Source organism: Ambystoma mexicanum, chromosome 12, assembly GCF_040938575.1.
Source record: "Ambystoma mexicanum isolate Mex_15411 chromosome 12, UKY_AmexF1_1, whole genome shotgun sequence".
Lineage (NCBI taxonomy): Eukaryota > Metazoa > Chordata > Amphibia > Caudata > Ambystomatidae > Ambystoma > Ambystoma mexicanum.
In genome coordinates, this window is record NC_090936.1 from 993,090,114 (window position 1) to 993,162,202 (window position 72,089).

The following is a 72,089-nucleotide window of genomic DNA, read 5'->3' on the forward strand; positions in this document are numbered from 1 at the left end:
CAGAGAGTGCCATATGACTCTATGGGAGTGGGGACACGGAAGCATCTGCATCAGTGCTAACGGTGCCGGTACTTCTGTGACGACTTTGCCTACCGTGACAGCTGTGCCCAACAGGGTCAGACCTGTTGGGCACAGCGGCTTCGGCAGGCAAACCCGTAGTTTTCCAGTCCAGAAACAAGTGTGCCGGTGAGCTTACTGGCACCCTTATTTCTGGATCGGCAAACTCAGCATGAGGCGCATAGTCATTGTATTGGGAAGGGAGGGGCCAGATTATCAGAGTATTTTATGGGATGGGATAGGGATGGTTTGTGAAATGGACATATCTGACCGGGATGGAGAACACAACATAGGGGATTGTGGTAATAGTAGTGTTCTGTCCTAGTAGATTGGGTGATCAGGACAACATAACTAGAGGAATGTGAAAAAGAATGGTTTGTTTGGATGAGAAGCAAGTGGGTTAGAGATCTTAGAGGATGAGTTTTGTACAGAGGTTTTTTTGGATCTGGGTAGGAGAGATTTAATGGGAGGGGGAGGCAGATGTACTGTAAGCTACGAAGGCCGTAGGGATCTTTTCTTCTTCCTTCTCGGTATAGTACTGCACCTCACCTTGGATATTCTCCCAAGCATGACCCCAATCTCCCCAGCCCAGATGATCCTCCCTCGCTCGTCCTCCCCCAGGAACTGGATCCAACAGCATGGCCATGTCCTGGCCACCTGGATAAAGGATTCCTGGGCTCTACCTGATATGATATATGATAGGTTATTTATAACATGCTTAACACCCAGAGGTTTCAAAGCGCGTACCCGACCCGGGGAGTTTGAACCTCTTTTGCTCTGTATCGTCTTGCTTCCAAGGTGAACATGATGCCCCTGAGGTATCCTCCTGGGTGAACACCCCTAGCTTTTTCACACACCCCACCTTCATTGCTTGTCAATACCACCCTCTCTATGGCTATTTTTGACAACATATTCTGAACTAACTTCGCCTCTTCCTGCTTTCTACTCTCAGCGTACTTCTTATTTTTCTCCTGTAATAATTGACAGTGATGCACAATCGTTAATTGTATTTCTGGCTATGGCTTAGCTTCTATTCCCACTTGTTGCTTCATCATCCGTTGCACTTGCTCGGGCAGTCCCAGACATAAAATGTGGTAAAATAATGCCACTGTTTGATCCCATGGTTCTTGGGTCTCAAGGTGCCATCTCTCTTGAATATCTTGAAAATAGGTGACATAGTCCTCATCCTCCCCATTTTCCTAGTCATAATCGCACCCATATCTGATGTATTGGGATATTGTACTCTGAGCACCCGCCATACATTTGCTCTCCAGTTATTAAATGGCGCTCCATCATGTGTCGTGTTTTCTGCAGTCACACCTGCGTATCCTCCTCGCTTCCAAATGTCATCAGCTCTCTCTCCTATGATGGCTGCTAACAAGCCTTTTATGTCGCCTATGGCTAACGTAATTACTGATGTCCTTCTCTCTATTTCATAAATTCATTTTCCTGCACAGGAAGTTCAACTCTGCAACTCACATCTTAAATTGTCTTTATCCATTTGTGGCCCTGGAATATGTTGTGGTTATCCTCCCCCTTTCTCTAATAATGGGAATTGTGAAAATCCTGGTGTGTAATCATACCTGCCTACATGCCTCATTTTCCAGGCGGGGCTAATCTCACCCATTTATCTCCGTCCTGGTAGTGCCCTTAATCTACTTACATAAGGTGGGGACACATAACCTGTACTGCGTGCTCATGCTTGTGGTCACTCAGAATATGGTGTCGATTCTGATGTTCTCTCTTTGGAGTCCTCTAGATCAGACCATTTTACCCCTTTTTCTTCACTCGGTTCTTTTGAAAATCCACATACACCCATGCACTTTTATTTTCTTCTCTTTCTTCGACTGACATCATTATGCCCCAACTTGTATGACTTTCATCCCTTTCTGCATCATCAAGATCTAGTCTGCTTAATGACAGCATTCTGTGCTCATCTGTTATGATGTCATCTGAACTTCCTCCAGTTTCCCTTGATAGAGATACCTCTATGATCTCTTCTTTATCGCTCATTTGCCTATATAAATCCCCAATTCCTTCCCTACGTCTTCTGTTTCTTGCACATCAGCCCATGTTCGTATTCTTGGTACTCTTTGAAGGGCAGGGCTGTTGTGACCCTTTCTCATCCTCAAGTCGTTCTTGTGCTTCAATTGGCACTATGCTTCGATGACATAGATATACTATTTCATCATCTTTTAGTCCCCTACTTCTATTCATTTCTTCTACCCTTCTCCTCATCCCCCTTAATTCATCTTCCTCTCACCTTCTTTGCAACCTACGTGTTTTCATGCTTTGCGCTTCTACCTCCTCCCGTCTCTTCTCTTCAAGCCTTTCCTTTTCCTTCTTTGCCTTGTACCTTCTTTGTTCTACCCATTGCATTCTCTTTCTTTCACTTCTTTATAAACTCTCTCCTTCCTTTTCTTTATTTTCCTATTGTGACCCTCTCTCTTCCTCTCTCTTCCTCAAGTCGTTCTTGTGCTTCGATTGGCACCATGATTTTATGACATAGATATTCTATTTCGTCATCTTTTAGTCCCATACTTCTGTTAATTTCTTCTTCCCTTCTCCTAATTGGTCTTAATTAATCTTTCTCTCGCCTTCTTTGCAACCTACGTGCTTTCATTCTTTGCACTTCTGCCTCCTTTCGTCTCTTCTTATAGCCTTTCCTTTTCCTTCTTTGCTTGTACCTTCTTTGTTCTTCCCTTTGCTTGCATTTATTTATTTATCTTCTTTATAAGCACTCCCTTCTTCCTTTTCTTAATTTTCCTGCTCTTCTCTTTCTCAAACCCCATCAATGCCCTTATCATCTGTCCTCCCATCCATTCATTCTGTCTCTATCTTTCCAATTTGTCTATCCTTCCTCTCATTACTCTGTTTATTGTCATTGTGTGTCACTATATACTTTTGCTCTCTTCCCTGTTATCCTCACTATTATAAGCAGGGGGGCTCATATGCCTGATTAACATATACCGCCGTTGCTTTCAAATCCTTTAAGGGATCCCTTATCCTCTGTATCTAAGCCCTTTTTTCCCAGGAGCAGAAAGGAGAGCCAAAGGCGTTACATCCTCCTCTTTATCCTGATTAAGCATCCACTTCTTCTCAGCTGGATCTCCTTTCTCGCTTTGATACATTTTACATAACTCTAAAATAGTCAACCTTTTCTATAACTTCTTTCCCTTGTATGTGGCATGCAAATATGTCATAATACTGCTTTTGACAACAAACCCTCTAGGGGTCACAGCATAAGTGTCTTATTGGTTATGCCTTGAACCCACTCTGAATGATACTTCCTTATCTTAGCTGTTTACCTTGGCAATCAAAGTATGGTAAGTATAGACAGTCAAGATGGACTTGATGGGGGTGTCAAGTCGATCTTGACTGTCTATACTTACCCAACCTTTTATTCTATTCTTTATTTGATCAATTATACCACACTGATCAATTTGAGCGCGCACTATTAATCGCCACTTATTTATCCAAAAATCAAAATATTTTATCCGCTTTTAAAACTCTATGTGACAATGTTCTTTTTGTTCTTTCATTTAAACTTTCTATAGTTTTTGTGCATCTTATTGTTTTATCGTTGATATTTAAAGAGCCTCTGCCTGCTTCATTTATTTATTAATTTCCTTTGATTTTTATCCTCCTGATTGAAGTCAATCTTTTGATTAAAACATCTAATAATCACCTTAGTTTTTTACTATCGTTTTATATTTATTAGTTTGAACACAACACAAGCTTTACCCTGACATATTTATAACCCCACACACATGCATTTCAACAAATGTTCCCTGAGCACGCCTTCCTGTACTATCTTTAGTAAATGTATATCATCTAATTTTTACTCCATCTTGGATTTGATGCGCACTCTTCTTGTTGGCCTTGCCTCAGGTATCCTTAACACCCTTATTTGGAGTCTTTTTAGTTTGAATCCTTTTGTCATTTTGGAACCAGGTATCTACTTCTCTTCTTTATAATTCTCAAAAATCATGTTACTTTGTTATAAATATATATATATATATATATATATATATATATATATATATATATATATATATATATATATATATATATATACATATATATATATATTATTTACAGCATAAATAGCCTCTGCTATTTTTGCTACTTTCAATGTTCTACTTACGTCTGCGACTCAGCTTGAGTCCCTCGGCATCGACTCTCCCTCAACTGACCAGTTTGACTTCGGTCCACAGGGAAATGCGGGGACCGTAGAGGATTTTGTCAAAGGGGGACCTGTCCACTGTATCTTCTTACACATGATTTTGCGCGCTGTTCTCCACAGGAAGCTCAGCAGTATTCTGGCTAATGGTGGGAAGCAGTTCACAGACCAGGGGTCTAGATCTAGGCCAAGGACGATTAGACCTGAACCATCCGCACTGCTATCAAAATGTGCTCTAGCACCTTCAAGTGTCTCTTGTGCTAGATGGAATTACCAATAAATATCTCAGACCAAATAACCGGACAGACTCAAGGAATATGGCAAAGTATTACTTTATTATAAATTTAATAAAGCAGGGCAACGTAGCAGACATCAGGCTTATGCTTGCACACTCACAAACAAACTACACAGAGGTCTAGACCCCATTATGAGTCATCTATGACATCATACTACATGGCAAACTGTAAAACCTATCAACGGGAGCAATTGGCTAGGAGAACATATCTACTAGTACTTAATTGGCGGCCCCTTATCTGCCTCTTATCTATAAGACATGCCTTGAACTACCTCTAAATAAGTATAATACTGTTTGAAGCAGACAAAATGGCAGCAGGCTGGTCTATGCAACGTTTTATAGCAGGTTGCCCAGTAGTCCTAATGATTGGTTGGTATTCCCACCCAATATTGGACATTGGACTCGACTAGCAGCACGTAAGCAAAACGAAACCCAGGTGCTTCCGTTACGTCAGATTACTCCCTCTTTCCCAATTAGTCCATCTCTCATCCGTTCAACCATAAGCCAAAGTATTCCGCCTGTAGTTGACCTTGTAGTTTCTGTTCTGTGACATTCAAGGGAGTATGAGCACATCATTATCTTCAACCAAAGCTTAATGAATAGCTCTTGTTTTCGACTTCTGCATCAAGTGCGAGGAGACTGCAAATGTGTCCATTTTGACCTCCTATTTACTGCTATTTGAATCAATTATGATAGGTGTTACTGCTCCTTCTGGCCTCTAGAGACTTGCTCGCTCTATTTTATTGGATCCTTATCCATTGTTAATTGTCCAGTACTTGGCTCTTGTAAATGTTTTCTTCTACTTTAATCTAAGAGAAACATGGCTCACGTTCATGGCTTATCTGTCTGCCTCCCTTTGTGCTTTGCAGCTATTCTTTGAAATAGCATCCTTGATCCCAAGTCAACCGAAACTCCTCCTTGTTCTACACACAAAGCTGTTTCTCCAGCATCTCCTGACTCTGCAACCATGGTCTGTTTCTGAGGAATCTTTACACGAGCTGACATTCATTTTCATATCAAGGCCATCCTTGCCACATTATATCTTCCTCTATAGTAAGCTTCTATATTTTTTGTCTACCTTGTGTTACCCCATATTTGCATTTATTTGTCAGAAAGTTACTTCTTTTGCATACATGATTACTTTATCATTTTGTACATGTTTCTCTTGTCACTTCAGTTACATCGTTATTCTTAAGTACTTTCATATCGTTTCTGTATGTCCTCTTATACCTTCTTCATGAGATCACTCTGCACTCATCGGATGTCCAATGGTGCATGCAGACATCTGTCCACTCTCTCAGTATGAGGGTATATTCGATACGGTTGTCTGAGTGCATAACGTTTCTTGTACACTCAATGCAGTATAGGGACAACACAGGTGGTCCCATACACAGCTCTTCTCCAGCTATTCCGGTAGGATGGCGGTGAGGGGGCGAGATGAGGATACATGGTTTATAGATGAGGAGGAAGACGAAGAGGAAAGGGCTGCACACGACTCCTCTATAAGTACGAGAATAGGGAAAGAGACAGCATGGTCAGATGTAGAAGAACCAGAGGGGAGGAAGCCAGAACCTGTAGAATATCCTAGATGGCCAAAAATGCGATCAAGCCGTTTGGAAGAGAGATCCCCATATGTGAATAGTGTGAGGGGTCAGCAATGAGAGGCGGGCACAAAGTTGAAGTATTATCAATACTTTTCATGTTTATTAAATCAAAAGGGGTTTGGAAAAAGGCCTATCTTGCCCTAACCAAAGAACAGTGTCCCTTCCTATGGAAACAAAACCAAAAAAAGTTGACCTTGTGTCCAATTGCATCTTTTGTTATTTTTCATTTAGTTTATTTCTAAAGCGCTTGAACAAAAGCCCTGAGGCATGACAGCGCTAAGACTAACAAACAGAAAAACATGCAAGAATCAGGAGGGGAAATCAGAATTCAAGAAGACGTGGTAGTTCTCTAGTTCATTCGAAAAGGAAAGTGTTCAGTTTGTGTTTAAATATGGAGTGCTTAGGGCACATTCCCAGGTCAGGGGTGAGGGCATTCCATAGTCACGGTGTAGAGGTTGGAAAGCATCCATCCTTTACCAGTGATAATCTTGACTAAGGGATTTGCAATAGATCCGATTTATTGGATTTTAGGCTGCATCGGTCTGGTAGCCAGGGTAACTGGTCTGAAAGGTAAGGACTATTTCCAAAAAGGCACGAATGTGCAATGCATAAGGTACGAAACATGACCTTTTATGCTATAGGCAGCCAATGTAGTGATCCGATCCTTGCGCTTCTGATAAATGATTACTTTTATGTAGCCCTACCACCACCCTCACTGTGTTGTTTTGAACAACTTGTAGTCGGTTAAGTTCTCCTTTCCCTACACCTAGCATAATACTAGCACAGTAATTCAGACAGCTGCCAATGACTCCTCTAGCCAAAGTGACACAGCTATACGCCCCAAGTAACGGCCTAATTTGTGCCAGAAGCTTAATGTAATTGGATGAATTTGACACAAAGCTACGTACCCTCATGGAAAGTTCTTGATCGATAATTACTCCCAGTGTCTTCACTTTCGTGAAGGTGGGTAGTAGGCAATCTGCAATTTGGAAGGAAGATTAGGCCTGATCCAAATTGTGGAATTTAGGGGTAGTGCCCATGATCATAATCTCCGTTTTGGAGTTGTTTAAGGCTAAACCATTGTGCAATATCCAGGAATGAATTTGATTGTAAGTGGCATTGATGACCTCAGTGTCTTTGATGTAATCACCAGTAAGTGGGAAGAGACACTAGTGTCATCCGCATAGTTAGCATAACTTGTACCTTCTGCGTCTAGTCAATCAAACAATTTGAGCATAAAGATATTAAAAAGAGTCAGGTTAGACACGATCCTTGTGGCACACCACAGGTTAATGCATACCCTTCTGACATGACATCCTCATGGAAAACCTTGGCATTACGGTCTGACAGGTATGAAAGCACCCAGCTAGCTGCTTCCTTAATAAAGAATGCACAATCTAATAGTCTGCTAGCAAGGATGGAATGATCTACCAGATCGAAAGCGACAGTGAGATCCAACAGCATCAACAACGAAGCATTACCGTTATCCATATGTTGCAATATGTTAGTCTTTGAATCTAACAGAGTAGATTCAGTGCTATGTGCTATCCCTCACACTGACATACAAGCAACGTCAAAAAACACATGTATGTCATAGTTTCTATCATCACTTCAGTTAGACTGTGCAAAACATCACATACATACAGTTTCATCAAAGCAACCCTTGTCTCCATTTTCAGTTTCCCTTCCCCAGAACTGATTCTGGAAAGGAAATTTCCAAGCACTCTATTTCACCAAAATTCCATTAAGAAATAATGAAAGTGTCTTTTCTGGATATTTTGCACAAGATGACAGAGCAAAACGTTCTCTTTACCATTAGGATTGAAATATATAGAAAGACCGTCTTTTATACTTTGCAGGATGGCTTAAGCAAAATTGTTCAATTTCAACGAGAGCAATCTTCATATACCAAAGTTCTTTTCCAACAAACTTAACAAAGCCTTTTGACTTCCTGGTCTATTGCCTTGCCAGGAACTCCTTCAACTGAAATGTCCAATTTCATTAGAGCAACACTCCTTGTTGTCACTTTGGTTTCTATAGATCCTTTGGTGTCTTCTCCTGGCAGGTATTTATTCCCAAATAAAGTTCAATAATATGCTTTGAATATTCTGGCTTACTCTCCTGCCAGAAATATCCTCCTTTTGATTGAACATATTCCCTGGTATACTCTCCTGCCAGGCATCTTTTCAAAAAGGTATCAATTCCTCTCAGCTCTTGTCAAGGCTTGTTTCAAATTTCCCCCAACCAACATCTCATGTCAGGAGAATTGCACAGTTCTTGTCTCTTTCTTACTCTCTCAATCTCTTTTATACTTCATGCAACACAGGTCCCTCATTTTCCCAACTGACCTCTCCTGTCGTGTCAGGGAATTTTGACCAAAGCTGCCCTCATTCTTTCTGTTCATGATAGCCTTTCAGTCGATATTTGTCCACGCACTCATCAGAAAGCCATGGAATCACCAATACCAAATGGCCAACTCACCGGTTTTCCTTGGCATCTCCGACCTGTGGATTTAGGCAGTATCAGAGTTCTGCTTTGGGTATGACTTCCATGATTACCTAAACCCCCTTTTAAGTTCTCCTATAACCTCACAGTCCCTCGCGGGAACAGATACTGCTTTGCTTCACAGCAGCCTGGCAACAACCTGCCTGCGGCTGCCAGCACCTCTGTGGTACCTGCTGGGAATCTGTTACCCTAACTCGAGCTTCCCGCCACTCCGGTACTTTAGAATGGAGAGAGGCAATCCGGGAGCACCTTGTCTCTTCACTCTGATGCACTCACATACGTCTGCCCTTCTCAGTGGCTCTGCTTCCTGCTGCACTTGCTCTGGCTTCTCCTTCTCTTTCTTGTTCCCGTTTCTGTCCTGCAGGACTCCTTTTCGTTCTCTCTCCAGGCTTGCTCGCAGATGTTTCCCCCTTTTAAAAGTCTCACACTGATGATTAATGGGACAACAACTAGAGCGCACGTTAACATTGGTCATGTTGGTAATCCTCATTAACTCTTTACTTCGTCTCAGTACTTAGAGAGTTCTGGGAGTTGAAGTCCCAAGGATGCCAATAGTATTCAAAGTCTTGGTGTTGTACATTTTTACCTACATTACACTCATCATTAACATTATTGGTCAAAGAAGTTTGAAAGAGTTTATTCATGTGTAAAGGAGGAATCAAGTTCTCCTTAGAGTGTTTAATAGCAATAGATTTTTAGACTTCCGAAATAAGAGGGTCTGCATTATGGCAGCATGCCATTAGACATTTTGAACTTTACTTTCTTTTTAGGATCAAGGGAAGAATACCATGTCCCTCCCATCGGCTTCATCACCTCCCCCTAATAGCCATCTCCTCCTATATGATCCACCCTCAGAATACCACCGCCAAGGTCAGGATTAGGTAGTGGCTAACATCCCCTGGCCACATGGGAGGAGACTTTGGGCTAGAGTGCAGTGATGACTATGTAGGATTCATCACAACAGGTTGAGAACTTTACCGGGGCATAAAGTTAGTATGACCGTCTCAGTCATGAAGGCGAGGGGTGCGGCTGCACTCGGACAAGGGGCAGAATTGACACAGTTCCCATTATTGGAGAAGGGGGAGGATGGCTGCAAGATATTTGATGGCCAAAAAAATAGACAATAATAATTTAGTCTGTAAGCTACCAACGCTGACATCAGGAGTGGGCTGGATTTATGAATTAGAAAGAATGATAGTAGGAATTACATTAGTGTGAGTTACTTAAAAAACTTACTTGCTGCCATAATAGGAGAGAGGGCAGATGATATTTGGAAACGAGCGGGTTATCCCAGAGTGACGACCGATAACACTACTCATGATGGAGCACCTTTTAACAATGGTAGGGCTGATGTATGGACAGCACTTAGGGTACAGCATCTCGATTCGTCAGACATGAGCACAATCATGACACCTAAGATGCGCAACAACGAAGATTCGGTTGCTTACATTGAAGAGATTTAAGGAACAATGGCATGGGACAAAACATGATCAATTCTTTATCACATATTGTGCCAGGAACTGCCTGAGCCAGTGCAGAGACAATAACAAAATAGTGGGAATGGAAGCAAAACCATGGCCAGAGATTCAGTTGACTATAGTTGATAACTGTCAGCTAAAACAAGAGAAAGAAAGAAAATTGAGGAAGAAAACTAGAGGAATCAAAACTAGTTCAGAAAAAGCAATCAAAGTTTCCAGTGGAAGGAGAAGTATTTACTAGTGGAAAGAGGGTGATTACACAGGAAGCACATCAGGTACAGCCAGTAGCAAACAGAAATTTTGCAGGAAGGGGAGAGTATAACTATTTCCTGTGAGGGAGATGGGGTGCACCCAGAGGTAGAGGGTTTGGATTTCAGGCTTTGCAGGGAGAAGGATTTAGTGGAGGACAACCTAGGTTTGGGGGACAGACCCAGCAATGTTGGACATGTATTAAAATGGTGTAGATTTCCTGGGTGTGTAGAAGAAGGGAAGGGATGCAACAGAATTGGCCAGATCAAATAGGGGGCAAAACAAACCCCCCACCTTATAGTGCAGTACCACCTGAATATTATGGCCAAGATCACACACGGTACCATACACAAACGCCACAAATACAACCTACACAGCAAGGAAGACAATGCAAATGCAACAAGTACCACTGCAAGTACAGCAATCTTCAATGCAGACACAGCAGATACTGATGCAAACACAAGCCCCTGTACAACAGAATACAGCAGCACCATAAAAAGCAAACTTAATACCACATAAACCACACCCAGGATAGGCTCTGTAACACTAGTGCGAGGGAAGCCTTTCATTTGCACAGAACTGAACCTGTACCCACAATAGGACAACCCACAGAGAGACTTGATGTGTTCCATCCTATTGGTTACACCAGACCCACAAGAGGAACCAAGAGTCGGGGTAACCACAGGTGACAAAACATTTTCCTTCCTTGTAGATACAGGAGTGGCTTGATCTTGTGTTAGAGATGGAAAATACCCAATGTCAGGCATTGCCATGATGCACAAGGTTTTTCTGGGGCGACAAGCATGGTTACTTTTACTGACAACTTGCCTATTGCTATAGGAGAAAATGATCTTTCCATGCCATTACTGTATTCCCGCAAGACACCAATCAACATACTGGTGAGGGATTTGATGAACAAACTAAATATGAAAATATCATTCACTGACCAGAGAATAATATGTTCTACTGCAAGAATCCATTATGTAAATGCACAAGAATTCATATCAGTATTTTATGGCCAGAAAGCACAAAGGAGCGTGCCATTAGACCCGGAAGTATTCCTTTACAGAGTACACATACTGTTAGCAGGCTTCCAAGAATAAATGGCAGACTTGTGCGATAACTCACAGAGTTTCTGTTCAGACAAGACGCACCAATGTATTAGGAAGAAGGGCAAGTAATTACAATAGAGCTAGAAGCAGCAATATTGAGGGAAGACGGGGTGAATCTGCAGGGAGCTGATGATGAGGGAATAAACTGGATGACAGTGATAGCTCTTGATGAGGAACACATACTGACTGATTTGATAGATAAAGACTTGTTTACAGATGATGACTTAGATGATGAAATAACATTTCACACAAATCTTACTTATCAGCTAAAAATTGAAAACAAAGAAGAAGAGAATGACATTGGTAAGAAAAGGTACCATCTTTTCACCAGGAACATTTGGCACAAGTACCAAGCATATTGTGGAACAGTAGTCCATATGATGTCGGCCTGTTAAAAGGACAAGGGACAGTGAAAATTGAAGCCAGGAGCTATTTTACCACGGGTTAGACAGTACCCAATGTCAAAAAAGCAGATGAAGGTATTTATGACATCATTGCCATTCTAGTGTGACAAGGGATAATGGTACCATCGAAATCCCCATGTAACACGGCTGTGTACCCAGTGAAAAAGGCAATGGGCAGTCATGGAGATTTATTCAGTATCTGTGCTCCCCATTACTACCAAACCCAGCCACCAAATTGTGAATATTCCACCCAAAGCTAGATATTTCACAGTGATTTACTTAAAGACTTAAGGAATGCCTTTTTTTACCCCACCCTTCAGCCAGAGTCCCAAGACTTGACCTAATTTTCCTATCGGAGGACCGCTTGCTCTTCAACCAGGTACTCCAGATGGACCTAGGAAACGTACACCTTGACAGCAGAGTGATACAATATGTACACAACATGCGGTGTGCAGTGAGACAAAGGAACAGTGCAGGAGAGACTCGGTACTGCTGTTGCCAGTCTTGGGAGAGAAGGGGTACAACGTAGACAAAGAAAATATGCAATATTGTTAGGGAGAAGTACCATATACAGGTCAGCTAATATCCTAAGAAGGAAGAAATGTGACCCCTGAGAGGACAGAAGCAATTATGAAAACAGCCAGACCAAAAACAGTGAGGGAATTGCAGCAATATTTGGACCTTTGCAATCATTGCAGGGCATGGGCCTTTGATTAGAGCATGTATATCTCTTTTAAAAGAGCTCCAGGAAGCACAGACAGACAACAGTGACACAGCCTGGACAGGTGAAATGATAGAAGCCTTTGAATAATTAAAATCAGCGATCAGTACAGCACTCATGTTAGGGATCCCTGATTACAATGCAGAATTCTTCCTATTCTTCTATTCAAATGGAGGAGTAATGACAGAAATCCTCACACAAAAAAACACATTGGGGCACAAACCATTAGGAATTTACAGTGGGATTTTAGATCCAATGATAAGAGTTCATTATCCATGTTAACAAGCATTGGTGGCAGTAGCCTTTACAATTGAGAAATCTTCTAGCATCTCAATGGGCTGTGCAGTAACATTATGGGCCTCATTACGACCCTGGAGGTAACCATGCCGCTTTTTGCAGCATGGCTACCCCCATTCCGGGTACCGGGTCCGGGTACCCTGAATGGGGAAATACCGAGCCATTCCGACATTGGAGGGCCCGGTATTTCCCCATTCAGGGAACCCGGACCCAGTATTTACCCATTCCCATTTCAGCCCTCAATGGGAATGGGGATGATGCAAACAAGCGGCCCGTCATTAACATGCCCGTTGTTAGCATCCTGGTCTGCTCGCAGGACCCGCTAAGGACGCCTGGTTTTACCCTTAGCGGGTCCTGTGAGCAGACCTTGTAATGAGATGGTAGGGGGTTAACGGGGCGGCAGCTCTACTGGCCCCGTTAACCCCCTACCGCCAGGGCCGTAATGAGGCCCTATATGTCGAGCATGCTCTGTTTGAAATTCATGAAAAGCCTAAAAGCACATTAACTACAGAGAGAAACACTGGTTATGAGATAATTATATCAAACCCAGTGATCAAAATTGTCAGATGCCGGGTGGTGAACCCAGCCGGATTCATAGCAGAGCCAGTAGAAGGAGACAATGTGCATGATTGCACCAAGTTGACTGAATATCATGATGAAATACCACACGTTAAAGAAACTGCCATTGGAGGAGGGAACAGTCCTCTTTATTGACGGGTCCTGCCTATTGAAAAGAGAACAGGCGAAAGGCACACTGGGGCAGCAGTGATGAAAACAAGACTGAATGCCAGCTTTGAGACAGTGGTAAGTGTAAAATTGCCACTGCATTTGTCAATACAAGCAGCACAATTGGTAACGCTCATTTGGGCACTTAAAACACATGAAGATGAGGAAGTAACGGTGTATTCCGACTCTGACTATGTGACATCAACAGTACACGCAGGACTGCCGCGTTGGAAGAGGTGTGGCTTTTGATGTGTAGATGGCACACCAGTGCGGCTTGCGCCGCTATAGACAGGCTCATAAACGCACTTCCACTCCCATCGGCCATCACTGTGAAGTGCGCAGCACACACTGAAGGTGCAAATTTAATCCTGTGGGAACAAGGCCGCCAATTTAGAAGCAGAAAGAGCTGCATATTTTCCTGAAATATCTGAATTTGACAATGCACCAAATAAGTGCACATATGCATGAAATATGCTAATGAAGGAGGGCTTAAATGCACTACCCATAGCGCAAATGACTAAATTGCGGGCAAGAGCACCACCAGAAGAACAGGAATTATGGAAGCAAAGGGGTGCTCATTGTCCTCCACAGATGCAATGTGGTGGCAGGACAGCACAGAGAGAATCATTTATACCCTTGGGACTGCTCAAAGTAGCATTAGAGCAACTATATCACCCAGCGCACACACCGCAAGAGCGTCTTGCAGTGTTGATCTCTGAAGACTGGTTTGTTCCCAACCTGTCAGAGCATATGTTGCTGAATTTGTTGTGAACTGTAACTTGCCAGCAGTTTACTGCTGAGTAAACAATGTGAGCAGCGAGAGGAGCAATACCCTGTCCTACTGGACCCTTCCAGCAGTTGCATATAGACTTTGTAGATATGCTTCAAGTCAGTAACGGCTACAGGTATATGCCAGTAGTTTTATGTCCTTTTTCCCAATGGATTGAAGTAGGTCCATGCACACATTCTGATGCCACATGGGCTGGGAAGTTTCTTATACGTGAGATCTTCCTAAGGTGGGGAGTGTGCAAAGTGCTCCGGTCTGACAAATGGACCACATTTTGTAAATGAAGTGTTTGAGCACATCACAATTCTTTTGGCTACTAAGCATACATTCTCTTCTGCTTACCACCCACAAGTAAACGGTATTGGCAAGCACCTCAATGGCCTCCTCAAGGAATGCATTGCCAAATCAAAAGTGATCTTCATAAAAGGATGGCTCCATTGCCTACCCTTAGCCCTATTTGCATTATGAAATCAGCCCAGCTCGGACCATCACCTATGAGCTGGCAATGGCATGCTGTATGTGTGTACTTCTTGCTCCTCCCACTGGAGCGCAAACTGACAACTATAGTGTTTAAAATGTATTGGGAACTGAAATGTATGATTATTTGACTACTATGATAGCAAGTGTTACTTTTATGTCTCAATAGCTTCGAGCACGACAGGGGAAGTCAAAATTGATGAAGAGAATGAACACATTGACACTACAACAGTTCTGAAACCACTTGCATTATACCCAGTGGTCAAAATCCTCCACAGGAGTTTCACATGGCACTGGCAAAAGCCGCGGTTTGAAAGATATTTTTTGTCAAAGAAGTGACACCAACGGATGCAATGCTGCGAGGAAGATGGCCATGGCTGCCCCTCAGTGATGTCAACCCTATAAAAGCAGAGACACCCCTGCTACAACCCCCTGAATCTGAAGATGAAGAGAGGAGACAAATACAGAAGAGATCAGTAACCAGAGAAAACCAGAAACCAGAACTATAAAGAGACAGTGTTCCTTTTGTTTATATTCAGCAACAGAGGAGACTTAGTAGACATTTTTTCCAACCATACCTGCATAAGACAAGGAGTAGCACTTTAACGTAAAGGAAGAATCCATAAACACTAAAGTCTTCCAGTAACAATTCTATTTCTTATGGCTTTGTTTCTTTATTTTATGGCTTTATCTTATTTAGTGAACACCTATCCTGCTCCAGGAGTCAGAACTATAACCATTGCTATTCTTTTGGTCAATCTCAAGACATATTTTATTTTTGAAAGAATTTTCTTGCTGTATTGACACAATTGTTCCTATGAACACTTACATTTTCAAGAAACGGAAAGAAACTTGTGTGGGGATAGAAAAATATTACTTTTCAATTTTGTTATATGCTTTTGGCACGTAGACAAAATAGTGCACATGGTTATTTGCAGAGTTGAGGAAAACTTAAATGGAGTGTGATGAATGACTGAGCACATGAACTCGTACATGACCCATTCGGCTCAAGTCACTAATAAGTTGTGCTATGACCTGAGTAGGGAGAGAGACGTCTGATGAGAGCTGTTAATTATGCTCTTGTATTACCCATGCCATGAGCGCGTCCAGAGTTTTCATATCTACAGAAGTACCAACAAACACAGCACATTGCCTAACACACCTTGCACTTTCTCTGACTACAGAGAAATTCCAAGGTCAGGCTGCTTCACTAGTATGGGTGAACAAAGCGAAATCCACACAGGAAGGGTTGACTGTTTGTATAAGAGGTGCTGTGCGATTTACTTGATTTTTGATTATTAATAAGTGATTATTGATTTTATATCCTCTGACCACGATCTGTTAGAATCCTGCACTTTTTTATAGCTTACAGTGTGTGACTCTAAATTGTCTGCCAAACATCTTTGCCTTAAACCTGTGTATTAGAATTGCAGCCCTTACCAATATTTTGCGACTTGCTGAAGCAGTGCTACTGTACTGTCCCGCAATACAGATTTACTACCGAATTCCACCTAGATTTGAAAGTACCCTCGTTGAACTTTTTGTCAGCGAGCACTGCTACTTCCACGCTGCACTGTCCTGTTTACACAGTGACACGCATCCTGCTATCCTTCAGCACATCTATAGAGCAGCTTTGCCAGGCCAGTAGTTCTGCTTGAATTATGATGATGGCGGCGCATTAGCGCCGGCAAGTTTGGCTGGCCGGTTAGTGCCAGACTATTTAAACTGCTTCACCCACTGTTCAGTTGTGTGACTGTTTGTATGAGAGGTGATATCGAATTTACTTGATTTTTTTATTATTAATACGTGATTGATTTTACTTTCTCTGACCATGATCTGTTAGAATCTTGCACTTTTTTATAGCTTACAGTACATGACCCTAAATTGGCTGCCAGACATCTTTGCCTTAAACATGTGTGCTAGAATTACAGCCCTTAGCAATAGTTTGCCGCTTGCTCATGCATTACTACTATACTCTCCCGTGATATGGTTTTACTACTGAATTCCACCCAGAGTTGAAAGTATCCTCCTTGAACTTTTTGTCAGCGAGCACTGCTACATCTACGCTGTACTGTCCTGTTTACACATTGCTGTGTATCCTGCTTTGCTTCAGAACATATATAGAGCAGCTTTGCCAGCCCAGTAGTTCCACTTGAACTACATTACCCAGCACTAGCTGGGGCGTATAATGACATCGGCGGCACTTTAGCATCGGCGCATTTGTCTGGCTGGTTAGTGCCGGTTTGTGTAAGGGTTGTGCAGGAAGCTACCTTTGCGATAACTGATGGTCGCAGGTCCCTTGCTTCTGTGAGTCTCCATTGCCCCTCGTTTCACGCTGCTCTTGACAATTATAATATGCTTGCTCCTATGACAACCCGCTACCAAGAGAAACCGGCTGTCATTTTGGCAAAATACCTTGCATTTGGCCTTAACCCTAGTCCTAGCCATAAAGACACTCTTGGGGATCCAACCCTTGAAAATAATATTACGCTCACTAACATCATTAACACTCATGTCACACACGTTCACCATTGCCCTGCCACTTCATGCCGCAGGAGGATACTCAACTCATGTCTCAACCTGACTCTGTCAAGGACATAAATGTGCAACTCCCTACTCCGCTACATGAGCCTCACCAGCAGGATGCTGCTTCCCCATTTACCTCAACACAATTGACCGAGCCCATCCCCAAATCTGGGAAAAACCTTGACATACCTCCCTCCCAAAAGTTGCTTTCTATATCCCTTTTCCATACCCGCTTTGTCTGCCTATCTGGCCCAGAAATTACAGGATACATCTCTATACACTCTTTGCAGTTACTGAAACATGGCTGCATGAAGCACCTCAGGTATCTGCTTATAACACCACCCCAGATAGTTAGAAACTGTACATAGCAGACGGCATTGTGAAAAAGGGAGGTGGAGTGGCATTACTGGTGAATGATTACCTCAATTGCCACCTCTTAGAGGTCTCTTACCTGGAGGAATCTGAAAACTGAGCTCTCAAACTGAAAGTTAACGATAACATTTCTATCACTATGCTCCTCTTGTACAGACCTCCTCAGATCTTACCTTTTTTGGGGAAAAACCTCTCGCCCTGTTGAATAGCATTATAAAATCTGATGCCCCAGTCATTGGGCGATTTAAATCTGTGGGCCAATAACCCTAGTGATATGAAGGCAGTATCCTTACTATCAGCTTTCGAAGCCAATGGTCTCTCCCAATACCCTTAACAGGATCCAGACCCAAAATGTACTCAACACTGACATCTACTCTCAAACATGTCCTTGGTGCGATCATTTTCTGGTCAAATTGGAGTTCACATTACCACAATCCACGGATCAAGATAAAATATCAAGACCTGAAAAACATTTCATCGACTTTTCTGTTCTGTGTCTACTAAATTAGACACTAGAGAATTATTTTACAACACTACCGACTTGGTAGACCATCTCTCCAGAGCCTTCAAGACCACCATTGATACACTGGCTCCTAAAAAAATGAAGACATTCAAAACCGAGACTGCAAAAGAATCCTGGTTTAGTGATAACATCATTCATTCTAGAAAAATGAAAAGAGCCTTACAACGGGAATGGTATAAAAACCCTGATCCTACCACCCTTAGCAATTACAAATATGCTGCCCACGCTTATAAGAACTCCATCATTGAAGCCAAGGTGAAAAATTAAAACCTTTGCATTGACAAAGCCAAATCTTCATCCAATGAACTTTTAAGAATTCTTAGAGAATTTGAAAATAATATGCCACCTTTTGAACCGCTCACCAAAGACTCAACCTGGTGTCAGAACATCCAAGATGAACTTCAGCCAAAAACTACCAGCCATCAGTCTAACATTGCTATACAATGGAATCAAATAATTGCGATCAATGAAGCACCTCCAGCTAATGTCTTTATTAAAGGCAATATTAATACTGCACTGAAACCGAGGTTCTTGATATTATCAGGAGCCTTAAGTCTACCACATGTACAGGGCACCCCTGTCCTACTAACTTCTTGAAAGATTCCTTGGACACTCTAATCCCTTGAATCACAAGGATAATCAATGCCTTTCTTGGATGGCACGGTACCAGCTTTTTTAAAGAATGCCTGGATAACACCCTTGCTGAAAAAGAACACCTTGGATCCAGCTGTAGCAAAATATTATCGGCCTATTACTAACATACTTTACCTGATGAAAATCATTGACAGAATTGTCTATTTGCAACTACAACATTTTGTAGAGAAGAATAAACTTCTGGGCATTCATCAGTCAAGCTTCAGAGCACAACATGGGACTGAAACTGCGTTACTGAACCTTAAATCTAACATCTCAGATATCGTAGAAAAAGGCCACCCTGCTCTATTTATGTTGCTAGACTTCTCTGCAGCATTTGACCTTATTGATCATGAGTTGCTATGTGAAAGACTGTTGAACATTCTCAATTGATCAAAGAAGGCAGCCAATTGGATCACCACCTTTCTGGGTCCTAAAACATCCAGGGTGGCTGAAGAGAAAGCTGAAGCTTCTCCTTTGTTTGTCCCTCTGTGGTGTGCCACAGGGCTCTTGCCGATCCCGACTTTATTTAATATTTACACAAGACCACTTCTCGACCTTCTTGATGGACTTGGTGTCCAATATGCCCAGGTCCTTTTTGAACTGACCGGCACTCGCGCCACTGACACCAAAATCGTGAATAACATCTACAAAGAAATCCAGAATTGGATGGCCTATAACTCCCTTGCCTTGAATAATGACAACACTGAGATTATCATCTTTGACTCAGGCCCTCACTTAAAGAAAATTGACACCAAGTATTCCCATTTCCCCATCATGGGCACCCAGATTCCTGTCAGCAAATCAGTGAAAACCTTAGGCGTCACACTGGATTCTGAACTATCTATGAAACAGCATGTCTCCAATATTCGTATCTCTTGTGGATACATTACTAAACTCCTCCACTAGATCAGGCCCTTCCTAACCACTAAAAATGGATCCCACCTTGCCACTGTGTTAATCAACTCGTGGTTAGTCTATTGTAACAGCCTGCACACTGGCACTTCTCAATCCAATCTCAAACGCCTGCAGACCACACAAAATGGTGCAGTTAGGGCTATATTTGGTTTAGCCAAGGGTGACCAAGTTTCGAACTTCGGGAAAAGGCTCCATTTGGCTTCCCGTTAAGCAGAGAATCCGACACAAGATTCTATCTTTGACATTGAAATTTGGGCTCCTCCAGAATGGAATCCCTTGTCCTCCATCTCTCTTTCCACATTTAAGAAAACCATTAAAACCTTTCTTTTTATCTCAGCTGACTAGACATCTCTTGTTCGGAACTCCCCCTGTCTTGCTGATTGTCTTGCCTCCCGGCTGATTGTTTGTATCTATTGGTGCGCTCTGAGGCCTACGGGCGTGTAGCGCTTTGTAATTTTTAAAAAATAAATAAGTACATACAAGAGAGGAAAATTATGACAAAGGCTGAGATACGGAATAAGGTGATGTGTTATATACCATCTGAAACAAATCGAGCAGGGATTAGAATAGAAGAAAATAAAATGCTACAGTGCAAGGATGAGAATGGGAAGGAAATACCCAGATGTTGGGAAAGGGGTCAATTACAAATAAAGGGAACTGTACTCTCACCTGAGGGATGGACTGAAGGATTAGTGGTATGCAAAGCACTAGCCATCTTGGAGCAATCGGAAGAGGTTGTGGTAAATGCAAATGCAACATGTATCGACCTAAGACCCACAATCACAAATTGACTCACTTGCGTGATTAACAAGGGGGGGCCAGTACAGTTGCTACCCCTGAAAAATGTCACCCTATGCTCCCGAAATAATAGTACAATAAATGTTGGGGAAAACACTGGGTGCAAACACATGTTTGATGTACCAGGCATGAGAACAGGAATAGCAGTGCTGATCGACCACTATTGGGCTTGTAGTTCAAAAGCATATATGCAACTTCCCCCAAATTGGGGATGCCTATGTTCCATAGCACCATTAAGTACACCAGCTCTGGTACACCCCAGAGTGACTTACAAATTGGCAAATTCCCTCAAATGAACACACATTTATGAAAAAAGAGGTCCCTTACCCTCAAACGCAGTAAAATGGATAATTACTTCTTGAAAAAAATCAAAAATGGCCTGAGGACCTATCAGAGGAGCACAAGTTATGTAGCAAAACAGCAATGATTATCACTCAATCCTTCTCCCCAGGTTGCAGACAGTTGTAAATTCAAAATGGCTCTAAATATCAAGATTGGAGTTGTTGCAAACAATTAATGCAACTGTGAAAGTCTTCAATGCCATAAGGGAAGAGCTGAGGGCCAACAGGCCTTTGGCCCTCCAGAACAGGTACTTCCTTGATTTAATAACTGCCATGTAGGGGGGCACGTGTGCAAATACCATCCTTTTTGCTGTACTTACATTCCTGCCTAAGATGAGGGAAATGGGACCTCACATAGGCCATATGCACTTTAACTGAATTATATGCAAAAATGGAAGAGGAGACGGATGAACCTTAAAATGATGACTGGTTCTAAGAATAAGAATAGAAATATTAATAGACTTGAATGCTCTTGCACATGAGTATACCTAAACAGATTACCCCCTCTGTGCGTATATATGATGGAAAGCCCTATTACACCTCTAGGATCAAAATGAACGTATCCCCCAGAACGACGCAATTTCATTGGACACTGGGTACTTTGCAAGCCAGGCGACGAGTGCTGCTATATGGCCTGGAGTGTAGATGAACGCATAGACATGCAGGTAACCTAAGCGAGGTGACTAAGATATGGACTCCCATGGTACCGTATGTGGGCGAGGGCACACAAAGGGGCATGGTCGAGGATGCACCCAGAGGGGGAATGTTGACAGGCAGATGAATACGCCCTTCATAGCTACTGCCCCTCCCCCACCCCAATATCACAAAGGTGAGAAACGTTACTAAGGCGATCGTATTGTCCCTATCTCAGGCAGGTACAGCAGGAAATCGGCCTAATGTAACTAAAGATGGCGAGAATGAACAAACACAGTGAGATAACATACATGCATGCAATAGACAAAAAGTAAATATGCGCTTACCATGATGAAACATGGAAACTAGGGCAAATATGAATTTGTACACAAAGAATATTGCTTGCAACCATAAAGACATGAAGAACATAACATAAGCAAGGTATACGTTGAATGCAACAAGAACAACACACTCATATAGCTCACTAACATAGAAATGCGACAGTACTGAGCAGCCATCTTTTTCAAAATGGAAGCAGCAGCACGCATTGAAATGAATAAAAGGCCTCAAGGCTTTGTGAAAACTCAAAACTGCCCAAATTTACTGAAATACAGACGCATGCAGGGCACAGACAGTAGCTGCATGGACCCAGCCAAGGTTACTGAGAAATTAGGCAGCGTCTGGACTTCTTGGAGAGAACATAAGATAATAATTCCCATGACACAAAACATATTTTTCTAAGATTAATTAAAGAACAATCAGCCTTTGAACACCAGGTGCAGAATAATTATGAGCTAAAATCTTCATAGAGAATGGATCAACCAAGTCCCCAGTGGCCGGGAAAGTGATGACACTTGCACTTATATTAGCTAAAATCCCAATAAATGCAGGGTGAAATAATTCAAAACGCGTTCCTGTCACATGTGACCCATAATTCAAGAACACAGTCTAGCCCTGAAAATAAATAGGGCACCTGCCTTGACTCCCCACATATTCTCAGAAATGAGGCGCCTTACAAGGTTAAATTCAAAGAATCACTATGGCTCATGGCCTAGGAATAAGGGATAGCATATTTTTTAATTGAAAGGAAAGCAGTTCATGGACCTCTCTCCCCCTACTCCTGTCTGGTTCATGTGTTGACGACCTGTCAATTGCCCAAAGTTGGTCAGTAAGATGCCAACCAATGAAAACCCTTAGTGCTACGCCACCCATTACTTGTTGCACTAACCAATCGCATATTGTAGAGATGACATGTATTCACTATTATTAATTTAGAGGTGGTTTTAGGTGGAGCCATCAGATATGTAACGTCCATTTAGAAGACTAACCCCTATATAATGCATATATAGTCAATTCCCTTAACCAATCCCTTCACGTAGAGGTTTTTGTAACTAAGATTGTAATGTGACATCAGTAGTGATGTGTTTTTGATTCATAATCCGTTGTTTGAACGCTCTAAGTGTTATGCGAACGTAATGCGTTTATGCTGTCCCTGCTTCATGTTGGATTGTCAATAAAGCAGGTTTGCCTTTCACTTTCCCTATTTCTGTTATTGAGTGTGGGATTTCCCGGCCTATAATTTCTGCTTAAACTGGGGTTTTCCAGACCATCTTAATAAACCCCTAGCACTTGTAAGTGGATATAGTGCCTAGTAAATGTTGACTTCTTCTTCAGTACCTCTTTTAGGAACTGGATTTGGCCCACTTTGGTTCTGAGTCTTCCAGGTGCTGGTGCTTTCTTGCACAAGAAAGCCTTCTGGCTGCCACACAGCACAATCAGGAACCAGGAAGCAGAGCGCTTCCTGGTTCCTGCACATGAACGCAGAAGCCAAAGTGCTACTGATGCAGAGCCGCGCCTGACCCATTTGTATGTCTGGGGTGACACATTAGCGATCCCTTGCACATACAAATGTGCAGGACCCCATCCCAAATCCCCAATGGGCTATGCATGAGATTTAAAGTGACCCTAATTGGCAAAGATAAAAAGGGACGGCATTCAAGAAGGGCCGTCGATTCCCCGTCGCCGAACCCCGAGGTCTTCGACGCTTCTCGACGCCTCTCGACGATCCGTGACTCCTGCTTTAAAGGGGGTCATTCAAGAAGGATCTGTCGACGCCTCTTCGAAGAACTCGACTCCACCAGGTACATTGGGGGGGTAAAAACATTGCAGGAGAGAATAAGACTATTGAACAATATATGGACTGGGCTTGTGTCATATCCCTTTATTTTACAGGTTGCCCAGGTGGGGGGATCTCCACACAGAACTGTGTCCAGTAGCGAGGGCCAGTATTCTGCCTATTGTTTCAACCCTCTGTTATCTCTCCTCTCTCTATTGCTGGTTTCCTTCTTATTGATCTGTGTGCCATTTTAACAGTATTGTGAATGCACTTTAATGAGGTCTAATATTAGTGGTACCACTTTAGAATTGTAGATATTTACCATTATTGATCTTCCTGAGCACAAAGTGCGTTATTGTGATAAGTGTACATAACCTTTGAATATTAATTATATAAAGACTGTGTTTTCAGTAATACAGTGTGTGGACATTCCTTTGTGGGGGCTTGGGGGATACACTGTACTTAAGAACCAGCCTGCATCACCTCCTGAGAAGCTAGGCCTTGATTGCTCGTCCATTGCTACCGTAATCGAGAATCTTGGCTGGGGTCTTCTGTGCCTCTCCTCTACCATATAGAGAGCGGAAGTACAGACCCCCCCCCAGCGGTCTTGACACGCTGGTGGCAGCGGTGGGATGCTTATGGTTTTAAGACTCAGTGTATAACCGTGCCACTTACAAAATATCCGCACCTTATTAGATTAAGGTTTGGGTGTGTACCAAATAACTGCATTACAGGCAATGGAGCCCATTGCAAATGGTAAATTGACTCGGATGAGCTTAGAGGCTCTCCAGAGTGCTCGTGAAGCCAGGGAGTTAGACTTTGTGGATAAGTCTAGGGCTGAGCTGATAGCTGCCCTGGTGGACTACCAGACTGATGGTGAAACCCTTGATGAAGGGGGGGATGCAACCAGTGAGGACTCTGCCCCTGGGGTTGTTGCTGAATCTGTTTCTGGGAATGCCACCATTCCTGCTGCCTCTGTTCCAAACCCCAGCAATTCCATGGAACTTGAGTTATTAAGGATGAAATTGGCCTTTGAATATCGCAAGTTGGAAGTAGAAGCTGAGCTTAAGAAAGAGGAGCTGGCACAGCAAGTGGAACTCAAGAATAGGGATCTTGCGCTCAAAGACAAGGACACTGAATGTCAGAGAATCCAGCTAGAGAGAGCTAGAGTGGAGACTTCAGCTAGACCAATTGAGAGTGGCAGGTCCCCAGCCACCAAGTTTATGAAAGATTTGGTTGGTGTGTTTGTGGAGGGTTCAGATATCCTCCAATGGATTGAAGCGTTTGAAATGGCTTGTGCAATTCATGATGTAGATAAAAGAGATTGGGCTAAGTGTTTGTTAAGCAGAGTGCCTCAAACTGGATATGACTGTATTCTGAAGCTGAGTGTGGAAGAAAGGGGTCAGTATGAGTGTATGAAGTCTGCTTTGATTGCCAAGTTTGGCAAGACACCTACCCAATACCTTAAAAGGTTCAGGGATTTTAAGAAAAGAGAGAATGTGTCTTGGGTTGACTGGGTGAGTACTGCGCACATGAACATGATGGGGTGGATTGATGGTTACAAGGTGAAAACTTTTGTTGAGTTGTCCCACCTCTTGTTTTTTGAGCATTTTTCTGAAGCCTGTTCACCAGAGCTGCGTCAGTATGTGGCTGACCAGAACATTTTGGACCCCTTTAACCTGGCTAGGTTGGCTGACAAGTGGGTCTCCCACCGGGTGTCCCCTAAGGACTCCAGTGGGAAGGACAAGGACAAAGAAAAGGGGACCTCTCAGAAAGCTGAGGAGTCCCAAAAGCAATCACAGTCGGGTAAACCAAAACCTTCCTCTCCGAAGACCCAAAAATCTAGTGGGGATAAGTCCTCTGTGGGTGGGAATAAGAGTAGTGGTCCACCTGCTGCAAAGCAGGTTCCCAGTGGTTCCAGTACCGTACCCCGCACTCCTGGCACTTGTTGGGATTGTGGGGCTCTGGATCACAAAAGGGGTGACCCCAAGTGTAAAGGTAAGGCACTTGGAGTACAGGCTGTCAGCCTGACCTACCCTTACCCCGTGTCTGAGGTGGAGGCCACTGTCCTCCCCTCCTCTACAGGAATCACATTTGGTGCTCCGGTAGAGATTTCCTTAGTGTCCCTTGGGGCCTGGGACCAGTACGCAGAAGTACTGGCAACTATCCCGCAGAACACCCGTAGGTTTTTGAGAAGTGTCCTCTTGAATGACCAGCCTTCTACTGGTTTGAGAGACACTGGGGCAAGCATGACAGTGGTGGACAGGACCCTGCTCAAGCCAGAGGACTATGTAGGTGCTCCTCTGAGAACCACCAGGTTAGCTGGTGGGCCTCCCAAATTATCGCCTGTAGCCCTAGTCACACTCATGATTGGAGACAAGACAGCAAAGCTTCCTGTCCTGGTTCAGGACAATGTCCCTGCTAACATTCTGTTAGGAAATGATCTAGTAGAGTTGGGGTTGATCTCGGATGGTCTTCTCCTGACTGCTGCTGCAGTCACTAGGTCACAGGTGACACCGGGTCTGGCTGTGAGTCCGGTACCCGAGCCAAAGGCGAGGCCTAAGGCACGAAGAAGGAAGACCAAGAAGGCCGCCTCTGTGGAGGGAGCACCTTCTCTTCCTGCTGCACCCATTGGGATCCATGCTCCGGACGGGCTGGGTCCAGTGGAAAACCCAAACTCAACTCCTGTGGGAGAAGAGACAGAAGACTCTCCTGTGGGAGAGGTTCTCAACCCGGAGGATCATCCCGACCTTCAATGCTTGTTAGCTGAAGGGGGACCCTCCCGGGCAGACTTCTGTAAGGGACAGAGAGAGTGCCACTCTCTCGAGGGACTGAGGAAACAGGCCCTGTCCCAGGCACAAGGAGAAGTGCCTAAGACATTCCGGATTTATTGGGAGGGTGAGCTCCTTGTTAGTGAGCCCACTAAGCCGGAACCTGGTGCCCGCAAGAGGTTGGTGGTACCCCAGGTTTACAGGCCCTTCCTACTGCAGTTGGCGCATGAGGTGCCCTTGGCTGGTCATCTTGGGACTAAGAAGACTAAGCAGAGGCTCTCTGCCCATTTCTACTGGCCACGGATGGGAGTAGAGGTGGAGTCCCACTGCAAGACCTGCCCCACTTGTCAGTTGTCTGGCAAGACTGGAGGCAGGGTCATTGCCCCACTGCAGCCATTACCAGTGGTTGGCACACCATTTGAGAGGGTGGGCATCGACATCGTCGGTCCCCTTGACCCTCCCACTTCAGGTGGACATCGGTTCATCCTGGTCTTGGTAGATCATGCCACCAGGTACCCTGAGGCAATACCCCTTCGGACTGTTACTGCCAAGGTGGTTGCCAGGGCTCTCCTGGGCATTTTCACCAATGTTGGATTCCCCAAGGAGGTTGTATCTGACAGAGGATCCAACTTCATGTCTAGTTACATGAAAACCATGTGGAAAGAGTGCGGGGTAACCTACAAGTTCTCCACCTCTTACCACCCCCAGACCAATGGTCTGGTTGAGAGATTTAACAAAACTCTCAAGGGCATGATAGGTGCTTTGGAAGAGCCCCTAAGGAGGAAATGGGATCTCCTCCTGCCATGCCTGCTGTTTGCTTACAGAGAGGTACCTCAAGAGGGTGTTGGTTTCAGCCCCTTTGAGTTACTCTTTGGACATCCTGTGAGGGGGCCCCTCGCCTTGATCAGAGAAGGCTTGGAAGCCACCCCTCCCGGTCCCGCCAAGCAAGTGGGGGACTATGTGTTAGGCCTCCGGCGGAGGATGACACAAATGATGGGTCAGGCAACAGCAAATCTCAAGGCCAGCCAGGAATTGAACAAGTACTGGCATGACCTGAAAGCTTCGCAAGTGGATTGGACTCCGGGACAGGAAATCCTTGTGATGGAGCCTACCAAGCCTAGAGCTTTGGCAGACAAGTGGACTGGACCCTTCAGGATCATCTCCAAGATGGGCGAAGTCAATTATCTGGTTGACCTGGGAGCCTCTGGGGTAGCCCCCCAGGTATTCCATGTCAACAGGCTCAAGCCTTTCCACAGGCGAGCAGAGGTCTCATGTCTCTTGCTAGCTTCAGGGCAAGAGGAGGATGAGAGTGAGCCCCTTCCTGATTTGCTGCATAGCAACCCTCAGGATGGCTCAGTGGAGGGAGTACAACTCTCACCAGATTTGACAACAGAGCAGCAGAAGGCCTGCAGGGCTTTGCTCCAGCAGTATGCCTCTCTGTTTTCACTGACACCAGGCCTTACACCGTGGTGTAAGCACGAAATTGACACTGGTGACAGTGTGCCTGTCAAAAGCAGGAGCTATCGTATGTCAGATACCGTCAAAAACCACATCCAGGCTGAGGTCGCCAAGATGTTGGATCTGGGTGTTATTGAACCCTCAACCGGTCCCTGGTCCAGTCCAGTGGTCCTTGTCCCCAAGGCAAGTTCCCAGGCGGGTACCAAGGATTGGAGGTTCTGTGTGGACTACCGAGGAGTCAATGCCGTCACCAAAACTGACGCACACCCATTGCCCCGGGCTGATGAGCTCGTGGACACTATAGGTGCTGCCAAATTTGTGAGCACCTTTGACCTTACCTCAGGCTATTGGCAAATAGCTCTGACGGACCATGCCAAGGAAAAGACGGCATTCTCCACACCTGAGGGACTCTACCAGTTTAGGGTCATGCCCTTTGGGTTGAAGAATGCCCCTGCCACCTTCCAGAGATTGGTCAATCATGCGCTCAGTGGGCTGGAAGCCTTTTGTGTGGCTTACTTAGACGACATTGCCGTCTACAGTTCCACCTGGGAAGAGCATTTGACACATCTGGATAAGGTGTTGCAGGCCTTGAAAAGGGCTAACCTCACTATCAAGGCCACCAAGTGCCAGATAGCTCAGGGGAAAGTTACCTATCTTGGTCATGAGGTAGGAGGGGGTCAAATCCAACCTCTCTCCAGTAAAGTACGGGATGTACAGAACTGGGAGACTCCCACTACTCAAAACCAAGTGAGAGCCTTTTTGGGCCTCACTGGGTACTATCGCAATTTCATGGCAGACTATGGAACCATAGCTGCACCCCTGACAGCTCTAACTTCACCCAAACAGCCTAGGAAGGTTAATTGGACTGAAGACTGTCAGAGGGCCTTTGATGGCTTGAAAGAAAGTCTGTGTAGGGCACCTGTGTTGAGTGCGCCTGACTACAGCCGACCCTTTATCGTCCAGACGGATGCCTGCGACACCGGAATTGGAGCTGTCTTGTCCCAGTTAGATGACAAAGGGAGAGAACATCCTATCATATTCATCAGTAGACAACTCACGGGTAGAGAACTCAGGTGGGCTACTGTTGAAAAGGAATGTTTTAGTATAGTTTGGAGCCTTAGGCATTTTAGGCCCTACCTTACGGGGTCCACCTTCAAGGTCCAAACAGATCATAAGCCCCTGAAGTGGCTTATGCAGATGAAGGGTGAGAATCCGAAATTGCTCAGGTGGTCGATTAGCCTACAAGGGCTAGACTTCACCATAGAGCACAGACCAGGGAAGAGTCACGATAATGCAGATGGCCTTTCCAGAAGGTATGTTGACCGTCTGGATGAGGGTGTCTATCCCGTGGGAGATTAGACACCCTCCACCTCAGTCTGGGGGGGGGGGGCGACTGTGATGCTGGAAATGCATCTGAGGGACAGGGCCTCTGAATCCTTGTCCTTTTTCTGTTTTTACCGTGTGTTCTGTCATGTTTTCTGCCCAGGAGTCCATGAGGGACTCCTGGCAGTGCAGCTCTCTCTTTTGGTTTGGTGAACAGACCCATGGGATACCCTTATGGCACCCATGGGTAGGGGTACAACCCTGTGCCCCTAGTGTATGTTTTTGGGCACCTGTGGGTGGCCCACAGAGCAGGGTATGGGCTGGTGGCAGCTCCATGCTGAACTTGACAGGTGCTCTAGGTATCCTCCATTTTGGGATACCCAGGCCCTGCCATTGGGATCAGTTGATTCCTGGTAGAAACAAGATGGCCCCTGTGGCCTCTTGCTTTCTATTACCTGTTGTCTTGTTTTTCCCAAAGTCCTGGGAAGCCCTGACTCTGTCCCTTCCCCCTGACTGGCTGTTGGGTGGAAGTTCCATCTATGGTGTTGTTGTGAAGGCCCAGCTAGACTGACTGGAGCCTTCCCAGTGACTGTATGTTATGGGTTCCTCCTGTGGGTGGGACCTGGGTGAATGGAGTGTGTGACCAATATACACTCCTTGTTGTGGTTGTCTGGTTTCTGGCATATGAGACAAAGACTGAGACAGCCCTGCCCGAAACTGGCCTGAATGCAGTGTGTAGTGTTGAATGGCTGGGTACTTGTCCCAATCCACATTCCTTGTTGTGAGTGTCTGAAAGGGAGGAGTGTGGCCTGAATGCACTGTGTGCCTGATTGGCTGACTGACTGCATGAATGCCCTGCAGTATGATTGGCTGCTGCGTGTGTGCCAGCAGCGTGGATGAGAGTGAGGATAGTATATCTGGGGACCTCTCACCACTGGAAATTGTTCAGAAGCGTTCAGAAGCTGAGTCTCCACTCAAGAGTAACTGGATTTGCTGATCCTCGACGTCCAGCTGGAAGAAGAAGACTTGCTGCTGCATTTGCTTCGACAGATCTGAAGGTTGCTGAATTCGTCGAGGACTGATCCGAGAGAGGACCTGGTAAGGCGCCCTCTTCCCGTGCTCCGAGGGACCATCGAGCACCGCTGAATCTTCGCCGAAGCGCCCTGGAAGTCAGACCCTCGAAAGGCTGCCGACCCGAGACGGGACCGCCGAGGAGATCGAAGTGAAGCACCCGGACCTCGACGCTGTCGAAGTCCATTGCCGTCGACCAGGGTTCGCAGGTCTGTGTAACCGCTGGAGGCCCGTCGAAGTTGTGTTGCCCAGCCGTGGGAACCACTTGACGCCGTGCCGCCGACGACCGGAGCCGTCCGCTCCTTTGCCTAAGAACATTCAATCGAAGGACTCCATCGACCGCATCGTCGACCGCTTATCCTGCCGGAGAAAGTCGAGGACGACCAACGCGCCGAGGAGAAACCTGCCGGTGGGTTTCCCGCCACCCAACGACCTCAAAAGACTCGGACGACCCGACGCCCTTGCTGGGCTCCCGTCTCTACAATCTTTGCGGTCCAGAACTATTGTCATCGAGGTGCCCCGCACACCTTCGCCTTGCAGGACGCCGACGCCCCGACGCCGACGAGCACCGCTCGGGCGGAGCTGCCGCCTCTTCGACATCGTTCTACCTCGTTGTCGACGGACGTTCGACGCCCCGTGCCTCCCGCTTGAAAGGGACGGCATAAAAGAAGGGCCGTCGATTCCCCGTCGCCGAACCCCGAGGTCTTCGACGCTTCTCGACGCCTCTCGACGATCCGTGACTCCTGCTTTAAAGGGGGTCATTCAAGAAGGATCTGTCGACGCCTCTTCGAAGAACTCGACTCCACCAGGTACATTGGGGGGGTAAAAACATTGCAGGAGAGAATAAGACTATTGAACAATATATGGACTGGGCTTGTGTCATATCCCTTTATTTTACAGGTTGCCCAGGTGGGGGGATCTCCACACAGAACTGTGTCCAGTAGCGAGGGCCAGTATTCTGCCTATTGTTTCAACCCTCTGTTATCTCTCCTCTCTCTATTGCTGGTTTCCTTCTTATTGATCTGTGTGCCATTTTAACAGTATTGTGAATGCACTTTAATGAGGTCTAATATTAGTGGTACCACTTTAGAATTGTAGATATTTACCATTATTGATCTTCCTGAGCACAAAGTGCGTTATTGTGATAAGTGTACATAACCTTTGAATATTAATGATATAAAGACTGTGTTTTCAGTAATACAGTGTGTGGACATTCCTTTGTGGGGGCTTGGGGGATACACTGTACTTAAGAACCAGCCTGCATCACCTCCTGAGAAGCTAGGCCTTGATTGCTCGTCCATTGCTACCGTAATCGAGAATCTTGGCTGGGGTCTTCTGTGCCTCTCCTCTACCATATAGAGAGCGGAAGTACAGACCCCCCCCCAGCGGTCTTGACAGTACCTCTCACATGTACTCTCCGACACTCTTGCTCTGCTTTCTAACAAGTCTTCAAACTATCTCATTCACTTCCCTTGGGAAATCGGGGGAAAAGGCCATTAAAAGACATACGAGATTGGCTAGTTTCAATATGCGTTTGCTGAGTGAGGTGGAGAGTGGTTGAGAGTTAGTCAAAAAAGATAGGGCGTTCTTGTTCTTTTCCCTACTGTGGTGCCTTGAAGTTTTGTCATATTTTAGTCATTCTCTTTCTCCGGGTGTCATGTGTTTTCAGCCCTCGAGGCCTGGATTTGGATAAATCCTGGGTTAGGGGTTGTGCCTGCATGTGGGACTTGTTTTACTGAGCCCTGCTGTTATCACTGCTGTTGGATTTTGTTTACGTTTTTGTCTTGTGCAGTAGTACCCAGAGCGTTCCAAGTGCCAGATGCAATTACCAATAAACCATCTCAGACCCAAATAACCGGACAGACTCAAAGAATATGGAAAAATACTAATATATTATCAGGTCAAAGTATGGAAACCGGGTGAACTAACAAATTGCAGCTCACACACTCTCGTCTATATTTCGATTATACAAAGGCTTTATACCACAACGTACATCGGATATGACATCATCCTATGTGGCAACAGTTAAAAATCTATCGAAAAGAGGGATTGGTTAAGGGTACATATATACTTATACATTGTTTAGGTGTTAGTAAGATAATTGACTGCCCTATAACTGGTAGGCACGCCTTGAACTACCTCTAAATACGTATAATACAGATTATTAGCAGAATAACAGCAGTGGATTGGCTTCTGACACATTGTATAGTACACTGCTACATAGGCCTTGATGATTGGTTGGCATTCTCTCTCAACCTTAGACGTTCGGCTTGTTAGCAGCACGTGAGCAAAGCGAAACCCTGGAGCGGGAAACAACGTCAGACTACTACCCACTTGGTCAATTAGCCTACCATCTCTTATCAGTTAGGCCCTAAGCCAAGGCTTCTTCTTTATAGTTGACCTTGCTGACTGTTCTCTTCCTGGGACTTTTAAGGGAGTGTAGGTACATTGCTATCTTCAGTTGGAGGTTAATTAATAGGACTTGTTTTTTTGTCCTGAATCACGTGTGAGGAGAACATGATTCTGTCCATTTTGACATTTTATTTAGTGCTATTTAATTCAATTATACTGGCTGCAATTACTCCTCTTGGCCTCTGGCGACTTGGTTGCACCATCTTGTATATGCTTTCTGCATCTTTAATTGTTCAATACTTGACACACATGTTTTTTCCTTCACTTAATCTAAGAGAAATATGTTGTGCATATGTAGCTTATCCTCTTTGACTCACCTTGTGCCTTGCAGTTATTTCTTATTATGTCATCCTTGACCCTGAGCCAGACACATGGTCTATGTTCCTCACACAAAGCCTTTTTACAGCACCTTTCAGCTCTGCAGCCCTGGTCTGTCTCTGAGGTAGATTGATTCTTTTAACACGATTCCGACATCCATCTTTTCATCATGGCTGCTTTACTTGCATTACATTTTCTCTTGCAGCAAGCTTCTACATAGCTCATCTACCTTGCGTTTCTGCATATATACATTTACTGATTCTCTTCTTACTTATATTCTTAGTAAATATGATTTCTTGGTATTTGCATGCATGTTTCTCTTATTACTTCAGTTACATCTTCATTCTTTAAGTATTTGCATATTGTTTCAGTGCATCCTTGTGTCTTCTCTTCATGATGTCACTTTGCTCTGGTCTGATTTATCTTATAGCTCCTCTGTGTCCAGTGGTGTATGCAGGTATCCTTCCACCACATCAGTGCAAGGGTACTTTCGATACAGTTGTCTGAGTGTATAATGTCTCTCGTATCTTCGATGCTCAATTGTGACAATACCTCGTGTCACACACAGTGCTCTCTTGCTGCTATTCCAGTATGACAGAGATGAGGGGGTGGGCACTAGAGATGACGTGTACACCTGCCTCTCTACAATCCCCCCTCTGGTCGAGTCCTCGACCACCTCCTCCTCCTTCAGCTTTTCGCTACACTTCGGTTTCTTTGGAATCCATATCTTTGTCATCCCCCTCAGGTCACCTCCATTCTCTGTGGGCTCATCCAGACTCCAGGTCATGTGGAAACACTCCCCAGTCAGTTGACAGAATACCCAATATTCTACATAGTTCTTATGATCCTTAGGGTAATAAGGTTTTGTTTTTGGGTGTGGTGGAGGTATTCAAGGGTGGTGCTTTCAGTCGGTATGTGCTCTCCAGTATCAGCATTCACATTGATTATTATCTTCTTCCCAGCACTAGTATTGCTCGAAGCTGCTTGAAGGCATTTGCCAACCAGGTTGGAACGCACGAAAACAGGGACGAGAACCAGTCATCCTCTTCAGTCTCATCTATTTCCTCCATCTTTTTATGCAGGGTTGACAGCATAGTTATTGCCTCTGTCAGGGTTCCGTTTTCTCCATCATGGGCAGGTTTGTATGTGCAACAGGAAGGCCCGATCTTGGTGCACACACCACCTTTGAGTGTTGTATATACCTGTTCTGGAGGGTCATGGGTATTATAGCCCAAAATTGAACATGTTAAATCCTTTAATTGTCATGTTTATTGTTTGTAACAGCTCCCATCTGGTTGTTATTTTTTAACCACTTGATCTCCACTGCAGTCTGTATTCATGGCATGAATATAGAGGTAAATATCACTGCCGTTTTACTGAACAATTTATGCTCGGCCGGAATATCATCATAGGCTTTGATTGATTTTGCTGAGAAATAGTTCTCTATCTCCAATTAAAGGAGGTTGAGTGACCTCTTTTTTCTTTGATGTGCATCCCTCTTCAGAGAATCTTCAATATGGAGATCACTTTGGGGAATCACCAATGCAGGAACATGAATGATCACCATAGATCATATTCCTCCACAATATGTAGGAAGCTGCATGTACGCTCTGGATCCACAGGCCCAATAGTGGTACATTAGCACATCAGTTCATCCATTCATTCCTGGGACATCAATTATCTGCTTGCATTCCTTGTTTTCTCCCACTTTAGTCAAACCCCTGTTTCTGAAGCACAATGTGGCATTCTTCATTGGCAGTAGGTATACAGGTCCTGCTTAATTCCTGACGCATGTTAATAGTTTTGCATACTTGGCCCATGATTTCAGACATTTATTGTTTACTATTTGTACTTTCTGCACCAGTGCTGTCACCAATAAGTGTGTACTATAGGCCAGCATTCTGTCTTCACATCCTGTGCTGCTTACTGCTCATCCATATACTAATAGCTGAGGTCTTTCCCGGCATCCTGGCAAACCTGGTGTTTCCCAGTTGTCTGCACATCCCAGTCTCTTTTGGTCAACAATCCTTATCTGGTCTCCAATTATAAAACTTAGTGAGTACAAGAGCATTCTACTTATACAGGCTGGGTCTTTTTCCATTTGCTGCTTTTTTATGTATTCACCCCCATAGTAGGGATACCATTTTCCTTCAAATGTTCCTCTTGTTGTGCACGCTGCTAGATGGCTGAGACACCTTGCATCATGTACAGGTATTTCTCTTGCAATTAATGTTCTGGCTGTGCTCATGGCATAAGGGATGAGAGAACACATAGCAGCTCTCATCTGATGGTCTCCTCCCCATCTCCTTCATTTGCTGACACCACATGTTATTCTTTTAATGGGCTGAATTATCAAGATACGCATTCATATCTTCATGATCTTCATTAGCAACTCTCTTAAGTTGGATAATTTGTTTAGAATGGTCAGGGAAAATATTACTTATGCTTTTGTTTGGGATAAAAATAGATGTACCATTGCCTAATACTTCATCTGCATTATTAATCATTATTTGATGAAATGCCATAATAATAAGGAAGACATGACAAATCATTGTACAAAATGAGGTTACAATTAGTATTCCAAAGAAACATATCGATTTTCTTGCTGGCAGTGGTTCTCTTATAGCTTGGAAAATTCTCATTCTTTTTAATTCAACGTATACTTTTTATCACTTTTATAAACCACACTTTTGATATCAGAAATTGCAAAATGATTGCGATGATAATCCTGAAAATAATGGCACTGTTTTAAAGATTTCCCAAAAAGGTAACCACATCCATGTGTTGTCTTACTAAAGCTTGGTAAGACTGCAGTATGTAAGTGAAAACAGCATATAAGAATGTGTGCAACATTATTATTATAGGCAACATGAAGTGTAGTGTGATCATCTTGATTGTATCCGATTCACCAACGCATTCTCTATTTTTGCCTACCTATAATAATTCAATAATTCTGGGACTGCTGGAAAAGTGTTCATGCTTTCTCCTTAGACTTGGGAATTTTTAATATTTATTATTTCGATAAGTCTTTGTTTTGGCTTCTGGTAGCCAGCTCATCGTCATCCGTGGAGCTTCTTCTCCTGGTTCACTGTCAACAGGTGAAGGAGGGGTCTGGGTATCTTCTTGATATGGCTCTACGTCATGCCAATTAAGCAAAGCTCTTTTCCCTCCAGGTTTTACTGAAGTGGGAGTGACCCCCGCTACCAGATGCGGTCCTTCAAAGCTGAGCTTGTTTCAGTGCGTGCAAAACTCCTTATAAGCACTTGGTCTCCTGGGTACAAACTAAGCTGTTTTAACAAGTTACTTGGATCACCTGTTTGGCTGTCTTCTTCAATCTTCTTCAACCCTTCCCTCCCATTTTCGATTTGTTGAGAAATAAAAGAAACACTAGCAGCCATATTTGTTAAATAATCCTGCATCTGATTACCTAATGCTTTTGCTACACTGGTGGCATCAGTTCCTATTCGAGTGGGTGGAGCAAGAGGTACTCTCATGCAGCATGCAGTCACCAATGCATGAAGAGTCGGGTGTGATCTGAGCCAGGTTTATTCCTAAGTGCAAATAGGGCAAGGGGAATCAATGTAACCATCCCTTCTTTAAGGCGATCTTGATTTTTGCTATCCTTTCTTTAAGAAGTCCATTTAACCTCTCACAAATACCACTTGCCTATGGGTGATTGGCAGATGAAAACCTGTGCTTTATGCCTAATAGGAGTGGGATGTTCAAATAGTTCATTTATAAAATGTGGCCCATTATCAGACCTCAGAATTTCACACTCACCCCATCTAGGAAACACCTCACATGTGAGAAATTTGATAGCACATCTGGAGTCAGGTACATACATGGACCTGATTCGATACATCTGGAATAGGGACATACTATTACTAACATGTACCTATAACCATTGTGTGTTTGCTACATATCCACATAATCTATATGTAGATGCTGAAAAGAACCATTAGGTCTTGGGATTTCTCCTCTCACTGTTCTCAAAGTGTTTCCTGCTGTGAACCTCTGGCATACAATTCAGTTAGTTCACAATAAACTGTGCCACATGTTCTAATAAATTTGGGGGAAACCAATCTTCTGTGATCATGGCTGCAAGATTCTCTCTAGTCGTGTATGTCGGGTAGTGAAGCTACTCCAGCGCCACCTTCAATAATGCTAGAGGCATAACTGGCTTTCCAGTGCTCTCTTGTCTCCATGTAACCTCAGTGGGCGATTAAAGAACACCCCCCCATCTCTTCCATAAGTCCTGATCTTCTTGTGGGGCTCAACCTTGTAACTCAATTAACTGCACAATGCATAACATATTAAAACCTTCCTTTATCCTCACATACCACCCTAATATTTGCTTAACACTTTCTACTTCAAAATCAGAAATGTTTGGGAAATGTGCTGCCTTTTTGGCTTCAACATCTGCAGCTTTGTTACTGTGAGAAATCCTGTCTGCCCTTTTAGTATGGGCTGCATATTCAACTACGGCGATAGCCAATGGGAGCGTTAGTGCCTTAATGAGTTTGTCCAATAGAGACAGATGTTGCACTGGTGTGCCATCTTCACAGAGGAAGCCCCTCTTTTTCCAGCATGACAATCCTTTGTGTATGATTGACATCACATAGACGAAGACAGAGTACACTGTCACTGCCTCATCCTCATATCTCTGGAGTGCAGCAATAAGCGCCAATGTGAAGGCAGTCTTGCACTTGTTACTACTTCAATGGTAATACTTACAGCTTTTTCAATCGCGAAAACAGCAGCAGCTAACGCTTGTTCGCAAGGACAATGTCCTTTCATCACTGGGTCTAAAATCCTGCTATAGTAGGTTAATAGTTTATGTCCATGTCCTAATGTCGTCTTTTGTGTGAGGACTGCTGTCATTACTTCTCCATTTGAGTGTGAGAATAAGAAAAACTCTTCATTATAGTCTGGAATTCCTAACACAAGGGCTGTACAGATAGCCTTTTTCAATTCTTCAAATCCTTCAGTCATCTCATCTGTCCATGTTATCTTGTGCCTCCTACGTCCTTTTAAAAGTGATTGAATATATGTACTGTAATCAAAAACCCAGACCCTGCAATAGTTACATAGGCCTAAGAATTGTTGCATTTCTCTCACTGTCTCTGGTTTGGGAGTCTTCATGATTGCTTCTACTCCCTGAGGTGTCACCTTTCTCCCCTCTTGAGAGATTAGCTGTCCTATGTACAGGACATCTTCCTGGCAATATTGTAACTTCTCTTCGTCTACTTTATATCCCTTCTCTGCTACTACATTAGTTGAATTGAATCTTTTCTAAACTTTTCTTCTGTCTCGCTGCACACTAGTATGTCAGCTACATAATGAATTATTGCACTCTTGAGTTGTACGTTACCCAGGTCCATCTGAAGGACCCTATTGAAGATTGAAGGGGACTCACAGTACCCCTGAGGCAGTCTTGTTTGTTTCCAGTGCCGGTTTCTATACGAAAATGAAGTCAAATCCTGTGAGTCCTCATGAAGGGGTATTGAGAAAAAGGTGTTTTTTAAGTCTATTAGTGTAAAATACTTGGCTGTGGCTGGAATATTGCACAATATCATAGCTGGATTTGGAACCAGAGGAAACTCTTCTTCAAATATATTAATTAGGGGACAGAGATCCTGAATACATCTCCACGACCCCCCCTCTTGATTTCTTGACTGGGTACACAGCTGTGTTACATGGGGATTCTGAAGCACCAATATTCCCTGCTAGATATTGAAAAAGTGGAAATGATTTCAAATATACCTTCAGCTGCTTCTCTGGACATGGGATACTGCTTTGCTCATGGCAAAATTTCACCAGGTTTGAGCTTAATTTGACCTGCTCCTGTTCCACTCAATAGGCCCACGACATATGGACTGCAGGTCCATAAAATGCCTGGTACCTTTTCTAAATCTTCCTGAAAAAATGATGGTTTGTTTTTTACCAATGCCATTCTCCGCAGTATTTCTCTATTCTCTACTTTAATCCAATAAGTGAGACTAATTAATCATCTGAATAATCATCTATGACAGAGGTGTGGGGGCGGGCACTAGAGATGATATGTACATCTGCCTCTCTACAGTCTGTTATGATTTGAAGAGCCCAGTTTTTAGGTTTTTTCTCAGAATTTCTGGTGATCCAGTAGCATCTGGATTTCCTTGGTAGCGTGTTCCAAAATTTGGCAACAAAAGTGGAAAAGGCAGAACCTCTGTGTCTCTGTCTGCTGAATCTTCAAGTTTCAATAAGCACGCTGTTTCTTGATTTTAGGTATGTGGTTGGTAATATGAGATCTGCTTTGCAGAAACTCTGCTTCTTGATCAAGAAATGCTCTGTGGGTGAGGCACAGGCTCTTTTTTGATTGGGAACCTGTGGAGCGCTTGAACCACTGTTATGTTTTCCGTCCTGTTGAGTCTAAGACCTAGTCTAGCTGCAGTGTTTTGGATCATTGTCGATTTCTGTGAGCTAGCAGACATTCGCAGTTAAACTCTGTTTGCATAGTCAGTTACAGAAAGAATCTATGATAGCCAGCGTTTTGTGTGTGGAGGAGAGGAAGTGCAGGATCAGTCTAATGCAGCATTTTGAATATTGTGTGGACTTGGAGCTTCAGCATCAATCTGTTGTCTTTTAATATGCCAATTTCATGATTGCATTAGATGGTCTGGAGCGGTTAACCTTTTCCAGTGGCCATGGTAGTAGTGTTTCGGGTGAGGCATAAAGTGAGATTATCTTTATTTCTGTTTTGTAAGGACAACATTTTTAGGTAGCTTGCCATCAGCCATTTGATTATTCGCTTGATACTCATCCTGCGCTCCCACTGAGGGTCGAGATACAGCTAACGGTGTGCAGCGGAGCAGGAGATACCAGCAGGCTTGCTGGAGGCGAACAATGCTCAACGAGAGGTCTGGGATCTCCTCCCTCCCTGGGGGCCTCTGTAGACACACAGGACTGTATTGTGGTAGGGGGCTGACCCCTCAGTGGCCTGTGGCTGAACCTTGGGCTTTCCCCGCTATTCACCCGATGCTCTATCCTGGTGGAGGACTGAGTGCCCTGCAGCGTGGAGAGATGCGGCGCGCCCTGTGCCTTTCCTATCCATGGGCCACGGACACCCTGGAAAGACCCCTGGTGCCGAGTCAGGGCCACGGGGCACACAACTACTCTAGTCTGGCCTTGGAGGCGAAGAGTGTGGTGGATGACCCTTCCCCCCCGGGAGGGGTTCAGAGTGGGAATAGACACCAGGAGTGGCGCACCTGCAGCAGGCACAATGGAACTGACTCTGGGGCTGGTTGTTGGGGGCCTTCTCCCCCCCTCCTCCCGGCATAAAGGGGTATCATAAGCTCAACAAGGAAAAGGTAGTGGTGAATACCCAGAGGACTGAGGGTCCGTGCTTGGCCTCCGGAGGGAATGTGGTGTCGCGGTTGACTGTGGTGGACCTACCTCTATTCCCGTATAGCCTGGGATCCGAAGGCTTGCACCTAGATACTATCTCCAAATAGGAGTGGATGGCTAGGTGGTCACCCCATCGCCCCCCCCGCTCCCCTGCGCTCTGAAGGAAAATCTGCATAGCATTGGAAGTGCTGGCCGCTGTACCACCCCCCCACCGCCTCGACATTTATTCAGAGGGCTAGCTGAGCAACGCTAGGATAGAAGGAATACTACGGCGGGACACGCCCCACAGGGTGACAGAGGCTATGAGTAACTGCACCGGAGTGAGGCTGCTGTACATAACTAGGGGCTCTGCCACTGACATCTTGGGGCCCACTCTGTGACTGAACGGCGGATCGGGGGAGGAAGCCCTCCCTACTGGACCAGAGTTGGCAAGCACAGTGGTCAAGGACAAAGCCAAAAGACAGGCCCTTCAAAGTACAATGGACCTCTTTATGGTGGGGGCTTTGCAAAGGTCCTTGGCCTAAGCCCCTGCAAGCGGGGAAATAAGTGAGGAACACCAGGATCCAGCCATCTCCCTCACAGATGTCGTGAAGGCCATTAGGGAATCGAGATCGTCCTTGGAGGGAAAGATAGGAGGCCTGTCCACAGAGGTATCCTTCCTGCAGCAAGACCTCTGTAAACTGGCCTCGAGGGTGGGAGAGACTGAGCAAAGGACCTCGAATTCAGAGGACACTGTCCAACAAATGGAGAAACAACTGGCCACAATCACCCAGAAGGTGACCCAACTAGAAAGCAGAACGGAAGATAATGAGGGACGAGCGCGCCGGAAAAATATACAGATCCTCGGAATCCTTGAGAATGAGGAGGGACCCAGTGTCGAGCTCTTTATTGTACACTGGCTCATCAAACTATTTGCCCTTAAGAAACTCTCCAAGTTTTTCTCAATTTAGCGCGCACACAGGATAGCAAATGGACACCCGGTCCCTGCCGCCACAGACAATTATCGCTAGACTCCTGAATTTCTGTGATAGGGATGCCATTCTCCAGATGGCTCGAGCCTCTGGTCCCATCACCTACAATGGTTACCGTATTGGCTTCTACCCAAACTATACCAGAGAGGTACAGGAGGCTCGACAGTCTTTTGACTCTGTTAAAAATAAGCTACAGTCCCTGTTTATAAAATATGCACTGTTCTTTCCGGCGCTGCGTAACGTGGACCATGAAGGAGTCACCCACCTGTTTTATTCGCCCAAAGAGGTTTAGGAATTGCTGGAGACCCAGATCCTGAATGGAGCCAAGTCGCAACGGTCACCAAAAGGACCATCGGACAGAGGCCAAGGACGGACCGATCCCTGCCGCAACTGGATCCCCAAGATCCCAAATCATCAGGGCCTCTGTGAACTGGATAGGGTAGAGAAGAGAACGGATGAATATTGTCAGTGCTGCTCTGGTCACTCTAGTGGACGGATAGGGCAGGTGGACCCTGCATTGGCAGCCACTGTCTAACGATGTGGGACTCGTAATTGAAGTCGGGGTAAGCACCCCATAATGGTTGACTCTAGGGTTTTGTGCCCGGTTGGCACTTAGTTTGGGCTACTGGTACTTCTTGTTGGGGGTATGCGATGGTGGGGGGGGGTGCTCTACACAATGGTTTTTGATTGGTGTGAAGCTGATAAACAGGAATGGGTGGAGGTTTGTTTATATGAGTTGTCATGACGGGCCGCAATGAGCAGAGGAAGAGGGGACTGTAAAGGAAGGATATGGGACGTCTTTGCCCCAAGCTTGGAAATACTCTAACTCCACAAGTTGGGGGGTTGGGGACCGAATACTAAGCAACAGGACATGGGGGGGTCCCCTGTAGCAGAAAACACTGAGGTGGGGACGCACCCTACATGCACACTGGCAACACTTTCTCTGACACCAACGGCACATGAGGGACAATTAACCCTACTCACAAGGAACGTCAATGGGCTGGGCTCCAGTATCAAACGGAGGCTAGAGCTCCAATTCTTGAATAGGCATTCACCCGATATCGCTCTGCTCACTGAGACACATCATATGGGCACAGAATGCAGGTTTTTTCTAAAATTACACAACATCCTTTCATGCAGGATTCTCTAGCGGGGCACAGGGGACGATGATCCTCATACACAAAAGGGTCCCATTTTAGCTTGGAGGGCTCCACACAGACCAGAGGGGGCGCTTTGTGGTAGTAACTGGGGATATTGGAGGGACCTCATGGGGGATAGTGGCATTGTATGCACCCCCCACCCCCTGCTTACCCTTCAACTCCTCAGTGACCTCCAGGAGGTAATTCTGGGAAAAAACACAGATAATTGGGTGTTGGGTGGCGGTTTTAATGAGGTGATGGATGTGGTCAAGGACAGAATGCACATGGTAAATAGGAACCTCGATTGCCAGACCAAACTTAATTCCTTCACAACGGCACTTGGGTGGGTGGATGTATGGCGAACTTTGCACCACACAGACTCCGGTTTCTCCTTCTTTTCCAATGCACATAGTTCTCTGTCCCTTATAGACTACTTTTCCGTCCCGCAGAATATGACATACAGGCTGCAGAAAGCTCTGTATTTAGCCAGGGGCATCTTGGGCCACTCCCCTTTGATCATGGGCATAAAGCAGGCCCGAAACAAGCCCAGACCCGCCCAATCCATATTATCTTGGGGTCCCTCAGGTGGCAAAGGGACTCAACCAAAAAACAGCGGAATATTTCTCCCTGAATGAGGGCTCTGTTCATAGTCCGATAACATTGTCGGAGGGTTATAAAACAGTGCTCCAGAGGGGAGGCCCTTTCTCTTGTCGGCTCACTGCCGGCAACGGGTCAGTGAAATTGCTGAAAAGGAGGAGACCACCGCAAGGGCCGAAGAGGAGTTCCTTGCTTTGGGGATGGCAGTCTCTAGGGAAGCTATGATGACGGCCCAGGAAACCTTAAAGAACCTGGTGCTAGACAATGCTAGAACTGTTCACTGGACCGTGCACAGTCAGATATATGAGACTGGACATAAAGCTGGGAATACCCTTGCCTGGCTGGAAAGAAGGGATAGGAACAGGGGTCATGTACAAGCCATACAAGGGGCTGGGGGACTTGCTCCTCAATGACGATGAGATAGTGGAGGCATTTGCCACCTTCTACGAATGTCTTTACTCCCTCAGGAGGTCATGCAGGATAACGAGGGCTCACACTATCTAGATTCCGTCATGATTCCCAGGCTTTCAGAGGTCCAAACAAGCAAGCTGGAGGCCGAGATCACTGAAGAAGTGGCGGCAGCTCTATCACAACTTCAACCCAGGAAAACTCTGGGACCAAACTGTTTCCCGGTGGAGACCTGGAAGCGACTGGGAGAACTGATAGTAGGACACATGTCACGCATGTTGCTGCGCTCTCGGGCAGAAGGGAAACTTCCTCAGGACCTTAGACAGGCGACCATTGCAGTGATCCCAAAACCCAGGAAGCCACCAGACCTCTGTGCCTCCTTTAGGCCAATCTCACTCATTAACTGGGAGGCTAAGGTTCTCGCCTGGGTTTTGGCCAATAGACTGTTGGGGTTTATTCATTCCCTGGTGCACTTTTGTGGTTTTATGCCATCCAGATTCACCAGGATGAATCTGCAGAGGGTGCACTTTGCTGTCAATCAGGCGATCAAGGATCCACTCGCTCTCCTAGCGATAGATTTTGAAAAAGCCTTTGACTCGGTGGGATGGACGACCTTATGGGATATTATGGACTGCATGGGGTTTGGGGCCAATTAGATTTCCTGGGTCAAATTGCTATATGATTCCCCCGAAGCGGTGGTGCAGGTGAATGGGATCTCCTCCAGGCCTTTCACGTTGGGGAGGGGAACTAGACAAGGATGCCCCTTCTCCCCCCTGCTATTTATGCTGGCCATAGAGCTGCTCACAATTGGAATCAGGATGTCTAAGCAATGGTCTGGATCCGAGTGGGCCTTGGGGCGGAGAGGAACGGGTTTCTCTCGATGCAGATGACTTGCTCAGTTACATGAGCAACCCCCGGATCTCGTGTCCGGTAGTAACGAAAATCCTCACTGAGTATCAGGAGTTCTGTGGGCTTAAGTTAAACAAACAGAAGATGGCATTCTTCCCCCTCCAGGGCGGGGTCAATGCGATCCTGCAACATTGTCCCTTCTCGGTCTCCATTCAGAGCTTCGTTGGCCTGGGCATCCACGTGGGCCCCAACCCTGATGATTTCCTCCGGTTTAACCTGCACCTGGTGGTGAGCAGATTTGAAGCAGATGTTACCCACTGGAAGTCCCTTCCACATTCTTCAAAATGTTCTGCTCCATGTCCCCCACACGGCCTTCGCATCCATAGAGGCCTGTGAGGAGGAAAGCAGCCCCTCATAGCCCTCAAAACCCTTCAATGCTCGGTCTGGGAAGGGAGAATAGGTTTACTCTGTCTTCATGCTTATTACTGGGCCGCACAGTTGGGGGTGGTAAATGATTGGCTTCACAGGGATCCAGAGCTCCCATATATTGGGGGTGAGATCAGATGCATGGGCGAGCGGCTGCCCCTCTGCGTCCTATATGGGCCGGACAGAGAGATGTCCAATATGCCCGGGATGATATGACAAATCCACAAGTCTGGGTAGAAGCTCTCCAACATATTGGCTGGGGTGGAAAACTGATGCTGGGTCAACCCCTATGGAATAACATGTACAATCGGAAGTCCGAAATATTGGCCATTTTAACTGATGGGAGGAGTCGGGAATATGGACTCTAGCCAATGTGATAAAAGATTAGCAACTGTTGTCATTTGGGGAGATGCGGGATAGGTTTGCTCTGCCCTCTAGGGAACTGTAGAGACATCTACAACTAACACATGCTCTTCGAGCCCAATTCCTGGTGTTGGCAGACATCCCAACGTGGTCCCCCCTGGAGGCAAACATCCCCCAGGCCAGGATCCTGGTGAAGCCCATGTCAACACTGTATCAGATGATCACTGCCTTATGGTCACAGGAACTGTCTTGGCTCCAGGAGAAGTGGGAGAGGGTGGTGGGCTCATTAGAATCGGAAGAATGGGTGGAGGCACTAATGTTTTCACAAGAGATTGGCATAGACACCAAACTCCACCTGATACAAAATAAGATATTGAACCAGGCCTATCACTCTCGTACCTCGATGAGGAAGTGGGGGGCGGTGGATGATGAGGACTGTCTGCGCTACCGCAGGTCAGAAGGAACCCTCTTCCACATGTTTTGGGAATGTGATGTCATACAAGACTTCTGGCATATATGCATCAATGAGATCAGTGTGGCTCTGGGTTCTCCGGTCCCGCAAGACCCTAAAATGGCACTGTTGGGGATTTAGGGTGAGGTGGAGTATGCTAAACATGAGAAAATTCTCCTCTCATGGCAATGGGACTAGCAAAGAGACGTATAGCCTCCTCGTGGGGTGCCTCAGATGGACTGAGCCTAAGTTGGTTGACTAATGAAATGGACCTATGTGCGTCCCTGGAGGAACGCATATATAATGCCAGGGGTTGTCTGGGGAAGTTCATGAAGGTCTGATGGGAAGTGGCCCGGATCTATGTGAACATCTGGCACCGGAATGTCCTATGCTGGTGAACACAGGTGCTGGAGGGGGTTGAAATCTTGAATCCTTCCCACCGGATCCTTTCACTTCGCCTCGCTATTTTACAGATGCGACATGACATAATTCTGCAATGTGACCTTGTTTTGTTTTTTCTCTTGTTATGTACATTGTCCTGTATGCATATCCTCTATGTTCAGTAAATCAATAAAAAGAGATATTAAAAAAAAAAAGAAGGATCTCACTCATTGTAAGTTGGTAATATGGAGTCGAGTTTGTTTTAGGCTTTTTATTAGTGTTCTGTCTTTTACTGTGTCAAAGTCCAATGGGATATCGAGGAGTACGAGTGCCGATTGTAAATCGAGGTTGTTTGGCTTACTGCACAAAAACCCAGACTCATTTAAAAGTGGAAAAGGTCGCTTTAATGTGACAGGCCAAAGCTTACAATCAAAACGCTTAACTGGCTCCATGGCCTAACAAGCTAAAGAGATGTTTGAACAATCAATTAAATAACGTAAACATTTTCATTTTTATTTTCCCCCCAACAATTAAATAATTAAATAACCAATTTCCTCCCTAATGATCCCATTGGATCCTACCGTCTCCTTGCCCCTTTTCCAGGCGTCCCGCTTTCTCCCAGGGGCCATGCCCCTCCAGGCTCAATACCTGTTCCCCCGGGTTGACCTGCTTGTGCAAACAGCGCCACCCCCTCCTTTCCCGTGTCATTCCCCCATTGTGCTTCCCTCCCCCCACATCAAAAGGGGCCATGCCCCCGGCACCAGAAAAACCCTCCCCCAAGGAGTTCTTTCTGCCCCAAACCACCCCCCCAAACTTTCCTACCTCAAACTCTTTACCCAATCTCCCAGCCAAGAACCCAAATCCGCCAGGTAGTGATTATTCCGATACACGGACAAGTGTACCCCATCCTCCCTAAAGATAAGAAAACCTTCATATGTTATTTCCTTATGGTCCATGACCCTCACAGCCACTGAGGCACAACATTTTTCCATTTCCCTGTTTATCCCCTTCCTGGCCTGCTCTATTGCTCCCTCACTTCTTGCTCCCCTCCACACTCTTCGTGGCAACAACTTAGTCCACACCACCACCGCTTGAGGCCACATATCCCTAATCCACACTAAGTCCCTCTTCATTTTCCTTAGCAGAGCCACCCCCGTATCTCTCACCAGGTGATTCTCCCCAGCATGCAGCATCACCACCCGTGGAACTCCATAGCGTTCCCTCATCCCTGCCAATATGGGCAGCAGCTGATCCCACCGCAGGCCCCCCAAACCGTGCCACCTCACCACCACTTCCTTGTAACTGCACCCCAACTGCCTTCCAAACACCCTTTTCTCCGCCTCTTTACCAGCCCACTTCACAATTGAATGGCCAACAATCCAAACTTGCGCCAACTCCCCTTTCTTTTGCGCAGCATCTGAAACAGAAATCACAAAATTACTCACAAGTCAAATTATTACAACAACAACATCTTGCCCACAAAGTCCTCCACCATCTTTCTTCAACAATCCCCTTTCCCAAAATCCCTGACGTAACCCTTGTATTTCCCCGACCTCCAACGCCCCAAACCTTTCACTTTATCTTCCGAAAAACCCAGTCTGTTACCCTCAGATGCTGCGCCCATCCTAAAAGAATGAGTCCCGAACTCCTCAGCCTTTTCTCCCACCGTGGCCAGCGCCTTCTGCAATACCCCTAGCACCTGTGCCGCTGTAACCGGCGATCCGTCCGCATGCTGGAAAACCAAACCTGACTTAACCCCACAGCGCTCCTTCCACACCTTACCTGCCTGAAGTGGGCATAAAACCTCGCTCCCTCGACCCAGCAGGACCCAAGAGCCCCTTCCCTTCTGATCCGTCTTGGACCTTTTAATCTTGAGGTCTAAACCTTCTTCTGTAATTTGCACATCTTCCCATTGCCGTCCCCCTATCCCCCTTTTCCCCCGACCAACTCAGAAACCCTGAAGGCCCCAAAAAATAACCATGTAAAACAAGCTGCAAACAGTTCCCCTTCCCATACCGACCAGCAAACTCCCCCCACCACCTCAATCAACCTCTGCAGCAATTCAGCCGATATCGGCCTCCTCTTATCCTTGTCCCTCTTACTCTCCCTTGCCCATCCTTCCAACATCCTACTCGCCATCTCCCCCCCACTTGGTTGAACACCCCAAAACCATTTCCCGTAAAAGGCAATCCCTGCTAGCTTTCCTGCTATCGTTGCCCTTGACCAGCCCCTGTCCATGCATCTCAGAAGGAAATTTGTGACATCATCCCTCCTCCGCTCTTCCTATTTCTAATAAAATCCTCCCAGGCCCTCCTGTATGACTTCTTAGATGCCGCGGCCAATGAACCCTCCACCAGAGCAAGCGCTCTCAGCTTCCTATCTTCCACAGCTCCTCCGCAATCTGCTGCCCCTCCTGATCTGCATCTGGAGCCAATCCACGGAATCTCTGCCATTGAAAACGAGATAATGCATCAGCGATGCCATTATCCTTCCCAGGCACATGTGTTGCCTTAAACACCACATTCCATTCCATACAACGAGGACAAATTCTCTCATCAGCCTTGCCACCCTCTGATCCCTAGCTGACTGTCTGTTTACCACATGGACCACGCATTCGTTGTCGACATTGAAGTTCACCTTCTTGTTTTGAAACTCCTTCCCCCACAACTCCAATGCTACTAGTAATGGAAAAAATTCAAGAAATGCTATACTCCTCCCTTCCTTCAACCATCTCTCTGGCCACTTTTCCGCACACCATTTCCCCCCCCCAAAACACCCCAAAAACAACGGCCCCCGCTGCATCCGAGAGTATCTGAACTTCCCATGTCACCGGGTCTCCCTGCAACCACATTGACATTCCATTGAAACTCTCCAAGAAGCGCAGCCAAATTCTGCAATCCTCCCTCACTGCCTCCGATACTCTTATCCGATGATGTGGGCACTTTGCTCCCGCCATGGCCCTTGCCATGTTCCTGCAAAACGTCCACCCTGGGGCCACCACCTTACATGCAAAATTCAGATGCCCAACCAATCCCTGCATCTCCACCAGCATCATTTTCTTGGCCCCCACCGCTTTCTCCAACAGTACCACCAATTTGCTCACCTTGTCGTGCGGCAAGCGTGAGGTCATGGCCACTGAATCCAGTTCAATTCCTAGAAATGTTAACACCACTGCCGGCCCTTCTGTTTTGTCTTCGGCTAATGGTACACCTAGCTCCTCCATCAATTCCTGAAACAACTTTAGCATTTCTCTGCAATCCTCCTCTCTTTTTGCCCCGCTAATGAACAGAAAATCATCCAGATAGTGCAGCACACTCTCCCACCCCGAGCTGAATGAGAAAGCCCACTGTAGAAAAGAGCTGAACCGTTCAAACAAAGCACAGGAAATTGCGCACCCCATTGGCAATGCTTTGTCTATGTATATGCGGTCCTCAAACTGCAAACCTAACAACCAAAAGTCCTCCGGGTGCACCGGCAATAACCTAAACGCCGCCTTGATATCGCACTTGGCCATGAAGGCCCCTCGCCCTTCCTTCCTTATCAGCTCAACCGCTTGGTCAACACTTGCATACACAACCCCACATTCTTCCGGGGCAATGAAATCATTAACTGACATACCCTCCGGCCATGACAAATGATGAATCAGTCTGAACTCCCCCGGAGCTTTCTTGGGCACCACCCCCAATGGGGATATCACTAAGTCACCCGGTACGTCATCAAATGGGCCCACTATCCTTCCTGCCACTATTTCCTTGCTCAATTTTTGTCTTACCACCTCAACATTTTCTCTTGCCGACTTCAAATTTTCCGCCCACCACCGCACTCTTGGACCCTGGTAACCTAATCTGAACCCCTGACAAAACCCCTCACTCAAAATCTTAGCCCCTTCCCTATACGTATAAAATTGCAACCATTTTTCCAACACACCCACTTTAATTGGAGTAAAAGCTTTTCCCCCCAACCCCTTTTCCTGCACCTCTCCCCCTCCCCCTGTCTCCTTGTTGGAAACACTGTGTGAGAGGGTGTTTTCCACCGCACTTGCTACACTCGTGCCTGAACCTACACAGGGTCCTTGCGCAGCTATCCTTATTGTACCCCCAGCACGCTGCTGAGGACTGGCCCCTGCCTCCTCCCCCTGCCCCCTCATGGGCGCGGCGACCAAGAAAGGGCCGGAAAGGCACAGGCAGCCCACTCGCTGTATGTAATGTCGGGGCAGGCCTCGTTGGGGCCATCCTTTGCAGCCAGAGATCCATATCTATCTCCCCCCAGACCGCCTGACTGTCCTCTGCCATTCCGCTCTAAATTCCTCATAATACCTTACCCAGGCAAAGCCCCCAAAGCTCGTAAAAGCCTTCCTTATTACATCCATATATTTCAGCAGGGCCACGCAACGCTCCGGGAATTTTTCGCAATACACACTGGCATAAATGATAAACGCCGACGTACAATTCTCAATGGTCACCGGGACCCTCGGGCGTGAAGCCAGTTCCCTCTCTTCTTCCTTAGACCCCTCTTCGCTCTCACTTCCCTATGGAGCAATTTGAAGACATCCACAAATTCCCCTGCCTGGATCTTCTCCCTGGTCGCTGCCATCAAGTCCGCCCCCAATGGTTTTGTTATCCCCATGTATGGCAATTTTTTCTCCTTTCCTTTCACTTCCACCTCTTTATCTTTACCAGCTTGCACTTCGAGCCCCAATGGCTCCACCACTTTGTCCGTTTGGACCTCCACTGAGCAAATGCTCTTTTCAACCCCCTCGGCTCCAATGGCCTGCACACCAACTTCCTTCGTTACACCTTGAAAACCAGCCCGTTCATCCCCTATCCACCTATTTGTAACCCCTCTCTGCCATGCAGATGACCATTCCCTTTCCCGCTCACCTCTTTCCACACCTGCCACCTGCGGCCTGGCGTCCACACCGGTGCTCCTCCTCTCCATTCTTAGAGGGCTCCTACTGCGGGGACAAAACATGTCAGCACACTCACCCAGCCAATAGTTCCCTTGACCCCTTTCACCCCGTCCACCCTGCACTTCCCTTTCCCTATCCAACCTTGAACTTCTTCTCTCCTCCCCCCTTTCCCTTTCCGCCCTGTAATCTTCCAATTCCCATTGCCCCACATATTCCTCCCAACCAACTTCATCACCCCTTAAATACCATTGTGGATGCGAGCTCATGCCCGAGATGAGTTGATGATCTTCTTGCGAGCCCGGGGCGTCCGCCCCGCCACTCCTTTGACGTCTTCTCGGCGGGGTTGTGGAAACCCCTGCCTGGTCCTCTTCTCTCAGGCGAGGCGTTCCGACCTCCACCCTGAAATCCTCATTGCTAGGGGCTGTGCTGCGCCCTCTAGGCTCTCCTTGCGTTGACTGAGGAGGGGCCGTACTGAAACCCTCAACCTCCACCTGAACAGCGGGGGCTGCGCAGCGCCCTCCGCCCTCACTCCTCCTACCCGGGGGGGCCGTTCCGCGCCCCACCCTACCCTCCTCAATTGAAGGGGACCTCTCCCTCCTTCTCCCACCTGCACTCTTCTGAAGGTATTTACCCCCTCTTCCCCTCTGCCCTGACACCCCCTTCTGTGCCCCATCCCTGCCCCCAGTGTTGTTCCCTCGAGCCCCACCCTCTTGAGCATTCCCATCTTCCCTAGGGCTATCATTCCCTACCAGCCTCCCTGGCTGCCCCCCCGACATCCTTACTCCCTCATCCGCCCTCCTGTCTATCCCCCTCCTCATTTTCCTGCCCCTGGATTCCCAAACCTCCCCCCTCCCCGCCGTAGGGGTGCAAGCCAACACTGCCGCAAGCGCCCCATCAGCTGCCGCTCTACGCTGCGGTCTACCGCCCCTTATCTCCCCCTCACCCGTGACCTCCCCCATCGCCCCCTCCAACTGGGCCTTCGATGCCCTGCTGATGATTTCCAGGGCCTCCCTAAGAGCCCTAGAATCAACCAGCCCCTTCTTGCTAACCCCTTGGCCCACCATCGTGCACTACTAATCTGAGAGCGCACTAAACCTCGCCCTGACGCTCACTAGCTAAATATGCCCCCGAGCCGGTACCTACCCGTGGAAAATTACTCCTAGCCGAGGGAAAAACCAGCAGAAATTGCACTATAACCCTACTAACACAAAAGGGTTAAATAACCCCAAAATAGCACTTCTCTTTTTCTTTTTTATTCAAGAAAATGTTTTTTTTTTTTATTTGCCCCCCACCTAAAAAATACCCCTCCCCCAAAGAAAGAACCCCCTCTCCTACCTATACTTCTTCCCCTGCTAAATGCACACCACCCAGGAGCCCCCTACTACTGCTGCTGATAATCACCCCTAATTCCCTTGAACTTATTCCCCTTTTTATTTATTTATTTTTTTTTTGAAAAACCCTCTCAATCCGGTAACAGTCCACTATAGAACCGCCCGCCCTGTCCCCTGGTGGCCCACGAGCTGCACCGCACTACTAGCAGCTCAGTAAAACAGCGCAGCCCCTTTAAGGCGCCTGCCCTGCCCCCTCTGACAGGAGGCTGTCACCGCGCCTGTACACTCCCAAAAAGACAGGGCCGCCTGGGCTCTGCTAATCAACAACCCCCGCGAAAACCCAGAGGAAACGGGCAGGGAAGACCCGGCGCCGTGTGGAGAGAGAAAAGGAAGTGTCCGGGGCTCCCACACGGAAACCTAATGTGCAGCCCAACCAGGCCTGCACTCCCTCCCCCTCCGGCGCGACGGAGGAAGAAGCCCAAGATGGGCCCGACGAGGAGAAAATCCCTTTCCCTCGCAACGACCCCTTTTCCCAGAGGCCCGAAGACTGCACGCCGAAAAAACCCGCCCCCACGATCCCGCCGCCCCACCGAGAATGGAACGCCAACGGCAGCTCAGGTAAGGAGGGGGGGGTAGCTTATTTACGCTACTCCCCACTGGGCGAAATCCGACGACCCAAAGTTGTTTTTTTTTTTTATTTTTTTTTTATTAACTTTCAAATAACTCCTAACTGCCTGCACCACCCCCAATATACTAACTAACCCTCCTCACCTACTCTACACTGCAGAACCACAGGTCCAGCTAGCTTCAGGGAAGGCTCGGGAGCGGGCGACAGGACTGATACAATTACCAAGTCCTAACCGTCGCCTGCCTCCCGAACCTTCCCTGAGCCCTTAAATACCCCTAGGGAGGCGCTCTGCTCCCCCACGGCCACTCACTGGCCGTGCGCAGCGCCAAAAAACTCCCCGGGGGGAAACGCTTTGCGTTACCCCCGGCGCCCCCCTTCTTCTTTTGGAAAAAGAGGGAGGTATTGCCATGGAGGGAAATTTGCTTTGCTTGAAGGAGGGCAAATCTGTTGTAAAGAGAAAGGTAGGATATACTCTTTTGCTAGAGGAGAGAGATATTGTGACGAAGGAAGACATTGGGTCAGAATGTTCACTAGTAATAAAAGTGATGCAGCAAGAGTGCAAGTACATATAGTGTGATTAGGGAGAATATCACTACTATATTCACATTTTCACATTTATTGGCATTTGATGATCCCAGATGCTCATGGATAAAAGCACCCCATTCAAACATTTTGGCTAAAAACAATGGTTTTGTGGCGCAAGCAGGTATGTATATTGAGCTAGGAAGTGAGGCAGTGAAACACTGCTATGTAAATCGTCGTGGTCAGCGCCCTGGAGGAAAGATTGCTATCTTAACATTCCTCTATAGTAATAATAAAAGTAATAATAATAATAATTGGCATTTTTATCCAGCACTTTATGTTGGATTTCTCAGACTTCCAAGCACTGCCATAGCAGGTGTATTGCCCAGTTTAATGGTATTCAGTTGATCAGCCTTGGAAGAATGAAAGGATGAGTCGGCTCAGCTCCCCAATTCAAACTTGCAAAGTGCAAGCCGTCCCCATGTGAGAGGTGTGCATCTAACTCCACTCGCATTTTGTGTGGGGAATTATGATCTGGCTGTTGAGGCTAGCCTGATTTTATTTGGTTGGCAGGTATCACCCAAGGTATAGACTGTCACTAGTCACGGCCACCACCTAGGCAACTTTCATACAGCCAATCTGGCAAGGGTGCTCGCCTACAGAAAAGGGAGCAACCTGTGTCCCCTGATCCCACAGTAGCCTAGGGCTTTATGCAGCATTGCTACCATGACTGGTCTCCAGAGAACGAAGTCAGTAGGGTAAATGTTGAGAAGACCATGAATCAGGAGGTAAAAATAATTGCAGGAAAGGTGCACGCTGTAAGATGCTTTGGTACCACACCCAAAACTTGCCATTGCTATTTCTTCCTCTGCACTATATCACACTTTTCCACTTTCCTCCCTCTCTCCTGCACATCTGAAACTGCTCCTCTGCTTTCCCAGCTCCCAGACTCTCTTCCTCTGTGTTCAACTCTCACACCCTTCCTCGTCAACTCTCCTTCTTTCCCTGCTCTCTTTTCACTCCTATTTAGCACCTTCAGATAAACCACTTACATAATGAATTGTCACTTTGTGCTAAAAAAATATGGGTCACTTATTTCGATAAAGGGCTGACCCAACCCTGCTGGAATTTGAACCTGCGATCATCAATTTACGCACAGATCTCTGTAATAGATGCTCAACCCACTGAGCTGTCACACTAGTGCACATCAGACTCTTCCTAACTCCTTTCTCTGCTCTTTATCACGCTCTTCTGCGCCGCAACAAAGCACACGCTTTTGGAGGAAGTGGTCTTGATGGAACAAACCAACAGATTCCCAGTGGTGTCCCCTGTTTTTCCGAGGGTAATGTGGCCAAGCTTCAGGCTAACTAATTACAAGTGTGATAGGTGCAATCAGTTCAAAGGTTCTGAAAGAAAGTATAGTACAGGAAATCACTGTCCAACCGAAGTTATACAAATTGCCAATATGATTATCTAATTAGCAAAACATTAGAGGAACAAAACAAAATAAATGGTCACCCACATAACAGATAGTCTCGACCATTCCTCTGAAGTTAGTGGGAACACTGTATAACATGGGTTCCTGTGGTAAGGAATGTTAACCTCCGAAAAATGTCAAACCATGAGGAAACATCACCAAGTTTCTGTTCGGGAAAATACATCTTACCAGTGGGGGCTAAGACTAGGTCCACCCAAGGATCCCCAAGTCAGAGAGCCCTGAGGATGTCTCCAGCTTGGCACTTCCTTTCATCATGAAAAAGCCCACACCAGCCCCAATCTTTGTCACTGCCCAGGGGCAGAGGGGTGGGGGGGATCCTTCACTGAAGAGGTGCAAGAACATTTCCCCTGTTGCGAGGCATATTAATATGATATCCATAGCCTCTGCCCCTCCCCCAGTCAATATTGCACAGGTGGAAAACGTTACTCACTATGACAACCCTACCACCCTTATTCCAGGCAGATACAGCAGGCGATGGATACAATCTAAAGCTGAAGATGGCACGTGTAAACCAAACCAACGTTGTAAAAATACATGTTCATGCACCAGACATGCAGCAAATGTGCACTGAACATGAAGAATGCCAATACTAGGTAAGACGTGCATTTATACATGAACAATATCAAATAGCATTCATAAGAAATGAAAAATACTAACATAAGCTGAATGCAACATTAATGACACGCAAATATAGCTCACTAACTTAGAAATGCAACAGTAATGAGCAGCCTCAATAAGCTTCAAAGTAAAAGAAAGGCCTCCAGACTTAACAAGAACTCAAAATGCTGAAAAAACAAAATACAGATCAGTGCAGATCCCAGACATTAGCTACCAAATCAATCCAAGGTTACCATAAATAAGGGAGGATAGGAACGTCAGAGAGAAAGCACGAGATAATGATTCCCAGGACTTAAATAATATCTTGTCAGTTTAATTAAGAGTACAACTAGCCTTTGTAAGCCAGGTACAGGACAATAAAAGCCAGAAGACTCCATGAAGAATAACTCAAGAATGTCCCCAGTGGTAAAATAAACCATAAAACCCAGTGGTAAAATAAACCATAAAACTCACATTAACATTAGCAAAAATGCTGATCAATGTGGGTTGAAATAAATCTAAACATGTTCCCATCACATGTGACCCATAATTGAAGAACACTGTCTATTAATTAACAACTAATACTGATAAGACACATGCCGTACTCCTTACACATATCCCCAGACACAAGGCGCCGTACAAGGTCAAATACAAAGAGATCACCCAGCCCATTGCATAGAAATGAGGGAGGGTATCTTCTTTAATTGAAAGGAAAGCAGTCCTTGGACTTCTCTCTTCCCACTCCTGTCTGGCTCATGTCTTGACGACCTGTCAGTTGTCCAAAGTTGGGTAGTAAGAAAGCCAACAATAAGAATTCTTAATGTTAGGCCGCCCATTACGTATTATGCCAACCAATAGCTTATTGTAGAAATTATGTCTTTTACTGTTATCAATTTAGAGGAGATCTCAGGAGGAGCCATCAGAGAAGTGTTACCCAATTACAAATGTAAGCCCTATAAAATGTATATGTAGTCACCACTATTACCCAATCCCAGGATCCCTTAGGTTTCTTTTTAACTAAGATTACAGTATGTCAGTTATGATGACAATTGAATACATAATCTGTTGTTTTCGATGAGCATGTTCAGAGACATAAGATTTGTTTTGCTTGTATACTGTCCCTGCTCTATTTGCATGATAACAAAGCTTGGTTTTGCCTTGCACTTTGTCTGTTCCCATTATTTAATTCGGTTTGATCTGACTCTAGAACATGTGTGTAATTTTGGACTTTCCACGGTGTTTAAACACCCTGTTGCTGGTTCTGTTAATATTTTCAGTTGGTTGTTGGGGGCTCTTTGGTGGTCAATGCCTGAAACTAGTTAGTGCGTAAAGTGCACTCTTAATGTTCACATCTCCCTTAGTCCCCTTTCTAGGTGATACCGGGTGTGGTGAACACCAAATCTGGGCACTGGAACTGAAGTCTTACAGCTAAGGTTTTATTTTCTCTAGGGGTGTACGGAATAGTAGATTTAAGTATTTGGCTGAATACCGAATAGTTGGACAAGTACTCGTCCACAGCCAAATAGAGAGCCAAATAGCTGCCTTTTTAATATGTAAGTTACGTAAACAAGAAAAACACTTTGGAAATTAAAAACATGCTTAGTACATCCATTCTTTATTGTATTTCTTCTCTTTGTTGTCTACGGAAGATGTTTGTGTAAACCATGAAAGGAATACATTATTAGAAAATAAAATGTTCAAAAACAGCACAGTTTCTATTTTTCTGCATTCATAGGTGTTGCTTGTTGGGGAGGGCCCAAGCAACTAAGAATAGCCCAAACTTATAGTATGCATTTATGCAATCACTGTGGGGGGAGGGCTGGGAAGTGGCTACGTGTGCTTTCAAATGTTCCTTTTGTGCCTACCCATCTTTAGCCTTCTGGCTCCAGCAAGGCATTGAAACACAAAAGAAGTGATTACATCAATGCTGACTCCTGAAGTGTTACTGAATACGAACCTTTGGGATGCTAAAGCCATGCTTTCTACCTGTGGTAATAAGCGGGATGAGGCATTTGAAAAATGTCTTTTCATTAATAGGTAGGGTTTTTCTTTCTTTTTTGGGTGGGGTATGTTTGTGGTGTTTTGAGGCATGGTGAAAAGACACCAACTAAACTATGTATGGGGAATGCAGAGTCCTCCATGATCTTGGATGACTCTGTAAGGAAGGGACAGTGCTGATTTTCAAATCTTCAATTGTCATGTGCATATTTACTTTACTTATTTGTTTCACTTGTATATCCATTCGGTCCTATGTTTCTAAATTGTAAACTTGTATCTCCTTGTATTTATTACACACATATCCCCCTTTTTTTAACTCTCTAATTTTGGGAGGAATATTTCTGCTGCTACAGACTGGGGCATTTTGGTTAAAATAACATATAGTCACGTTTCTGAGTACATTCTGTCACTTTTACTCAATTCAAAGCCGCTCATTTTGGCAACATGAGAAAGTTGGAGGGAAGGAATTGTAGCCTATGTTTTGATATCACAAACACACCTCTGCCGCAGGGACACTTCCCACTGAGCTATTATACTTGCTTTATAACTTTGGCCTGCAGGCTAGAAGCAGGCTAGAAGCAAACTACTTCCTGATCTATTTTACTCAAGGCTTGAAACTTAGCGGGATCATCAGCAACAGCTATATTAATAAACATATTTATAATATTTGGATTGGGAATTGGTGGTATTGGAACCTTTAACTTTCAGATTTCTCACACAGGTCATCAGCAAATCAATAAGTGCCTAAAGAAAAGACAATTTTCAAATTGCGACTTCATAAACTATTTTTCCAGCTCAATGGTTTTCAACTGCAAAATACAGGGGAGACTTGAAATAAATTCAAAATATTTAAAGTTTTGCTTCAGCTCACCTCTCCCCAGCCAGCTACCAGATTAAGTTCTGTCTGTCCAGCACATGAAGTGCAAGGACTTTTCACTTCCATACCTCTGCTCTGCCTGTACTCAATCAAAAAAGTGACAGCAGCATTTATTTAATGATCCTTTTAAGGGATAAACATGACATGCCTGAATGATTCCAGGCACCAGGCAAAGCAGTACTTAATGTAATTTGTAGGGGAAACTATACAGCTTCGAGTGATAATTAAGCATTCAGCTGAAGCCGAATATCTCATTTTCAGTATGAATTCAGCTGAATACTTACTCGAAGCCAAATTTCGGTGCACTCATAATCTTCAGTGGCCCTGAACATAACCTGCACAACTATCCATATTCCCTTCAACTGTTCCCTGTCCTCCACACGTCATCCACTTCCTTACATTCACTCCCAGAATGGCCACGAGGAGAAGTTCTCTGCTTTTGAGTGTGTTATTCCACATTAGGCACTAGATTTGGCTCACTGGACCTAAGCATTGTAGATGCTCCTGACTGACTTTGGATCAACTTTCACCTGTGACATCAGGCTCCCATAATAAAACAGTCAAGTGTCCATTCAGTTTCCAGCTTATTTTCCCTGGGAAAAGTAGAGGCATTGGCTACTACAACAACTCTGGTAATCAGCCCAGTGATGAAGACGGGAGACAGTCCTTTCCAGAGTCAGCAGCTTCCAGGCAAAGTTCATGCGAGGATGGGAAGCAGTTCATGAGATTGAGCTGATTAAGCAAAGTCTTCCTTGCAGATGAAATCTAAGAATATTGAACTGGCTGGTTCCACTGCATACCTCCTATAGCTGCCCTGTGCTTATTCTCTGGATAGGGCTTGTAAACCACCGTTTACCTCATTCACAGCATTTATCACTGTCTTTAATTCAATATAGCTTGTTTTTCTGGATGCTGAAAGGACCTCCTCTCATCCTAGGGGATCTCAAGAGCTCAAGCAGGGGTAATCAAGCAAATCGTGTACAAAGTGAGGTGATCCCTGCCACTGTTACGTGCTTTTCCCCGGCCAGCAGATAGACATTGGGGGCATGGAAGCTCCACCCACGCTGGCACCTGCTATGGCAAGACTGGGAGATACATAGCTGAGGCATGCTGCACGGCTCACGTTGGTGCCTGCCATGTCTGGATGCAGAGCTGAAAGGGATCCCGGGCAGACCCCCATGAGTTCCGCACTCCATGCGGATGGGCGCCAACATCTTGGATGGATAAACATGTGTAGAGAAGACACGACTTAGCTCTGCGCATGCGCCTGGCACGAAAGCCGAGCATTGCTACACAACAGTTTGTGTACAGCCTTCTCCTCATCCCGCACCCATAAAACCTCAGAAGGGACAACCATCAGTGCGTCTCTACATTCTCTGTTGGTAACGCTCCTTGATTTTCCATGCCTCTCCATCTCCCGTTCTGTGGAGTTCCTTGTGGCTCTGCCTGCCTTGTTTCCCTGTTGCTCTTTCTTGGCTCGTCTTCCCTTCTGTTTTTATCCTTGTTTTTCTGCCTGGTTTCGTGGCCTTGACCCTTTATCTGCCCTTCTTGTTGCCTTGCTTCAGTCTCCTTTGTCCTACATCTCCTTTGACCAGCCGTTATTCTAAAGTACCTTCTATCATCTGCGGTGCAACAGCTCAGTGCTGAGCACTGTCCTTGCACCATGATAATCTGGGGCACCGTCCCGTGGCCACGGAGAACTGCCCAGTCAACTTCCCCCAAGGTATTACATTCTCAGTGGGTGGAGGGGCCTCAGCGGTATACCTGTGTCACTGTCATCTGCTGGGGAATCCTGACAAAACCGTGGCTCTCTCTTCAAACTAGACCCAGGAATCAGGTACGAGGCACCAGCGTTCTCACATCACATAAATGTATTCGGCCACCTGGCCATCAAAGTACATCCTATTACAATGCAAAACGAATATATACTCAATCACAATAATGCAGACCCCCATTCATTTATCATTTGGGGCTGGAGAGCACTCAGTCACTATACCATAGTGAGAACCCAAAGGCCTTTTCCCAAGTGGCAATAAATGAGCCCCTGAGAGAACAGAATTGAGACATTTATTTCCATGGGCATGAATAGTGCCTTGAAAGGGGTGGGGGCTAATGGAAATGGAGCGGTTTGTATTGCGGCCATGGCTTGAATTACTGCCCAGTACACCAGTGCCCACTCTCTGGTCCTTAATTTCCAACTTCACATAGTCAGAAGTGGGGTCGCACTCATAGTGCAATCTGGAACAGGTCGATATGGCTTCCTGAATAACAAACAGACAACCTCTTACTGTACGACGCCAGTGCATGCATTTATTTAGGAGCACTTCCCTTGGTTCTCGCTGATTGGATTGTAGCTTGGGCACCCCATGCAGAAAAACGGTACCCTTCCTGTACCTCTCATGTTCTTAACTATCAGGCACACTCTCCCGAGTGCAACATCCAGGTACACTACAAAAATCAGCAGTAGGGTCATTTTTGTCCATGTTAATTTTGGCCCTGGTGTCACTTGTTGCTTTTGTTGAGTCGCGGCTGGCTTGCTTATTCACTCTTTTACATATGAGCAGTCGGGCAGATTGCCTCTCACGATTCCGTGGCCTTATAGTAGGTACATGAAGCACACGTTCAATTGCGATCTGGGGCGGTTTGCAAGTGGAATCTGTTTTTGGGTCCATCATCTTTCCCTGCGATTTGCGGGTCTATAATGGTATTTCAGACTCCTCAGCTGGTTTTGTAGGGCCCTGAAACATTTGTGGGACCAGGAGTAGTCCCGCCCCTGACTCCACCTCCTCCTCTCCCTTGAACTTCAATCAGGGCCAATGGGAGCCTTTTAATGTCTGCAACCTCAGACAGGACTTGCTTGCAGTTGCAACCATGGTCAAGCGTGCCTCCTTAATGAACTGGTCAGTGGAAGAAAAAGAACATGGGCCCAATTGTTTGCAATCATATTCGGAGCACGCCTCCTTGGTGAGCGGGTCAGTGGTAGGCAAAGTACATGGATGCTGAGGGACTGTTGGTCCCTGGGAGCAGAGGGGCCTCCTTGGAAACTTGAATCAAACCCGATGGACTCAGGGTCTCTTGGTCCACACAGGCTCCCATCAGGCATTCCTTAGGAGGTGCCCCCATTCCCAATGATTGGGACAAGAGATGATTAGAAATACGAGTCTGATCCATACCTCCCAGCGCCACCTCTGACCCAGGCTCCAACGTGTGGCAGGATTGATGGAGCGTTGCCTGAAGAGTATCCACAGCAGAAGAAATGGGGGTAGCGGAGAGTACAACAGGCAGGGGGATTGCAGTGGGCAAACATGATGGTATGGATGCTTTTCCCCGAGTGGTAGAGCCGGTGATCCGCTCCACAGAATGGGGAGGGAGCCTGTGTGCCATTTTGCGTCGCACAGTCAGGATTTTACATCTAGGTTCTATACAGACTTCCATGATAGAGGGAATGTAAGCAGGGGGGAGGAGAGGCTCACCTTGTAGGACGCTGTCATGCTGGTGTCCTGTACAACCAATTTGTGCTCCCTCAGGGCTCGGGGAATAGACCCCTCCACCTTCATAAGCCTCTCACCCTGATGTCGCGGAACACCCTGTGGGAGCGAAACACCTGTGCCCTTCCACCCGCAGGCGTTACCCAAGCAGGTATGTTTCTGGGGCAAAAAGTGAAAAGGGGCCATGGCCAAGTCCACCTGAGCCAAAATGCAGTGCAGGACACCCGCACCCTTCCACCCACCAGCGTTCTGAAATCCTTGATAGATTGGGACACCTACCTTCCAAACCAGAATACATGGAGGCTAGCCAAGAACTTTCAGATGAGTTAAGAGCACTTCGTCTGGAAGTGGTCACCCTTAAGCAGGAACATCAGCACTGCAGGACATGACAGCCCAAAATACAGTTGCTCCAATCATTGAAGGCTTGCTCATTCCGGATCTATGAAATACATTGGAGATCCTCGTACTCTTACTGAGTTTTGTAACCACTGTCGAATACAGTTTCTGTTCCGACCAATACACTTCTCAGGTGATAGAGCTAAAAAAGAGTATAATTTTGTATAGTCTTACTGGAGACGCATTAGCGTGGGCTACACCCTACCTCTCAGCCAGAAGCCCTTCCAAACCAGTGGGAAACTAGTGAGTTGCTTGTTAGGCGGGAAGGAATCAACAAGCCCAGAGAACCGATCACACCTTCCGACAGAGCTCGTACATCCAATGACACCGTATGTGCTGTTTGTGTTGCAAGTGGTGATTACATGGGGAGCTGGTGCCAAACAAAGGAACACAATGGTGCCGGTAGCCTCCGGATCCTCTGAAAATTAGATTAATGCCTTGTTCAGAGAAGACAGTGGTATCCTTGTTCATCAGAAAACCCAAGAAGCTCTTGTAGAAAGTGTAGATTGAACCCCCCTCCCCCTCCCCACTGGCCACTGGGCCCATTACCAAGGAAACTGAACCAGTGCTTTTGGCCATCAACCAACACCAAGAAGTAATAGGCCACAAACCTTTTATCAATTGGCCACACAAACCATGATTATGACCAGTGAGTGCTGTACCATTTCTAGTGCCCCTTCAATCCAGTTTCTCAAATAAATACCAGGAAAGCCCAACAACTTCATACAGCAAGGATTTTTCTTCACATGAAGACATCTCTCTTTCCCAACATCAATTATTTGACTGTGAAATACTGTTACGTCTCGATCAGCCCATTCCTCATGGTTGAGTCTACTCATTAACAAGCCAGGACAAGAAGAATTACATAGATATACACACGACTGCCTGTAAAAGGGATACATACTACCATCATGTTCCCCGGCAGTAACACCTCTATTGTTCGTCCTTAAAAAAGAAGGAACTCTGCAGCCCTGTGTCGAATATCAGTTTCTCAACGATTTAACCATCAAGGACAGGTACCCTCCTCTGATAATAAGAGACATTCTGGAATCACTTTGTGATGTTAAAGTGTTCACTAAGATAGACCTGCGCGGTGCCCGTCACCTGGTCCGCATTAAGCCTGGAAACGAATGGAAGACAGCCGTTAAGTCTCCCCTGGGGCATTGTGAATATCGGGTAATGCCCTTCAGGCAGTGTAATGCCCCAGTGGTCTTTCAGTGCCTAATGGACACCATCTTCTCTGATCTATTAGGCATGACCACATGGGTATATTTGGATGACAGTCTTGTTTCTTCTGAGTCCCTGGGAGAACATGTCTCACGTGTGTCCAAAGTTCTCAAATGCCTACTTGAACATTACCTATATGCCAAGGGAGTGAAGTGTGAGTTCCATAAAAGTAACATCTAATTCCTGGAATTCATAATCAGCCAAGAAGTTATCCACATGGATCCTCAGAAGGTCAAGGCAGTGGAGTGGTCAAGCCCCTATTATGTGAAATCTGTTCAACGATTCTTAGATTTCACCAATTTTTACAAGTGGTTCATACCTGACTTCAACCGATGGACAGCAGACATCACCCGCTTTTTGCACAAAGGACATGTGCTCAGATGGGATAACTAAGCAGAAGGTGTTTTTAAAGGCTCCTATTCTTCAACATTCCAATAATGCTCTCCCATTTATCCTGGAACCGGATGCTTTTGCAATAGGCTCGGTATTATTGCAGTGGATCCCCACAACACTTCAAGAACATCCTATTGCGTACTTCTCCCATCAGTTAATGTCCAGTGAATGGAATTACGCAATTGTTGAAAAAGAATTGTCATAAAGGACAGTTTCCTGGAATGTAGATATCGTCTACTGGGCAGTCGGCACCCCATGGAAGTTCAGACGGATCACAGGAATTAAAAATATATGCAATCCTTGACCTGTACCAACAGTGGTCAACTTTTCTTCTCGCAATTTAATTTCAGGATCTCCTATATTCCCAGGCTACAAAACATAAAAGCTAAGCTGATGCCAAAACCGGGATAACTCAACCTTACCTGTCATTAACCCACTGTTCCTGCCTGCTAAGCACTTCCGTATGGCAATTAAGTAATTCCTGGTAATGCTAAAAAAGAATTAAAATCCCAATATAGCCTTGCTACAACCATCCATGTACTAGAGTACCCATGATGGCTTGGTGTTCAATCAGGGAAAGCTAAATCTCCCATCTAAGCCATTACAAGACATCGCCTTCCAGTGGCTACACAATTCCTTTATAGCTGAGCATCGGGGACAAAGGGCTACACTGGAATTGGGTTCTCTTTGATTTTGGTAGCCTAAAATGAAGTCTCATGGGCCAACTATGTTTCCGTTTGTCCCATGTGCACCATGCAAAGGATTCCCCACTTCAAGCCTGTAGGCCTTCTTCACTCTCCCGAAATAACACCTTATCCCTGTGATATCATTGCCAAGTCGGCTTCATAGTCGATTTACAGGTGTCTAAAGGCTCTACATCCATATTAGTAGTCATAGGTTTCAGCAATATGGCACATTTTATCCCGCTTGCGACCACTCCCAGTGCACTCCAGACTGCAGCAGCCTTTCTCAACAAAGTGTATCACCTCCACGGTCTTCCTGAGAAGGTAGTCACAGAGCAAGGACAACAATTTGTGTCTCGTTTCTGGACTGCAAACTGTCAATCTTTGGTGATACAAAAGGCCCTCAGCTCAGAGTACCACCCACCAACAAATAGGCAGATGAATCAAACATTGGAAGAATATTTGTCCTATGCAATCTGACTGGGCTCATTATTTGGATATGGCAGAAGTGGCGTATGACAATGTCAAACATACTGCCACCCTTTGTAGCCCCTACACTGTACTTATGGCTAGCACTCTAAACTCATGCCCATGCCCACTATCATCTCAACTACTGTTCGTTCGGCAGACGACTGAGTCAAGAAACTACAATAAACCCACAAGACCGCATCTGCAGTCCTGGAGAAGATCAAGACCGTACAGGAACAACATGCCAACAAGAAAAGGACCCGGAAACCAGCTTATCAAGTAGAGGATAAAGTATGGCTGAGTACCAAGGACCTACTTTTGCATAATTGCCCCAGAAAGTTCAATCTGTGCTTTGTGGGCCATTTAGAATTACAAAAGTCTTTTTGGCTTTTTTTCCATCTTCTTGGCATATTCATCCCGTGTTCCACGTGTCCTTTCACAAGCTATACAAGACAGATAACTTCCATCATTCTGAAATGCGTCCAGACTCGATAAACGCTGATGGTTAACAGAGTATGAAGTGGAAGCAGTATGTGATGCAAGGTACCGCTTTGGCCACTTGCTGTAGCTGATTCCCTGTGATTGCATATGGGAACCAGCATCACAAGTATTCACACTTCAGACTTCACCTCCTTCGGCATTTCTACTGCCACTATCCTTGGAAACCGGGGTGCCAGCGGTTCCTGGAGGGGGGTAGAGTGTTATGCGCCCCAGTGGTCCCTGGGACAGGAGACAGACATTGGCGGCATGGAAGCTCTACCCGCTTTGGCCCCTGGTACAACGAGAAGCGTGGGGGTAAAGACCCCAGATGTGGAGACACTCACAAGTCACACATTGGCACCTGCCACGGCTGGATGCAGAGCCGATAGGAAGCCCAGGTGGACCCCCACGAGGTTGACGCTCCATGCAGCTGGGCACTGCCATCTTGGATGGATTACGCATGCGTAAAGAAGCCATGGCTTGGCTCTCTGCATGTCCCACATGACAATCTAGCATTGTAAGGTAATGGTTTGTGTACAGCCACACCCTCATCCCGCACCCATAAAACCCAGGAAGAAGCAACGCTCAATACGTTTCTACACTATCTGTTGTTAATGCTCCTTGATTTTCCCTGACTCTATGGGCCTCATTACGAGATGAAAGGTAAGGGATTACCGGCACCGGTAAGGGCACCGGTGCCGGTAATCCCTTACCACCCTACTACGAGTTCCCTTTGTGGGTCCTCCCTTAACGCATGTTTTTTCCAGGCGTTAAGGACGGGACCCGCAAAGGGACTCTGGAGCTTATAACGGTGCCGCAATTTGCGGTACCGTTATTAGCACCTTGCCCGTTCCCATTGAGCCCTATGGGGGCTGAAATGGGAATGGCCCTGGTGAATGTGGAATTACCGGTCCCGCCAACCTTGGAATGGACCGGTAATTGCTCCATTCACCAGGGCAGAGTCAGTACAAGGTTGGAGGCAGCCATGGCACTAATAGCGCCATGGCTACCTCCAACCTCGTAATGAGGTCCTATGTCTCCCGTTCTATTGAGTTCATTGTGGCTCTGCCTGCCTTGTTGCCCTGTAACTCTTGTCTGGTTTGTCATCTTTTTTATTTGTATACTTGCTTTCCTGCTTGGTTTCGTGGTTTTGTCTCTTTAAGTTACCTTCTTGTTGCTTTGCCGCAGCCTCCTTTCTCCTCGATTGACCAGCCAATATCGGAAAGTACCTCCTATCTTATGCAGTGCACCATGTCAGTGCTTTGCACTGCCCTTGCACCATGATAATCTGGGGCACCGTCCCGTGGTGCATGGAGAACTGCCACTTAATCTTCCCCCAAGGGACTACGTTCTTGTGGGAGGGCCTGGCCAGTATGCATGTGTTGCTCTCCATCAGTCAGGGAATCCTGATGAAACCGTGTCTCTCCACACCAGACTCAGAAATCGGGTACGAGGCACCAGCATTCAGAAGTCCTTGATAGCCACAGTTTGCTCTTGAAGCTGGTAGGGTTTTTAGCAAGTGCAGAATGCCTCCAGACTTCTTCCATAACTCTTCGATTGCTCCAGCCTGCCTCCCCTTTAGGGAAAACATCCTAGAGATGAGTTACCAGTTCTGTGTCACAATACCGAGTAGGATCAATTATGGATGGAATCAACACTTAAGGTTAAACAGTTGTGTTGATTGGGTACTTCTTTGCAGAACTGGGTCTACATAAAGATTAAAATGCAAGTCCTTAATAAAATGGTTTCTCCTTCAACTTGGATACCAGTCTGAGTAATTTGTTTAATCTGAGAAGAGATAATCACTCACAGTCCTGGGGTTTTAAGTGCCACACACTTCTTCCCTGGCTTAATTTTCTGTGGAATTCTCATCATCTCATTGGATCCTGGGTAACCCTTCCTCAAGCTCCCAAGGTGTGCTTGCTGGGCTTGGGCACTATTGAAGACTGAGTTGGACAGTAATTGAAAAATACCCAAAAGTGCTCCCAAGGTCTGGGCAACCAAGAGTTTTCTACTGGCTGGAACTCTTTCTTTCAACTTCCCTCACCCAAAGAGTTGACTCTAGATCCCCACAATCCATCCTCGTCTACCTCCTTGATGATCTACAATGGTCTTGTGGCTAAAGGGACCTCTGCTTCATCTCTTAATCGAATCTTGTTACCCTCTATCATCTCCTCCTCCTCAACACTTTATCATGCGTAGGATGTTTCCTCACCTGCTCAGCTTCTTTTCGCTGCTTTGTATCTTTCTTCTGTCGTCCTTTCTTCTTCCGCTGTTACTAATCTTCTCCTCTACAGTCTCTTCTTTTAACCCCTCCCCACATCCTCTGTCGCTACTCCAACCTCATCCCTCCTTCTGGTAATCTCCATTCCTTCCTCTAGGTTCTTTTAACAACCTCCCCCTCTTGATTATATAACACGCCCTTCTTCAACCCTGAGCTAACCTGATGTACTCTTTCTCCTCCACCACCTTCACCTATTCTGCCACAAATATCCAACATTCAACAGACTGCCCAAATCATCTCAGATGATGGTGTATAATCACCTTACACCTTGATGGTGCCCAATGCTTTCTATCACTCCACTGCATATACTCCTTGGTCTACTCCTCTGATCTCCACAACTAACCACCATCTCCCCTCTAAAATCTCCAACCACCGTACACCGTATACAAATCCACAACAACCTTACATGTATTATTTATCACATAAACATTAATTGAGCTATGTCAAAGCTCACCTTTCTAGCTCTATCAGACCCTGCCCACACCAGTGGCTTAATCAGACCCTGAGTGCTGTAATTGTAACTAGATCCTTCGCTCTTTCCTCAGGATAATGCCCAAGTGTCACCATCTCAAGCTTTAGAACCAGGCCAGCACTTTCGGGTTCTTGTGACTGAACCTATCAATAAAACAGGTTTTGTATCTGCCTATCCCGGTATCCGACTAGCAACTTCTTCTAATTCCCAGTTTTCTTACAGGGCCATGCACAAAAAAGGCACCAGAAATCGCAGAAGGATGCACTATTAGACTACTTTACATTCCATTCCAATACTTTCACCTCCCTTCCTCCTCCACCAATTACTTCCCACTCTCCACAGTCTTCCCACTTCTGCTGCCTTCGCTCTCCTCTCCTCTAGCATATGACTGCCTGACTTTGCTCTGTCTCCAAACACCCACACTGCCAATAGTAAAGGTGTGGCTTATGGATCAGTCAACCTCGCCACCAGGTATCATTCCTCTTCAATTCATGTCTATTGCATATAGTTTGGAACTGCACATTGGTTATATTGGTTCTTGCATACAGATTCCTGGTTTCTGATTTATTTCTATGAACCCCCCCACCGCCCCTGTCGGTAGAGCCATGCACTGAGCAAGGAAAGTGTATGACTACCATCTTGGTTGCTATTCCTGCACATGTGGGGGACTGAGCAAGAGTTGCGCAGATCCTTGTTCGACAAGCACTGGTGGTGAAATTCTACTGCATATATGGCTTCAGTATATAGATATGTGCTCTTGATTTTGTGTGCTACCGGGTGGGTTTAGGTCACATATAGTCCTTTCTATATCGTATGGTTCCTTAGTGATCATACTGATTTTAACTGGGGTTCGCCAGGACCACGCACAATAGGGGAGACCCCGGTAATTTCGTGGGTGATATATCATCTGGTAAATGATGTTGGGAAGCACTATTGGTAACATTTCAGTAGTCTCATTAGAGCCTTCCCTTAAAGGGACATCACCCAGCAGCAATCCCATATGGCGTCAGTGGCCACTCGCTCATGACATTGTGGGAGTTGCCCAGCATCAAACAGCAGGTGATGTACCTGTCCCCCTTTTGCTATCCCAAAATCCACCTTAAGGGTCAGAGAGGGGATTTCATCACACCTGGCATATCAAAGTGAATTTGATTATCCGCATTAGTCAACCCCGCCGATTTACAATATATAAAAACCTATAATGGCAAATGGTTAAATTATGCAAACTATTTTAGAATCACATCAAGCATAAAGGTAATCTGGATCAATGTGAATCATCTTGAATTCTATAACCCTACTGAAAATGAAATCTTAGCCTAAAGATTTAGCAGTATTCTTCAATTTATGAAAGTGTGAATCCAAGGTAATTAGGTTATCTAGGGTTACATGGAGCTGTCTCATAAAGGACTACTAGTGCAGGCTAGGGGGGTAACATGCCACATACTTTTCATGCGTTTAAAAACCCTTCAGGTCAGTCTCTGAAGGCATGTAAATCTACTGCCAGTGAATACATTTGAGTAGACATGCATTATACTGGACCTTGTTTTCAGTTCCCCCGCCCACACATAACGGGGTAAAAGTTACCTTAAAGCAGGAATTGTCATTTCACAGGAACCTAGGGGAGTGGAGGCCCTTATGAGGCCCCAGCTTCCTTGTCGCCTCCTGGCGTCCTTTCAGGGAGTTGAAAATTACCTAAGAATGAAAATATCATGGGGAAACATAGAGGGCAGATTGAATCTCATATACACCCATCAATATCATTGCCACCTTCTTTGCTGTCTCATAGCCTCCCTCATCTCTCATCATACTCATCCTCACCCATCTCAACCCTTTTTGTATCCCTTACAGCCTTATCTAACTCCCACTTTTGCTTTGCTCCAAATCACATTATTTCTAATTAGTAACACTTTTTCAGCTCTCTTTCTAAATCATTCTTGTCATCTCCGTCTCTTTCCTCTTCTCTGTTTGATAAAATGCCATCCACAAATTGTGGCTGAGTCCGCCACCCCTGGCTACAGTCAGGGACATACAGCTGGAAAGATATCAAAATTGGGGAATGTGAGAGGAGTTTTTGCTGCGGTTAATATTGGTAAGTGGTGCAGAAGACAGAGGAAGACTCTTCTGCAGGTGTAAGTAGAAAGTCCATTAAGAATCGCAGGGTGAGAAGCCTCACTGCGAAGTTGATGGATGTCTGATACAGAGCTACTCAACAGGGAGGATGGGATGAGAACCACCGCTAGAGCGGAGGAGACTGGGACATGCAGAGAAAAGGTGACAGTAGGAAGTCAAGGAAAGACAATAATGGCTGGGGCTGAGCAATGCTGCCAGGTGCAGTCCTGACGTGTGGATCTAAACCAGACAGCAGACGAGGAGATGAGGAGGGAAATGATTAGGACAGAAACCGGAGAGCAGATGGAAGAGACCAAGCAACGGCCCTGACAGGACAGGGAATCAAGCAGTGGTAAATCTGTTGGTACAACAAATTGAGAAAGTTGTGACAAGAGAAAGCCGAATGCTGGAACTTGAAGTGTGAGATTCTAGAGTTCTTTGAGAAAGCAACATTGAAAAGCAAAGGTTACATGCCGGAACATGAAGTGAGAGTTTTTAAAGACTATTTATAAATTTGACAAAGCCAGTTACATGGCCTTGTTAAGAGGGGTAGGGATCCCATTTCAGTATGGCGTGGATGGGGTAAGGAGGAATCCTAAGCCAGCCCTAACCCACAAGTATCTGAGAGAGCCCCTGTTCCCGCTTTTTCGCCAGGTGCCAGCATGTACTTTTGCAGACCATTCGATACTCCAGCCTTACCTCCCATACAAAGTGCTCACCAATGTTCCACTCTTTTTTCAGAGACACTGCTACAAACGGCATAGCCAAAATAGAAGATCAGCAGCGAGAAGAGAGCGAGCCCAGAAGTAAAGCTGTGACATCTGTACACTCCGACAATGCCAGCAGCTGGAAACTCTGGCAGCTAGTGACCCAACAAGCAGCAGGAGTGCATAGCTGACAGTGAAACTGCACGTCAGCACCAGGGAAGACTGGTATGTGCCTGCACACCCTCAAAGACTCCCTTGACCACCAGGGATATAGCAGAGAGCAAAGGCCACCCTCCTCGGACAGACTTGCATTGAGACTGCACAGGAAATGATCTCCGAACATAAACATTGGCCCACCTGGGCTGCAATCTTGAAAACAAGGCCAATCCAAGTGGAGAAAGTGGACTTTTCATCACACATACATGCCCCAGTGGAGAAGACAGGACCAAATTGGCCAGAGAGAGTTATCCAATCTCAGCATATGGAGGGGAACTGAAGTAGAGGACAGAAAGCAGGAAGTGTGTTATTTTTGGGTAAGATCAAAGGTGGAGCTGGAGGATGACCAAATGGCTAGCAGAAGGTGGGGAGGATTTTGGCATAAGAGTGTAGTGGGTTGTCAGTTTGAGTGTGCCTGTTTGTGTGGAGGGTGCACATCCGAGGTAGTGTAAGGAGTGACTGTGAAACGAATGTCTCTAAATGAAAGGAGGTTGCTTGAGTAGTGATTTGGAGGGATGTGTTGTAATCTGGAGGTGGGGGTAGCAGTGTGGAGGTAGAAGTAGTAGTGTGGAGGAGGTATTAGTGGTGTGGAGGAGGAAGGTGTAGCGTGGAAGAGGGATTAGTGGGGTAGCGGAAGGAGGCATAACATCGAAGGGGGGAGGCGATAGCTAGAAGGAGTGAGAACATCTAAAGGACAGAAGAGTGGTGGGAGTAGTAAGACCGAGCA